The sequence below is a fragment of the Calonectris borealis genome, chromosome Z (assembly GCF_964195595.1).
Source record: "Calonectris borealis chromosome Z, bCalBor7.hap1.2, whole genome shotgun sequence".
Classification (NCBI taxonomy): Eukaryota; Metazoa; Chordata; class Aves; order Procellariiformes; family Procellariidae; genus Calonectris; species Calonectris borealis.
In genome coordinates, this window is record NC_134352.1 from 674,415 (window position 1) to 741,775 (window position 67,361).

A 67,361-nucleotide genomic window follows, 5' to 3' on the forward strand; every position below is an offset into this window, starting at 1 on the left:
CCAGTTGCAATTTCTCTATCGGTTTCCTATTACGCACCTGAATCGTGCACCTACCTGCTCCTCTGCAAAACCATCCAGCAGGACAAGTTCTGAAGAAAAGAGGCAAGGAGAAGAACAGCCATGAGAGAGTGATATTCTCTATGAAAAATATTTTCCATGTTACAATTTTAAAGCAGGGGCTTTAAAACGGACCTTTACATCAAGCTTTGAATGGAAAAGTAATTTAAACATTTGCTGCAGACGCAAAGGAGGAAGGGTTCAGTGCTGTCTGTTCCACAAAATAAAATCAAAATGTAATACAGTTTTGATAAAATACCAAAACTAGTCCAGTCCTTCTTTGGGACCTTGTTTTCTAAATAATACATAGCAGAACTGATCTGCACTTCTGAAGGGCACTTGATACTGCAACAGATAGGAAATAGATTACACTGGGAAGGATAGGGATTACTCCATGAATGACAAAGATAAGGGAGTCAAAGAGATGAAAGGTGATCTGCTGAAGAGGGGAGAGCTTCTACTAGGTTTTTCAAGCATTGGTCTGGGACTACTCTTGTTAAATATCTTTATTTGTGGCCTGGACACAAATTATAGTTGGTGTTACAGAAATTTGCTGGTAGCACTAAGTTAGATATGAACGAAGAGGAACAGATGGGAGGAACTGAGAATGTGTGCAGTGAAAAGAACATGAATATCCATAGCACAAAGAACTAGGGACAGTAGTTCTGGTAGAAAGAGGACAGAGTGTTGCTATTGCATGAAGTCCTTACAGGGACTTACAAGAATAGAGACCATTTGATGACCTGCTTTCAAAGGAAGATGAACCAAAATCAGCCAGGAGGATGAAACGGAGAGCCAAAAGGAGGCCCTAAGAGCTTAGCTAATTCAGTCTTACAAAACACGTTGGTAAGTCATGGTTACTCATATACTTGGATAAATGGTAGCATCCTGGAGAGATAGGACAAGAGGAAACAGCATCAAGTTGCGCCCAGGGAGGTTTAGATTGGATATTTGGAAAAATTTCTTCACTGAAAGGGTTGTCAAGCCTTGGGACAGGCTGCCCAGGGAAGTGGTGGAGTCACCATCCCCGGAGGTATTTAAAAGAAGTGTTGACGTGGTGCTTAGGGACATGGTTTGGTGGTGGACTTGGCAGTGTTAGGTTAACGGTTGGACTTGATGATCTTAAAGGTCTTTTCCAACCTAAAGGATTCTGTGATTCTATGATTCTTAGTAGTAATGCCAAGAACGCATTCATGCACAATGAACATAAATTAAGTTTAGACTCTAAAAGAGGTCCAAGGGAATGAAGTTAGAACAGTCTCCTAGGTGTAGCACACCAGTTGATTTCAAGACTGACTGATAGGCATGACTTTATACAACCTGGCTGCCTGCAAGAGGAGTAGTCTGAATGCAGAGAAGCAAGACAAACCTGCTGGCCTTGTGTTCCTCTGTGCAGAAGCTTCCACAAGCTTGGCACAGCACACAACCAGTGCTCCTCATTATCCACACAGCTCCTTTATTTGTTAATCCTTGGTTTTGCCTCCCTCTGAGTTCCACCCGAGATCAGCTGAAATAGACTCCCAGCAATCTCAGTAAAAAAAAATTCCTGATAGTGTAGCAGCAGTTTGGTTTCAAAAAAAGCACAAATGAATCTTGCTTCTTGCCCATTCTCTGATTCCTATCACCAGATGTCATTCATTCACAACAAGGAATATTAGCAAAAAAAGTCAGGACGGTAGCCTATGAAGAGGAACCTTACTTCGCACATCAGAGGTTGTAAGACAATTTGAATCAATTATCTCCCAGTTGTTTTTAGCTTAAAAAGAAGGAAGGAACAAGACATCTTAATTACTGTTTGTCCTTTCATAACATCAGTCTTGTCACCGTAGGGAGGAGATAGTTATTCACACAGAATGTGCTTCTGAACAGTGGCAGTTCAGATATTTCAGGATACTTCTGTAGTCATTCCTGAAATTAAAACTCAAGGAATACAAAAGCAAGCAAATGTTTCAATTCTTCAGCCCTTGGGCTTTGCAGTTGTGATTGGTGGTCTAAAACACATATCATGCTATTCATTAGCTAGACTGTTATCAATATGCCTTGTTCAATCAGCCCTTTCATCTTCTACCCTTATTTCAATTCAGATCAAGTTCCAGGCAGAAGCCAAATTCGTGGGGAAAAGTTTGTATTCAAACAAGCAAGTGAGCAAAAAACAGAGCTTGCACAGTACTGCAGTGCTCCAGATACGTATCAGCTACAGACCTTGGCTGCACTGTTGGCATTTTTAGCTGATTTCCAACTGATATTTAGCAGACTCAAATTTCAAAATCCAAAAACCAAACAGGAGTTTAATATTGCAGGTAGAGGAGTCAAGTTCAGAAAGTATTTAAGTGCTGATGTGAAGCTTTAAGCACTAATTTGTTAGAACAAGAGGTTAGGTATGCTTTTACCAACACAAACCCTTAATTCATGTGCCGGTCACATGCAACTTGTAAGATCTCCTGCACTGTGTGGGCATCACCATTTACATTTCTATATTAGCAATGAAGGAATGTCAAAAGCGTGGCTGCCTCCTGCAGCACACGCACACTTGCGGGTCCCCCGAGCACCAGCACGGCCCCTCTGTCCCCCCGCACCTCTGCCCGGACCCCGGCGCTCTGACCCCCCCTCGGGTCCCCTGCTCGCCGGCTGATCCAGCTCGGTGCTCGCTGCAAACAGGCAGCACATATGTCCCATGGGCACCCCACACTCGCAGTCCCCCCAAAACCAGCACGGACCTTCCGCCCAGACCCGGGGGCTCCTACTCATCCACTGGTCCAAGCCTGACGTTTGCTGGTGAATACACACCCACACCCCACGCACACCCGGTTTGGGGAGGACGCAGACACTCGCCCCCCCAGCAGCCGGCACCAGGCACTGGGCTGTGACCCCTGCACGTCGCCCCATCAGTTGGCACGGTCCCACCGACCCCCTCCGACATCCCGGACCCTCGGGCTTCCAGCCTCACCCGCTGCAAAGTCCCGGGTTGTGGCAGTTTCCCGAGAGCCCATCCACTACTGCGACAAACCATGTTGGTTTGTTGTCTTTCTGTCTGTCAGGTTTGCCTCCCTCTATTTATTTCTGACTTCCCCCTTTTCCTTAGTATCCCATCAATCAGATAATCTTTCCAAAATGAACATTACCACATTCCACACACCCTTATCAATTAATGTGACCGACCAGGTCTGGCTCTCATTACTGCCTCTCTTACCATCTGTCAGTCAGGTTTGTGTCATTGCATGTTCTTGTTTATATTGTCCCTCTTTTCCTATTATCCCCTTCTGTATTTAAAAGGTTCTTGACCAGAAACCCTTCAAGGAGCAGCAGCTCTCTCCTTCCAAATACTCCTGCAAACTTTTCTGCCTTTTCTTGAAATTCACTAAAAATGTCCCTCTTCCATTACCTGTCTGAAGAGCAGCAAAGGGTAAACTTGGCATTGGAAAAAAATGATGGACTTCTACCTTGGTCAGTAACTGCTTTAACAAAGAAATCCCTTTAGTTACTGCACTAAGGGTTGTGAATAGTAAGTGGACAGTTTTAATTAGCAGCCATCTCTCATGTCTGTCGCTGGAAGTTTCCAACACTCAACTATCCACCTACCCAACCCTTCGATGGGTGAGCCTCAGGGTTTAGTTAAGGGGCAATAACGTGGGGTTTACATACAGCATATGCCACAGTTACCTCCACATACATTAAGAAAAATCTGCAGCACATTATCAACTTGTTTACATACTACTGGACATCTTTGCATAGATAAAGGCTTCAACATATGTCTTCCCACCGCTGCTGCTTGGATTTATCCCAGTGTGGTTGCTACTGAAGCAAGGCTAAAGGCATAAATACTGCTACACGAGAGACAACACGAGTGCTTGGGAGACATGTACCTTTTTCTGAGGTGATACCCTAACAGCCCAACCAACTCTTATCTGTACTTACTAGTTCTGCATATTTCAAATTTTATTTCTACTGCTTAAGTTCTGCACCCAGTGGTGCAGAGGTGTCACTCTGAACTTCTTCTAGAGAGCCAGGGTTACAAATACCTTCTCCATTCACAACAGTTCAAAGGTGCCATTGTTCTTAACACAATGATCTGATGATCACTTAACACAAGAGCATCAGTAAGGACATACACTTGTTAAGCATCACCGAGGCTTAGTAATAAGATAGAGTAATGTTTTATATGGGATCACAATTTAAATCCTAGCACTCTTGACTTCACATTTATTGAAGACACTCTTATTTGGTACAACACTGAGCATATAGTGCAACTCTGGGAACCACAGCTGTGACTTCGTTAATGATCTCAATAAATCCTACTTAAGCAGAGACAAGAAGAGAATTATGCAAATGACTATTTCTGTACCACATGTACTTGATAACTGAAGACATACCAAATAAACTTCAGTGTACAAACACCAATACTTTTTTAACCCACATATGTGAAAAATACATGAGGGGGAACAGCTTACAGAATTTTATTTCAGAAGAGTTGCAGTTGCAGAACATTTATTGCAAACTTGATATTAAAGGAAACATACAGAAGGCACACGTACAAAGAGGGGAGGTTAAAAACCCAAGAAAGATGACAGATTTTTCAAATAAAGCTGTGAATGTGACAAAGAATTACTTTTCTGAACAGACCTTTCTAAAACATTATGATTAAAGCCTCAGTACAAAACTGCTGCCTTCTCAGCACATGCATCAGCCAGTCACACTTGGCAGCTAGATAAGATGTCTTCCATCAGTCTCTTGTAGACCCAGGCATCACCTTTAAGCCGTTGTCGCCGGATACCCACTACTTCAGGTTTACTGAGTTGACACACTTCTAACTCAAATGCCATAGTTACTTTGCCAAAATCTGACCGTGTTTGACATTTCAGGGTATAACTGTTCAAAACAAAGGAAAAACAGAACAGTTTGAAATCATTGAAGTGTTTAATGTTTATTTTGCAATGCAATTTTGAATTAATAAAAGCACTTTACAGAAATTATCCCATTGCTATTCAGAATATCGGGAAACAATCCAGAATTCAGTGAACTTTGAATTCAGAATTCAGTCAGCTTTGAATACTTTAGTCCCAGAACGCTATCCTTATGCCCAACATGCAGCACCAACGTCCTAACCCGCCATAGGAACCACTGCTAGCCACAGACCCCCATTCTCAGAGTGCAGAGCTGGAAGGATGGAGTGTTCCCACATTTTTCCTAGACAAGACCGCTCTCCTCTCTGCAGAGACACCACTGCTGAGAGTCTGGTTACAGCTCAGCTGGTGTGAAAAGTGGCAAAACTGAATGTGAAGTTTAAATCATTACAATGGGAGAAGGTACTTCTGTGCAATTCAGTATCCTTCCAGATTTCAGTCTTCGAAATGCATCAGAAGTTGAAGTATACTCTGACATTCTCCAATGCCTATCATTTAAATATTCAAGAACTTCAGAAAATGCATTTTCATAAGTGAGCACGACATTTCTTTCATGCATTAGGAAATTAGGAAACAGACTAAGCTTTGATCAGAACTCGGAACCAATTCTACTCTCAGTACCTTAGTCTAGTTAGTGAATCCTACAAATTAAAACACAAATCTACAAATTAAAATAATGCATACAAATGCGTGTGGATTCTGTGCAGCTTTTAAAATATACTGATCTCTTGGCTAAATGCTAATGTCTTTTAACTGCAAAGAATGAGGCTTAAAAGGTATCCACGTTATCTCCCAAAATTGTCTGATTTGGTCATGTGTCTGTACCCTAACAAACCTCTTGTATTTATGATTCCACAAGAGATAGACAAAATTCACATCAGCCTCTAAGAGCTACCTCACTATTATCATTTCAAAACTGTCAAAGAGCTCTATTAGAGCTCACTTAACATCGTTTTGCGTTGTGTGGAGAAGTTTTATTGCACGCATTCATTTAGTGCTCTGTACACTTTCTATAACATTATTGTATTTTACAATGTGGGGCTAAGAAAGTAAGTTTAAACACTTCATTTTATCAAGGACTGGAGTACCGACTATTTAGACAAATACAAGTTGAAGTCATCATATTTTACACTTACCCCTTCTGAATGTACTCCACATGCTTCTTTGAAAGAACAGTGATTATTTCATTCAACAGTTGGTCTGGATTCAGTAGCTGAGTGGTGGTAACGTTATAGTGTGCCTAAAAGTAGTCAGCTCATTAAAAAAAAAGAGTCAAGGGAAAAAAAAATCCTTCTCCTAAAATTGAAGACATTACGAAAAGTTTTCGTAACACAAGCTTTGGAACAGATAACCATAGCGACAAATGCTTCAACTTCCCAATATTATCTTAATTAAGACATTGTAGTAGCAACAGGAACACTAAAAAACAACTGCTTGACAATTAATATCAAAGCATGTCCAAACTACAATCCATCATAAAATCCAAAGTAGCAGTGATGGGCCAGGGCAGCACGGAGGCTATTAGAAGTCTTGTATGTAGCCAGAGGCGATTCCTGGAGGGGACTACGGAAGACAGCACCCGACTGTGCTAAGAGCAGCCTACTGCACGCTCCACAGCTGGGAGATTGCCAGTAGCATGCTGCCTAGCTGAGACTGAGCATTTCCGATATCAAGGAAGAGGCATGGCGCCATGCAGCTTTTCTAGGACTACAGCATTGTCATGTTTAAAGAAAAAAGGTAACTTACTACTCGTAAGTTTACAGTTATAGAGGTTTTATATCACTTTATATCCAAGAAGTGACTTCCTGAACAACTTTCAGACACCCATATGAAACGAGAGAAAGTGTATGCCAACTGTAATATGCCACAAAAGCTCTATTTAGTTTCTGAAGTCACAGAAGCAGCTGAGAGAAGACAAGATCATAAAATAGCTTGAGAAATGAACATAGGTTGAGGATGCAGTCAGAGTAAAAGACTGATTCTTACAGTTCTTATTCAGCCTAAAGCATATGGAACTCCCTGCCATAACTGCTGTAACACTGTGAAATAAAGTTCTATCTTCTCCTATCGTAGTCCAGTGTCCCTAGACATGCATCAGTAATTTTGCATATACTATGGACAAGGGAAACTGATGCAGAAGGATAAAAGCTTTTAGAGACAGAAGATCTAGCTTTTGTTTCCAATTGCTCAGGTTTCTGAATTATTTGCACAGTCTGGACTCCTGTCCGATGAGTTGGCCAGGTTTGTAGTCCAATGTATGTCCTGAACTTGTACGGCTGCCACCTTGCCTCTGATAAGTGCCTCTTGGAAAAGCTTCCAACTGGAATACAGTAGCTGAATTTCATTTACACAGGCTGCAAAACACAAAGTGGTCCTTTTACTGATAGACAGCTCTTACTGTACAGTAGATGTCCTAACAGCGGCAGCTCCAGGAGCCAGTCAGCTGAAGGTATACACCACTTATTTCTATGGAACTGTTTATGCCCCAGTAACAGCCTTGCCTCTTTCATGTTAATCATGTTTTGCAAACTTGTCATCTACAGATTCAAGTATAAATTCCTCCTTGTATAACTTTTGAAGTATATTACTTGCTTTTGAGTGATGTATACAATTCAGTTCACTACACTAGTATTATGCCAATGCCATTTGATGTGTATTCTACAAAGCTAATATTAACCTTATGAGTCAACTTTGGTAGGTATGAATTATTAATGTAATTTTAAAGTGCTCTGTGCAATGCATTATCTAAGGAACTGCTTTTTCTACAGCTACTTAAAGAAGAATAAGTAGCCAACTGGCTCGGACACAGTGACATCAAAACTAAAAATCAAAATTATTCTGACAGTGCCAGAAATTCTTTCAGAAGGTGTAGTTATTTAGGCTTTAAGTTTAATCACAGGTTCTCTTGATATCTAAAGACTATCTTGGAACAGACATATCACTCCTGGACTACAGAAACCTAAGCCAGAAATGTTATCAAATTTTTTTTTTTTTTTTTTTTTTTTTAAGTCGGAGAGCTATCAGTAGCTCTATTGCACAACATGATTAAAAATTTTCAGCTAGGGTTCCTTTAAAACCATCCTGCTTCCCTCACGTTTGGTTTAGATGGGACATAAAAAGCAATGGCCAAACTCCTCCCTTGATCTGTTGGTGACTTGCCTGAGCCCAGACTAACACAACATCTCTTGGCGATGACTGGGACATTTTCATGTTAACAGAGATGCAGTAAGAGCATCTGCACTTTCCTGTAAAATGCAGGTAAGTCAAATCACAGAAGTTTTCACAAGACCATTTCTAAAGGTTTTGGATGTTTTCAATAATTAATACTTCTTTTCATGTAAGATTTTTCCAGCAATCATACCTTAAGTTTCCTTGGATGATCTCTAGTGGATCGTTTCTTTTTGCTTGGCGTAAGCATTGTGATCACTTTATCTAGGCCTCTTTCAAGACTTCCAAATATTTTGGCTTTTCTTTTCTTTTGGCTGCTATCCACGTGAGCTAGGTTGAGATCTAATTCCACTGAATGACACCTGTTACATGAACAAATTAATCAGTTATTTTTCCTCAGTGTTTAGAAATCAATTATTTCAGACACATCACTAAAATATTACCAGACCTGACTGAATTAAGAAAACCAAAGCAAATACAGTATATTATGAGAGTTTCTGTTTGAAAGTCAGTAGAGATTTAAACCCAGAGATGTATATAGAGACTGCAGCCCTTTTGGGAATGGAATAAGAAGGAACTTACGTTATGGAAAATAGGGCTATATTCTGAAGATAATTAAGTTACATAGTTTTAAAACCTTTCTCCTCTCTCAGTGTTTTCTAGCAAATGCAGAAAGAGGTTTTAGGAAGATTTTTACCAAAAGAATGGAAATAACAGCTTGCTGCTGTAACAAGGCTTCCTAGGCAGTACACGGATTAAGGTAGTCCTGCTCTAAATCAGAAGTGTACACAAATAACTGGACATTTACCTTCTTTCAGGAAGAACCTCAGTTGCTGTCAATTCATCTGTGTTTGTTGGGTTTGTGAGTTTCTTAATTGGGGTGGCTGTAGTGAACTGGGTCTCTGAAAGAAAACATCCAAGCCAAAGCAGGTATGTTTTTGCATAAAGGATTTTCTTTTCTTCAGCAAGGATTTCTCATGATTAATAATTTATTTCTAAAACCAGCCCACTTTTCTATATCAGGTCTGTATCTTCAGAATGGTAAAATATGTTTCTAATATAATAATGATACTACCCCTACTCTACAAAGAAACTGTGACTGATTTCCCCAGGGCTCTACAAGTCAAGCCTTAGAGCGACCAATGCAGTTCAGTATTAGAAATTTGGAAAGGAAGAGGATTAAAATTGCTTTCTTGCTCTGCCACTGGTCCCAGAATAAATACTGAATTCACTGTGTCAAATAGCTCCGTTCTTTACCAAGCCATTTCCCTTATATGAAGGGTGTGAGTTTATATAGGCATGTTTAATAGTACGCATTATGCAACAGCCTAAAAAGTTCTACTACCCACACATTGACAGAGTTCTGCAGAGCGTGGTTTTGAATGTGCAGAATCAAACAAGTGAAACAGTCAGCAAATTAGTTATTACAATTAAACCCAACTTCAATGTTCAAAGTTTCAGCTCTCTACAGAATTGCACCTGGCCCCAGACAACGATGATCTCAAAATTTCCAATGGATACTTCCACTTTTCTGTCTCTAAGAAAGTATTAATACTACCTTTCCTGAATCAAAGATCTTTCAATGAATCAAAGAGTTAGCTTTTAATTGTTTAATCCTCATAAATACCTCACTAAAATGAGCTAAACCAGTGTTTCTGCATTTCCCATTTCAGAAAGAGTACCTACTTTTGCTTTTTAAACTTACCATGAAGTAAAACTTCACAAGTTACCTCATACAATCTTAAGACAAAAATCAAACTCACATAAACAACTAGTCTTTGTAGTGCACTTCCTTAAATCCTTTATAAAGGATGTCATTGAACAGCGGTATGTCCAAGATCCCTTATAACTTAAATCAGCCTGCAAAGACTTACTGTTTCTGAACAATGTTCCTTAGCATCTGGAACAGAAGTCTCCTATTGTAAGGAATCCTTGGCATTTGAAGAACAGAGTTAGCATTTACAATATCAACACCAAGACTTTTATGTTGAAGGTTGAAGGGAAAAATAATGTACATACAGGATCCATCATTTTTCATAAGAATGGCTAGACAGGCTGAGGACAGAAATTTCTCATAACTCAGAAAGGTTGACATAATTTAGACAGATTTCTGTGGTCTATCACATAACTGTAAGACCTATACATTGTTAACAGAAAAGTATTTTCACTGCCACACTGGCCTTTTACTGTGAAAATGCTGAAACGCTAACATGGATTTCTCTTAGAAGAAGCAATAAAAGCAGTCTTGACTAAAAGTATACCCTCATTTTCACTCAAGGTAATAACAAAGAAAAAACAGAGCGTTGAGGAGATTGTGTTCTCAACCTTCATGGAAAAGTAGAACCAGATGCAAGTTTTAGGAACACAGCACTTGGCTCCATGTCAGTGTGCTAAAAGCCATGCACGTGCAATACTGTAAGCAGCAATGACTTCTGTAATTAACATACAAGTAGCATGCCCTGATATATGGTTAAACCTCTTGCAGCACTGTACCAGATGTACTAGAAAAACCAGGCTGGTGAATATGGCAAAAAAAGTTAAGTCTTCCAGAAACAGATGTGTTGGATACACAAGTACTGTGTTCACATTTTAATTTACAATAATTCCTAAGCAATGTATATGTTCTAAGTTTTCATTAGTTACATTCACCATACCTTTGAAGGCAGGTGCCTGACAGGGTATAGTTTGTACTTGTGTCTCAATCTGACTCTTTGCAAAAGGAGTCTTTGGACCAGGAAGCGCAAAGGGCATTTCATTTCTTAAAGCTGACTCTGTATCTATATTCTCTTTGTTTTCATGCTTCTTTGATGCCACTTTTCTTGTCACTGGAGTTGACAGTGTGAATTCCGTATCATCCAGTTGAGCATCATGCCTTGAATGCTACGAGAGATGTAACAAAAAAAAAAAGACATCCTTTGCTGTATTCTGATCACATTCAGGAATGTTACAGACAAGGAAATTCTAAAAATGAAGCAGCTTAAAAATACCATACAATGCTTGCCTATTGAGCAAAATAGTTAAAAACTTTTCAATACCTCTGATTCCCTCTATAACTTCCTAATAAACATCTTAAGTCATTTGCCATTTCTTTACCTGCTCTTCTAAATTCTTCAGTTTGCACATTTAAGACTATTGCTCACCAGCTCATCTAAACACAGCTAAGAGTTTTCATTTGGTTTAATTGTATAATTTTAATTGCTTCATTGGATTTTCTTGTCCAATACAGACAGACTGAACATCTTCAAAGACTTGTCTAGCTATAGCCTAGCTCCGAAAACTTGTTTGCTGTACCTTATTGTTTTCCCATCAGTTTTAAAATCCTCATTGCCTCATTTACTCATTCCCTATACGCTCTTTTTATGCAAACCAAATGTCAAAGCTCAAGTTCTCATCAAATGAATCATGACCTACAGCTAGAGTAAGCCACAATTTATGTTCAGCTATATATTTAAAACATTTCGTTAACCAGTTTGTAACTCCCCTTGGCCAGGGTCCACCAAATATTTAAATATGCAGTAAGTTTTATGTACAATGAGAATAAGATTTTTTCGATTAAGAATAGGATCTTTTTTTTTAAAGTAATTAGTATTTATTCTTCAAACACCTGCTTTCTTCTGCGAGTATTTAGAATAAATTCTTCTAATGGAGACTCTTCAAACAGTGAAGCTGCATCAGAAAATTCCATGGATCCAAATGCATGCGGCATTTCACTGCAGTCTGACACATCTTCACATGTCATAGTTTTTTCAGACTGAAAAGAAAAATTCAGTTGAGATTCCACAGAACTATTAAAAGGAAGATTTAATCAGAAAAGGGTCATTAAAATCTAAATCTTATTTCTTTCTAAGTTTCTAATTATGGTTAATAGCTAATGGAAGTTCCCATGCCGGTGACTTAAGTTTTATAATATGACTTTAATATTGTCATTGTGGATTTGTCATTTGTATCAAAAGCAGATGTGAAATTATTCTCAAAGTACCATTACCAAGTCATCTTTCATGACCTGTGTCAAGAAGACAAGCAACTCACAAAAAATACCTGCCTTTCATTTCAAGCCTTGGACTAGAAGCTCTTTTTACCAAAAGCCAAATAATAGGCTGGAAAGAACCCAAGAAAAGAATGCAGAAAAGTCTGAAAGGGGGCTGGATAAAGGTAAACGCATTACAACCAAAACATATGATTATGGAATCTGTACTTGAACTAGCATTCATAAGCCTTCATCGAATTGCTAGTCCCAAAAAAAGTTGTCATTTTTTAAATCACAGGATTCATAACTTCAGCCAAGATTGTTAACCTTCATGGCTCATACTACATACAGTCAGATGTATATCACAGTATTCTTAGTTTCTAACACCTTTTGTTATTTTCAGGAAACTCTTCCCAAGGACTTGTTTCATACCACTTCAGTGAAATTGCATACAATTATTTTAAATTATCAGTCCTTAGCTGGAATGGATACCATTTTACCAAGCTATGTTCTGCTGGCAGGTAATTTTCTCTTGGCCTGTGATCAAGGATATTGCAATGATCAGAACTTTCATTACTACTGGAATAGAAACAGAGCTGCCTGGTATGCTACCAGACCCCCTATGATGACTTACTAAAAAGCCCTTACCAGAGGTCTGCTACCTACAGTCAAAAAGCTAATAGCCCAATATTGTAGTTGAAATCACACTCCATTACAGTATGAATGCCTGAATAGGAATCCTTGGCTACCGTGTTCCAGATGAAATTCACGCCATAGTGAATTTTTTTGAATATCCTTCTACACAAAACTGCTTGAAATAAGGCAGTATTATGTACAAGCTTGTGCCACCAAATTCAGAAATTGGCTAAGTTAAAGGTTCTGTTTGCTTGTTATCTTCACATTAGACCAGCTGTAGCTAAAGAACTTTGCTAGTTGGGTATTTCAGCAAATTCAGTTGATATTCACTCACAGTATCTACATGCAGGTAAGTTAAATGTGTCCTGAGCGCTGTAGAAGGACTAATGGATTGTTGTGTTGTGTTGTCACAATTACCTGTGAAGGCATAATGCATATGTGAAATAGTAGCATTAGCCAGATCAATTTACCTAGGCCACCACTAGAGATGAAGTAACTTCACAGCATCAGCGCTACTGAACTTAGAGAACCTGCACCTTAAAATCACCTGAGTGTAGAAGACTAACCCATCATGATCATGGAAATCACATTATGCATATTCAGCAACACTTATGATTCATGATCTGTTATGCAGCACTGGTAATCTTAGGATTCTCATCTGCATTTCAAAGCAGTTGTATGCGTGAACTGAAATGATTTACATGCAATTGAATCAGATGCATAAGAAAGTATTTGTTCTGAGTGCTTGTCTCTATGCAGAGAACAGCACGTTCAGATAGCTAATTAACAATTTTACACAGATGTCTACAGTTCAAGGGGCAATGGCTAACAGGAAGTCTGCAATTTTACTGAAGGCTTTTGAGTTTGTCAAACATAGACGAGTATCACCAACATCACATATAGCTGCATGTTATACATATTGCAAGCAATTTAGCAATTTTAGACAAGTTCTGAAGTGCCCTATTTGCGCTTTGCTACCAACCACAGGAACAGAAATTACCATGATACACAAAACCGCTTGAGAATCCCATTCATCAGAAACCATCAGCAACATGCTTCCTTTACTCAAAATAAACAGAATCCTTTCTGGGACTGTGTTCTAAAAGGAAACAGATGAGGAAGGATTGGATCTCTCCCGTTTGACCATCAGCTCATGTAGTGTCCATGTCATCTCAAAGTAGGCTGCCCAGGATGTTTCAGGATGTTTCAGAAGACTTTCCTTACTAAGCAGTGCCAAATGCAACTTGCAAGGTACAAAAATATTTAGACACTAATGTGAAAGAGTGCAGTAAGAAGGTAGGCATCACAGAAGAAAATCTGGAACGATCATGTAGGCCAGACAATGGGCAATTTTAGTCTATTTCTGTGAGTAGAAAAGGGGAGGTTCTGTCCAGTACTCATAATGCACCATATCCTCCCAGATAGTTATTCCAGTAATGTCAATTCGTAGAAGGAGCCCAGCTTGCTACAACATGCTAATGAGGAGACTGAACTGTTTAATGACCAAGACTTTGGCTGACTGCATACATGCTCTCTTACTGATGTTTAGGGCACCAGTCTGTTTTCCCAGGCAAAGCTTTTTTAATCCATAGCAGCATTTTAATCAGTATGTTGTCCTGTTGAATTCGAAAACTTACCTCGAGGCCTGCTGATTCTGCTGTACTGGTATGCCCTGTTAGACATGGAACCCTTAAGCAAACACGCTTGCCACGAGCCTTCTTGGATTGAAGCAAGAGATATGTTGCTGACATTTGGTCATATTTCCACTGAGGAGGGGGGAAAACCAAAAGCGTATTTTAATTTTCTCTTTGGAAACATTGTAAGTACAAAGGAAGCTCAACCTTCTGAAAATTTCTGCGTGTCTGCAAGTCTTTCTACCTCATGTGCATCCCTAATGTTTGATCACCTAAATGTAATTTCAGACTTCAGTTGATTCACGCTATGTGTTTGAGATCAAGAAACAGACTATGGTTGTTGTTCTTTGCAAGTTAGTTCGTGGTATGCTCATTACAGTGAAAACTAATGCTGGGGCCAGAATCTATCTACTGAAGTGAATGGCAAAGCTATTAATTCAGATTAGCCAATATTTCAACCAGAGTCTCAATTTTTTTGAAGCCTCCCCCCTGTTCTTCTCCCAGAAGCAGCACCAACATTTTGCATGGTTTTCAGCAACTCTGCTTGTGAGCAACATGGGTACAATCCTTGACAGGTTTGCAGCATAGTACAATTAGTTTGAATTAGTTATAAGGGATTAGAAGTCCGCCAGTAAAAGAATATGCAAATGCCACAAACCTATTTGGAAGGACTTTTCCCCATGTAGACAGATTATTTCCTATAACTGAAGAACAAGTAGCATTAACTCCAAAAATCCATGTTAAGTATCACACACACTTTAAAAGTCTGTTTCTACTACAGTTATGTAGAAACCCTAACAGTTTTTCCAAAGCAAAGAACTATATCATTGCTACCATGTACAAAGAAGCAAAAAATTCAATTTCAAGGGAGAATTTTCAGATTCAGGTTAAAGCTGGGGTAGGCATCATGTTTCGTCTCTTCTACAGCTTGCAATGTCATTGCTAACATTTGTACAATTCTTCTAGAAGTAGTCAGTTCAACTTTTGTCATTTGTATTCAAAAGTGACTAAACATTTTCACTTTTTTAAAAAACTGTGAATAGTAACTCTCAAAAATATATTTTATAGTCTGGGTGATGCTCTGATATTTTTCTCTTACCTTTTTTTCCCCCTCTTATGGAACCATTTCAAAGCAAAGAGTTAATCCAGCAAATGGCATCTGTTGTTCAACTATAAATTTCTGTAAGTCTATTTTGGCTTGAAGAGATTCAGAAGGATTTTACAATGGCAGGAAATAACAGTAAGGTTTAGGAAACATCATGAGCATAATTAAAGGAGAAAAGGTAAAAAACAAATTTGAACTTCAGAACTGTAGTTATAAGCTACAGCTAGATTCAGGAGTTCTGCAGGGGCTCCTTAACTTTGAAAAGTATTAAAAATTTCATACTTAAATAAGCATTAGTTTGTTAATACAGTAAGTTTATTTGCTGTATTACTGTGTTTAATTACTGTAAATTACTGATATATTTCTTACCTCTGATATTAATTCCGATATACTCTCCCTGCTCTGTTTATGAAACACAGAAAGCTCTGTTATGCAGTCTTCATCAAGATGTCCCAGCTGCAAGAACATGACTGATATTGAAGCATGACGCTTTCAAGCTGTCTCATAATCCATATCTCACTGTGACACTGCCGTGAACCCCAGTAGGCTGAGTCAATAATCAACCATGATTTTAGACTTTGTATTTTAAAGTTAGCATCATAGCTAAATATTGTAGGGAACAGCCTGAAAAAGTCATACAAGTTCAACAACTTCACAGTCTGGCCCCTCCTTGGTGAGAGATTGTGAATTCAAATAAGAAAGCCTGACAGCGGATGAGATTTTTACTAGAACGGAAGCTACACTTTCATCTCTCCTTAAATATTCAAAGCTATCAGATACACACATCTTTTCTAGAGCCAGTTAGAACTGATGCTGCAAGCACAGTAAAGATATTCTTTACCTAGAGAAACAGTGGCATCCAGTGGCCAAAGGGAGGCATTAGCTGCAAACATGCAGGAACTTCTCAGTACTTACTACTGACAGCTATATCATTTTATTTTCTTGCTCTCCGTACTACCTTAGTCTCTCATACAAGTAAAACAAGTGATAGAGAGACAGGATGGACATACTTTCAATGAGGTCAAGTTTTTATTCAAACTAGCAATTTTCAGTGAGGACTAGATACAAGATAAACCATAATCATGTCTAACCCGCTCTCAAAAACATTTGCGTTTTGCGCTTTAAACGAAGTAATAACAAGCAGCTTGGAGAATCAACTGGTCATTCATATGTGGAAATACTTCACATTTTGATGAGAAGTCAGTTATTTTGCAAATTAAGCATCAGCTGCAGAATACAATGAAAACACATTTGAAATTCCTCCTCAAGAGAAATCAAGAGAAAATAATTTCATTTTGACAGCAGGAATAATCAGAAAGGAACCATGGTCGTCTCAAAGTTCATCTCTGGAGAAATGTCTTCACACCCCCATACTGTGAGGATGGTAGTAAGCCAGCAAAGATTACATTAAATACTTTAGTATTCATCTGACCAGTGTACTTACTGGGTGTTTACTTTGCCACTGAAGAGCATCAGAATAACCTTGCATGAGCCAAGGGTGACTTAGCAGATGTTTAACTGTAATCCGCTTCTTTGGGTCCACCTGGTGGGCAATGAACATCAAGCTGATACTTAAATCATGGAGAAGAACTGAAGAAGCAATTTGTCTTCTACTTAGAATTTTAGGGTGGTTCAAACAGAACCAAAGCTACCCTTTTTAGGGTAGCTCAAATGGAAACCAATACTGTTTCATAGCTTCGCCAAAAGGAAGGTCAAACACGTGAGCTGTGAAGAGCAATTATAGAACCTACAGTTACAATAAATGTTCCAGGAATATTTAGCATTGGCTAGATTGCTTAGATGTAGCCCATATGCACATTCAGTATGTTTAGCTTCATTCATAAAACAGCTTTTATTTATACAGCACAATTAAGAACAACCAAATGCAGGCTGCTTGAAGACTTTGTTTAACCATTTAAACTTTGCTTAATTATTTCTATACCAAATCACTCTTCTCAAAGAGTTTTCAGCAGAAGGCAATATTAATCTTTTCTTCAAAAATTTGCAAGAATTAAACTTCTTGTTTAAATACGGAATATTTTTGAAGTATTTTATTGATGTAATGTTTTGACCTATGCAATAGTACTTTATAGACCTATAAAGAAGCAATACCTTTACCTGCAGCATTTGGTTAAGTAGTAACGTACTGCTAGGAGAGAGCCACTTTGGAATACTGTATTTTCCTCTCTGCAGAAAAAAAGAGGATTTAGAATGAACCTTGAACAGCTAGCTTAAAAGGAACTGCTAAATTACTTGGATGATAGTGACATATGTATTTGGTCAAAAAGGAAGAACAGCAGGTACATGCAAACTTAGCTTTAAGAATGAATTGAATAAATCTAATGGTAGTACTAAAACCCAGCTGTATTACTAAGCAAAATGCTATGTTTGAATGACCAGCTACAGTTTACACCCACTCAGCTTGTGTGACATTTCCATCTCAGTCCACTTTTGCAGCTAACCTGCTCCTTATCTATTGCATTGTTTCATCATATCAACTTGATACTGAAGTTTTAGAAGTGCAAACATGTTGGAGCATGAATGACTGATATTAGCACTTTGAAATGTGAATATTCATTGAAATCACTACTTTTCACACGCTAAAAATAAAGCATCCTTAACATTAGCTATTCTTCTTTTGAATACATTACATCTAATGATAGAGTTTCGATCTCTACTCAAACTGCAGACAGGAAAAAGGTTGCAGATCTAACAGGTAAGTTTCTTTCAATCAAATGATTTACTAGGGGTTTTTTAGTTCTTGATTAGAAGAAAATTGAAAATGGCTTTTGGATTTGAGGTACAATGACAGTAGCTAAAAAACAAACCAAATTCACCATCAAGGATCATTTACTTCTCAATGAAAATAGAGAAAAATAAATAAAAATCAGTAAACAGCCATTGTGAAACAACATAACTATCAATTTGTCAAGACAGCTTTATTTCTACAAACAAATGCCTCAATAACAAAACAGTTGGTATTATATGCAACATACATTTCTAAGCAGAGTATGTATTGCTTTGATATCACAGGTTAAAGAATTTAAGTTACATCTTTAAAGACACTACTAATGAGCTATTTATAAATAGTTTGTAGGCTGTTTCACAATGCAGCTTTACTCTGAAACTAAGCCAAGTCAAGCAACACGTGTAATCTATATGTTGTTTTTAATCTATTGCTACAGAACATCGGACAAGGAAAAACAAAATTAGCATCTACTTGACTGAGGGCAATGCTGGAAGGTAAACAGCTTGCAATAGCTACCAGATGCATAAGATCACATGAGAAATGAGGGTTTTTTAAGAAGTTACATCACATGCTTGATTTTTCATTCAAAAAGTAAAGGCATTTATTCAAGTATTCCCAGATGAAGAGATGTGGAACATTCCAGGGAAAGAAACACTGCATGTAAGTCATGATCCTAATTAGATTCAAGCAGCAGATTATTACATTGACTTGGAACAATAGATCTGTGCTCAGATTACAATAAATTTCAGGATCCATAATGTGTGAAATTAAATTCTATAACAGTGCGTAAGTGTCCTCATTTCAAGCAATTTTCAGTTCACAACCACATAAAATTAAAACAAATTCCAAGTGGAAATAGCAAGCCTGCATCTTAACACCTGTGACATTATCAGTTTTCGACTGCACCCAGACTAAGTTTTAAAACTTGGTCGTCTCAGTTCACTTAAACAAGTTTCACAGGCCAACATTCTGTCAGTCCAAACAGATCGGCTCCTAGTTCCTGTGCATGTGAGACAAGTATAACTATGCAGAAATCATCTTTGATGATCTTAAGATCTCCGTTCCACATCTAAGCTCTCTGTTCACGTTTCAACTATTAACAAGTCTAAGAGAATGAATACCTTAAGAACTTAGATCATTTACCAGGTTCTGCATCTTGACGTAATGACCAGCATAAAGGGTTTTCTGTTGTCCTACAAAAGTATGCTTATAAATGGACAAGTTCAATGTAGATTAACCTTATGGGTAGACAACACAGTTCACACCACAAGCAGAAAGGGAAAGGTAGCTCAAGTCTGATTGAAAACCTAGTTGATTCCCCTTTATAGCGATTTTAATAAGAAATTGCAAGTGCTTGCTAATACGATCTGGACAACGCTCTTAGTCACATGGTTTAGTTTTACGTACGCCTGCGAGGAGCAGGGAGTTGGACTCAATGATCCTCGTGGGTCCCTTCCAACTCAAGATATTCTATGATTATGCAAGTAGGAAAGTTGTATCATTTTAATGGTGATCTGAATATCAGCATCTCTGCACGATCTCCTTGGATCAGTTAGCCAATGCTTCTTTTTTTTTTTTAAGTTCTTTACAATAACTCAAACTGAGCTTCCTACAGACCTTCTGTCAAGGTACTCGAGTCCGCTCCAATTCCAGACTAAAAAGCCATGCCATTTGATGAACGAATCCTGCACTTTACAGCTGTCAGTTGCCTCCTACCAGAGTAGTCCCTGAACACTCTTGATGAGTATTTTGGCTTTTTTTTTAGACATACCAGACTCTAGGTGAGAGAAAGAGAACGAGGCAGAGGAAGCCAAAGCCGTTACCCAACACAGCTACTCTTCACCCCACTCGCTTACTGGAAGCTTTATCAACATAAATTTTATGGCAGCTTAGAAGTGGTTGGTAGAGGTGTGTGTACAATGTGGAACAGCAGCTGTTTAGCTGCATCAGGAGTTTACAGGGAAGCAGAAACAATTACTGAATTCTATTATTTACTATTTGTCCTGGTTTCAGCTGGGATAGAGTTAGTTGTCTTTCTAGTAACTGGTGTGGTGCTGTGTTTTGGGTTTGGTATGAGAGGAATGTTGATGGCACGCTGATGCTTTAGTTGTTGTTAAGTAGTGCTTACACTGATCAAGGACTTTTCAGCTTCCCACGTTCTGCTGGGTGCACATGAGAAGCTGGGAGGGAGCATAGCCAGGACAGCTAACCCAACTGGCCAATAGGGTATTCCATACTATATGATGTCATGCTCAGTATATAAACTAGGAGGCATGGTCCAGGAAGAGGTGGCTCTCGTGGCTTGGGACAGGCTGGGCATTGGTCAGTGGATGGTAAGTAGTTGCTTTGTGCATCACCTGCTTTGTATGTTCTATTACTGTTGTTGTTATCATCATTATTATTACTGTTATACTTTATTTCAAATATTAACTTGTTTTTATCTCAACCCGCGAGTTTTCCTATTTGTGCCCTCCTGATTCTCTCCCCCATCCTACCGCAGGTGGGGGGAGCAAGCGGCTGTGTGGTGTTTAGTTGCTGGGTATTTATTTAACTTTTTCTGTTGATTACGGTGTCTTACATTTCCCCCTCATTTTGGAGGAGGAAAGCATAATAGCAGATGCAGAATCCTGCTTCTCCTAAACATGAGAATAGCTGACATTTAAGAACATTATTTTTGGTAAATCAAATTACATATTGCACTTCTATTCCATACAATTCAGCGAGAAGCCAGATAAAGGCTCAGATACAAAAATCCAGCCCCAAGAAGATGCTTCTCCTGAAACTCAGTTTCCTATCATATTATAGGACCAAGCTAGATGTCGTGGTTTAACCCCAGCCAGCAAAAATAAACGCCACGCAGCCACTCAATCACACACACACACACCCCTCCCCCCGCCGGTGGGATGGGGGAGAGAATCGGGAGGGCACAAGTAGGAAAGCTCCCAGGTTGAGATAAAAACAGTTTAATAATTGAAATAAAACTAAGTAGAACAGTAATAATAACAATGAGAACAACAACAATAACAGAATACACAAAGCAGGCAATGCACAACGCAACCGCTCACCGACCGCCAACCGCGTGTCACGAACAGGGGGGCGAGCCCCCCCACACCCCTGGTTTTTATACTGAGCATGATGTCACATGGTATAGAATACCCCATTGGCCAGCTGGGTCCACCACCCCGGCTGTGCTCCCCCCTCCCGGTGCAAGCACCACCCAGCAACAGCCAAAGCATCAATGGGCCATCAACTCTCGAACCCAAAACACAGCACACCCCCCAAGCTACTGGGAAGAAAGTTAACCCTGTCCTAGCTGGAACCAGGACATTAGAGTACTGCAAAAGCCGATCAAAGATGGAAACAAATCCACAAAATATTGATAGGAAAAGTAGCAAAGTAAAAGCAGATATGCTTTTTCGCCCTAGGCACAGCTCAACAGGTTCCGCAATCAGAAAAGCAAAGGCCTCTCATAACGCTTAGCAATGTCTATTCCTAATGTATTCTAGCACCATCAATACCTACCATTATCTTCCTGTAGACAGCCATGACGTTGTCATCATCAAAGGGGAGAGAGCCACACAGTAGAGCATACAGCAGTACTCCCATGCTCCAAATATCTGCCTAAAAAAATAAGAGTAGAAGTCCATGAACCTTATCTATCTAAAATGGCTTAGATACAGGTAATATTGTCTCCCTTTGGCAAAGTCCACGTACAACTCATGAAAAGCAGGCTCCTTGATTCTGGACAGAACTTTTACATTCCAAGTGAAAGCACACAACCCAAATTCAATTTTCAATTCACTCAAGCTAGAGCACTAGTAAAATCAATATCCTCTCCTTAGGTCACCAAATTGCTGCGTTACCTTCAATCTACAAGGATTTCACTGGCAAAAATGACATCAAACTCACAAGAGATTTAGCAACATATTACTGATTACAACAGCTGTCAGCACAGTTACAATCAACTTTAAAGCCATACTGCTTCTTCTCTATTTGTATAGGCACAACAAGGTACACATGCTTCATGCTGCCTTATACTGTAATTCCCACAGAGACCATAAAGAAAAAGGAGGCTTGAAAAAGTACTGGACTTCATGGGAAACAAAACAAACAAACAAAAAAAAGAAAGCAGGAGTTAGAGGCCAAGGACAGTGGTGCAAAGGTATGTAAAAGGAAAAAAGACTGATTCCATCCAACAGCACAGCAATTTAGGAAGTTTGAGATGATTGCAATTACAGCATTTTGGATGGATTGACAAAGGCAAGTAGCAGGGCCTAATGTTCTAGACATGGAATCAAAGCTGGATAAACTCCACATTTTTTCTTCTCTCAAATTTTGCTACACTGCGCAGTACAAAGAGATCAAGTTTTCATACATGAATTTCAAGCTAAAGGAAGGCCTGGTAAAGCATACAAGATACTGAGGCTGTACAAAAATTTGCAACAAGAGTTGGATAATTAACAGAACAAATTGGTGCTTGAAAGAATATGCAGTAGAAGGAAGAAGTTTAACTTACTGTTGTGTAGGACACTAAACAAGGAACAACAAATGGAGATAGTGAAGGATTAGTCAGAGACGAACTAGCCAGCTTACATGATCTGTGGCACAGAGCACTATGTGCTATTCCAGGCTGTGACAGTTGAGGCTAGTCACGCAGCTTCTGAGAACTACATAGGCAACATTATCCAGCAGTATTCAAGAGACAAGCCAAGTGCACATATCTGAACCTCACCACCTTTAAATACACGAGGGTGAAAAAAAAACCCTAACCCAAAACTGTGCTACGTACCTCTGAGCCAATATATGCTTTGCCCTGAATCAGCTCTGGTGCTGCATAAGCTGGGCTTCCACAGCATGTGTTCAGATGGTAATCAAGGCCACCCTAGAATAACACAGAAAACTGATCACACGGAAGCACTGGCTTTAACACAGCTTAAGTCTTCTAGCAACGACATATTAGAGCCCTCAGAGGCTTCATTCTCCTCTGCTGTGCATCTACATTCACCTTATATTTTGCTTTGGTGTAATATATGGCTTCACTAGGCAAAAATTGCCTAAGACCATGAGTATACTATAAACATTCAGATCCCAAGCTGCTCCATTCATTTATTATCCTAGCAGTCTTTTCCACAGCTCCTTCTCCAATAAGAATACTTCCCTTTGCGACTGCAAAGAGGAGATGGAACTTGGGAAGAAGGGATCCAAGAGCTACTGGGCATGAGGCTAGCTGGTTATTTATACCAATATTTAATGCAACAACTTCATGTAGAAACACTAAAAATACTTCCTTATTAAAACTATGCTATTACTTTGCCGGGGCTTTGTTCTAAGCAGATCAGAATAAGATGACATTATACCACCAAGATGATGGTCCAATAGTCTTGATTGCCTGCAAGATGCTCTAACTTGAGTGAAGTAAAACAAGCTAAGGACAAGTAACTGTCTTTGGATCAGCAAGACCTCCTTCCCATTAAGTTGTTTCTTAACAGCACCCACCTCGCATGTTAAGCTGACAAATAGAAAGGGCTCCTAGAAACCAACTTTAAACTCAGGAAACAATTCAGTACAAGCATATGGAACGAGAGGATTTGTAAATGTAACTGGAATAAACTATTTGATTCAATCCATAATCTCCACATACATACAAATCTTTTGAAAAAAGACATACATCGCTGAAACTTATTAGGGAAATGTGCATACCAATATAAGCTTTCTATTACAGGCCTTTATATGTGACAGCAGGTGCTACACATAAAAGATGATCTTTGCCTTAGATTATGATAAAAGATGAGGAGATGTAAGAGGAGAAAATGATCTAACAGTCTAGTCATAACACGCAGTTAACTACTCTCTCACACAGTTAAGGCCCTACCAAGTAATTAGTGATTGGATGACAACTACGCAAACACTTGTATTTAGGGACTTTGGGCAAGTCTCTGCATTGCACCCAAGTCAAACATGCATTTTTTTTATGTGCGTGCAGTAGCTGATTTAGCTCTACTCTGTGAAAGCAGCTGATAGTCTTACCTTTGGCTTTGCACAAAGTCCGAAGTCTATCAGCTTCAAATTATGTTCCTTGTCAATCAGCAGATTTTCCTGGTAAAAGAGAAAGTGGTAATGAATGCTTCTATAACCCAGGTATCCAAGGAACCACATTTTCTTTCACCTTATTTCTTCTTGTCATCAGCAGCTAGAATTCACCTAACGCTCTCCTCTGGAGATTTTGATTGGTTGCTAATGAATCTATCCCAGATTCTAGAATACTAGTTGCTATCTGCTGAGAAGGGTCCGGGGTTGTGGGGGGAGGTGACAGACAGCAAGCTGAACATGAGGCAGCAGTCTGCTCTGGCAGAAAAGGCTGTATTAAAAGGAGCACAGTTAGTAGATTGGGAGAAGTTACTCTAGTCCTCTGTTCAGCACAGCTAGAATAGCGCATCTAGTTTCTGCCCCCGCAGCACAGGAAAGACATCAAACTGAAGTTTCATGAGCTGTCTAGGAAAACTGTGCACTAAGAATTTGCTTTTCTCAGAGATGTCAGCGTCTCTAAAAATGCAAATTTCTAACCCCTTTGAGGAGAAATGACTCAAGTCGTCCATTCCTTAAACCTATGCTTAAATTCTGCAGTGACAGCAAAGCCACAGGATGGGTCCAATAGCATGCATCTCCCCTTACACCCTCTGTCTAGCCACCACTTGTTTAAACTACCAGTGTCGCTTTTTCCTTTGGGCATGAAGACAGAACAGTTTGCACAACAGAGTGGCATCATTCTCTCTCCAGGTACAAGCTGGAATAAAGGGAATAAAGCAACATTCAAAGTCAGATCCATGCCTCTGCTCCACTCCCAGATGGAGCATTTTCTTCTGCTTCTCTTTCAGAAGCAGCTCCTTCCTCAGAAACAGCCACATCCAGCTCAGCTGAGGAATGTAGTAGCAAGTAGAAATAACGCTCTTTCAGAAGATGTTTGTCCTGGTTTCGGCTGGGATAGAGTTAACTTTCTTCCTAGTGCTGTGTTTTGGATCTAGTATGAGAAGAATGTTGATAACACTGATGTTTTCAGTTGTTGCTAAGTATCCTGCCAAGGACAGCTCTCCTACCACCACGCAGAGGATGGGAGGGAGCATCATTGGGACAGCCAGCCCAGCTGGCCAACGAGGTATTCCATACCATGTGACGTCATGCTCAGAATATGAATGGTAGGCATGATCCAGGAAATAGCGATCCTTACTTGGTTATCGCTCAGTGCGGGGGGTGAGCAATTGCATTGTGCATCACTCATTTTGTATATTCTATCATTAGCATTATTATTTTCCCTTTTCTGTTCTATTAAACCGTCTTTATCTCAACCCACAAGTTTTTCCTCTTACACTACCGCTTCTTCCCCTCCCCCCTCCATCCAACTGGGGGGGGAGGGGACTGAGCAAGCAGCTGCATGGTATTTGGCTGCCTGCCAGGTTAAACCACAACAATGTTAGATAAAGAGCTCTAAGCACAAGAGAATGGTGAAAGCATAGCTTATTCCGGCTCCTAATGGAGAAATAAAAGAGGGTGTTTATTAATATTTACACAAATCTGACTATTCAGGCTTACTGGTTTGAGATCCCTGTGGGCATATCCCTGACTGTGAACATAAGCAATTGCTGAAACAATCTGCCGAAAAAATACACGAGCTTCCTCTTCTGAAAGGCGGTCCTTAGAAATTATGTAATCAAACAGCTCTCCTCCAGGACAGTACTGCATGAGGACAGGAAAAACAGAATACATTTAGAATGCAGTAATGAAATCTAAACAACGAGAGCACTGGACAGCAACTGGACACTCTTCCATTCCCTCTGCTTTATCACAGTAATGCCTAAGTGCCCCCACATGTGCCCTAGGTCAGCACTGTGGCAGACCAAACAAGCTGAGAAGCCTGACTCTTGCCTGACACGTTGCAACGGATACATCACACTAACGTCACAGGCAATACAGACTGCCCTGGAGGTGACAACCACCCGGGAGTTCCGGGGTCCCGCGTATCCTGCTGATGTATTGTAAAATAACTGAAGCGCAACGTAGGAATTAAAGTTATTTCACTTATTGTACACAGTGAAGAGCAGCTTTTACAAGAAGATAGAACATATTACCAGCTTAATTTTTAAACTAAAGCGTCTTGAACACGCTCACCATTGAAATAACTTTTCAAAAATTGTTTCATTTGAACTCTTTTATCATCTACCGCTACAGCTAAAACCAGGAACTTCGCCATGGCAGAAACACTGTTCCTTACCTCTAAGACCATGAATATTTTCTTGGATGTCTCTATTACGTGATACAACTGGCAAATATGCTGGTGACTTAAGTTCTTCATGGCATCAATTTCTATTTTAACACGAGGCAAGTCATCCTAAGAGACCACAACAGCAAGCTATGAAATTGCTGACTACTGTACATCACAGTAAGCATCAGACTAGTGCAACACAAAATTTCACAGCATGTGTATGACAGCATACAATTCAACTGCTCAAATTCAATCCAGCAATAGCTCTGCCATTACTTCCCTACAATTCTGGTACATTGATCAGCAAAACCCAGAGGGGCAGATGTAAAATAGCTAGCATTCTCTTCAGCATTCTGTGTGAATTACTGTAATAATCTTTAACCTCCTCAATTTTACAGCCAGAGAATATTGCCCTCTCCACAAGAGGGCACAAGGGCACTGTTAAAATTCTTTCAAGTCTACAACATCTGTCAATAGCCAACAGGACAAGCAGGCAGCATTTCAACATGTCGCACCCCTGTGTTCTTGAGTACTCCACAAGAACAGCAGAAGATGCTACCAACTTTTAAGTATCTTTCCACTTACCCCTAGAGCAAATTTGTCCATGATTTTTATTGCAACTTTTTCACCAGTGAGAAGGTGTCGCGCAAGTTTTACCTTTGCAAACCCACCTAGAATTCGAAAAAAGAGACGTTTAAAGCTCAGTATAATGACACACTTTCTTGCCTATAATCTCATAGTTACACTGGAATATGCAGCATGCACAGTGTCTTCATTAGAGGACGGAGTGATCACTGCTACCAACTTCCAATTACATTTTCAGAGTTCTGTCCCCCAAAATACACACTTGAAACATGACCTATAGATTCCGCAGTAACAGTTACTCTATACTTAGATAAATACTAAAGCAGTTACACACATATCTGTTTGCATTCACAGATTAAGCCTACCTGTTCCAATTGTTTCATGTAATTCATAGTACTTCAGAATTTCCTCGTAGTCACCTACAGCCATTCTGAGAGGAACAGGGATCTTGCAATTATTCTCTGCACCTGCAAGGAGAAAGGGTGGCTAGTGTTCATTGTTCATGCTTTTACACTCTGAGCAGACTCATAAAAATGGAAAGCACATTTCCTGCAGCTACAGTGGCGGAGGGAGACCTTCTTTCATTAGCAAGTGCTACACACCTAGCAGTAAATTCACCAGAGGTGTAAGCCCGAACGCCCGCAGGCTAAAGGCCACAAAACGTTAGCGTCCTTCAGGGTCTCCTGGCTAACGCTGAGCAGCGAGAGCGGGCGACTGCTTCGCAGAAGCCGCCATAACGCCCCCGCCACAGTTCCCTCCACAGGGCGACAGCCGATACCCGAGAGGACGCCGCAGCGGCCTCCTCCTTTCGCGGGCTGCGCCCAGGCAGCGGCCCCGGGAAGAGGCGGCTCGGAGCGCTGCTCCCACGTCGGCCGCAGCCCAGCTCTGCTCGGACCTGGCCGGCGCCCGCCCGGCGAGATGCGCCAAGCCCGCCCCGGCCTCCCCGGGGCCCTGCCGCCAGGGACGAGCGAGAGGCCACCCGGCCTCTGAGGCTAATCGGCTCCGGGGGGCAGCACTCACCACCTCGGCAGCCGCCACCTGGCGCAGCCGTTACCGTTCAAATCTCCCTGCCGCAGCGCCCGCATCCGGCCAGCACGCCCCAGAGGCCAATCACCGCGCAGCGTTTGACCGGAACAAGCGGGGATGCGCCGTGCTTGACGGGAGGGAGGTGGCGAGGGAGTAGAGGTGTGGGCACCGCAGTGGCGAGAAGGTCTCCTCTGCCATCTCGCTGCCGACATATGTTGTCAACCGCGCCCGGTCGCAGCGGGAAGCCCGCCGCCCCCGATCAGCCGACGGGGACCGACGCAGGACCCGCGCCACCGGGCCTGCGCCACGCACAAAATGGCCGCCCGCCACGCACAAGATGGCCGCCCGGCCTGCCGCCCCGGGGAGACTACGCCTCCCAGCACGCGCCGCGGGCCCGGCGCTCCCTGACGCGCGGCCCTTCCCAGCGCCAGGCCCGGCAGCGCCGCTCCGCCCTCCCCAGCGCTGCCCCCGCCGCGGAGCCGCCCTGCTCCGGGGACCGCACGCCCCCGGCCCCGGCCCCGGCCCCGGCCCCGGCCCCGGCCCGGCTCCACCTGGGAGCAGCCCGGGGCGGGTGAGGAAAGCCAACAGAAGGGCTGGGATTGACGGTCTGCCTTTGCTGCGGCCGGCCATTCCCCTGCCAGGCCTCCTGCCTTTCTGCGTGCCAGACGTCTCGGCCTAAAGCCACAAGCCACAAAATAAATTAAAAAAAAGATTGGTGGAACATCTTGTTCCTATAAACTGTCTCTCCTTTGGAATCCTCCCAGACAGATGAAATCTTTCCTGAATAAAGAGAAAGAGCTACATTTCCGAGAGTAAGGTTCAACTCTCTCCTGAATAGAAAAAAAGGAAGAAGGGCGTTTCGGGGAGACAGAATGGGGCCTTTCCTTTTGGGCAAGACAAACAGCGTTTTGCTTTCCTAGAGGTGTCTCCTCTACATGGGGTGTCATCTATTCGTCATCAGCCGATTAACAGTTCCTTGTGTCCTAGTGAATACAGTCACCTGTTACAAAAACCATGGATTCATTTCACTCCTCTATTTTCAGTCATTCCCTACGTGACTATCACAGAATAAAGACACTGAACGGGAGAGGCGACTGCAGCTCATTACCGGTATTGACTGACCGAAGGCAGCGTACCCGGGTGCTGAGGGTTAACCCTGGTCAGCTGCGAAGCTCCGCACAGCCGCTCGCTTGGGTTGGGGGAAGAGGAAAGGGAGAGTAAAAGTGAGCAACCTGGTGAGGCGAGATGAAAATTGTTTCATAAGCAAAGGAGAAGTGGAAGAAGAGAGAAAGAAAACAAACCAAAGCAAGTAATGCGAAGGCAAGAGGCAAGCACCTACCACCCATGGATAGACCTATGCCCAACCAGTTGCCAAGTGAAAGCTGGCTAACCTCCCGAAAACCCCTCCCCTCCCTTTTTATTGCTGAGCACGGCAGTGACAGATGCACTCGAGCCCTTAACCAGACTGGCGGTGGTTTGGTGCAGGCTCCGGAAGAGCCGTAGCCGGGCTGTGAACTCCTCCAGCTTCAATCTGTTCTCTGAAAACCCACAAAGGAGCAGGGTGACAGAGTCAGCATTGCTGCGTATGAGCTTGGGTTGCCGATCATGCGCTTAACACATGAATGGCGGGTGGCTTTTCCAAGACTCATTTATCAAGGAACAAAGAACGTTGTGGGTACAAGGAGTCTCACGCATACCTTTTCCATCGCATGTAATTTTGACTACGAGCCAACCACTTTATCCCTTAAATATGACAGCCTAAGTGAGCCTTCTTTGAGCTCTCCCTGCTAGGCAGCCTGACTGCATGGCGGTGGTCTCCCCTTGAGCTGGGACACCTCTCAATGTTGCTCCTCGAGGCAGAGAGACCTTTTACCAACGGCAGATCTTTGGTAAGCGACCGATACCACGCATAGCTTCGTGGTATGGTAACTTTGATTTTGTCTTGGTAGCTTTGATTGCACGCTGAACTGATGTTAATGAAACATTACACAAATTTTGCATATATAATCCCTTAGACATAAACCGTTAACCAAGTCTGAGCCGAGGTTTGGACCTAGCTGCACCTAGACTCCATCAGGAGTTTAGAAAGCAAGAGGGTCCACTCTGAACCTCGTGACTCAACGGCGGGGTCTTCCCTACTCTTTGAATATCTTCCATAAGACATAAACCATTGTCTAAGTGTGAGGCTAAGATTGGATTTAGCTGCATCTAGACTCCATCAGGAGTTTAGGAAGCAAGTGGGTCCACTCTGAACCCTGTGACTCAATGGGAGGGTCCTCCTTACCCTTTTGTGTCCCCGGTCTCTCTGTGAATCCTTCCAACTGGAGCGTAACTCAATTTTCCTTCGTATGTTTTTTCCATGCAGTAATTAACAGAGTGAACCTTGCCATCGAACTTTATTTAACGTCGCACTTTTACAACATCATATTAAAACCACTTTTGCTCCGCAGAGGTGCGTGGGGGCCTGGCAGGGTTCCCCTGGGGGCAGCAGGGCTCCACAGGGCCTCGTGTGGGGCCTGGCAGACTCGGTACCCTACGGGTGTCTGGGGGGCAGCGGGGCAGTGGGGGATGGCGAAGAAGAGCTCCAAGAGCATGTGAAGTTCCACGGTCTTTTTATCAATGGCTGGGAGACGCAGGCAGGCCGGCTGTGCTAAGGCCTCTGCTTCCGGCCTGCAGGATGCCCGTTTCCTTCCTGGGTCGCCATCCAAAGTGTTCCTCTTGCTGCCCTGCCACAGCATTTGGCTGCTTCTTTGGGCTTCGTGGCCAGCGTGTCTTCAGGAGCCGTGGGCCATGGCCCACCCGTCCCCTTCCCCATGAAATGGGAGCGCTGCAGAAAGCGGGCACCTGTCCAGGCTGGGATCTCCCTGGAGAGGGCAGGGCAGGCAAAAGCTTTCTTTCAGCTCTCCCCTTAGTTTCACAGCCCAGCAGAGCAGCTGGCACCTTGGGGCCACGATGCGGGGTGTGGGGTGTCCTGCACGGCCCCGGGCTGCTGGCAGAGGGGCAGGTCCAGCTGCTCAGGTGGTGCCAGTGTGCAGAGCACCCCGGGATCAGCTCTGCACATGGCTCCAGCAGCACAGCCAGCCGTCTCCCGGGGCAGGGGTCCTTCTCCTCCATGCCCTCCGGAGCCGGTGGCACAGCGCTTGCAGGCGGAATCCAGAGGGAGGTTCTTTCACTGCGGTGTCCAGGATCAGCAGGGTTTGACGCACCAGGGAAGAGACCGAGATACTGCTGTCATTTGCTGTATCTTGAAGGGCTGGGACAGAAAGGAACAGAGCCGAAGTCAGAGCCTGGATCTGTGGGGACCTCAGGAGCCACTCCGGCCAGGGCCACCCCCGCCCCGCCAGCTCTTCCCACGGCCAGGAGGGAGGCAGGGGTGCTGGCATCAGCCGGAAGGTGCTGCCCACCAATGCCCCACATGCCCCTGAAATCTCTGCTCTGCCCACACCGCCCTCACCCGCGCAGGGAGCAGAGCCCTCCCCGGCCGGGGCAGGGAGGGTCTTTCCTCTTCCCTGCCAGCCCCCGCAGACACCCCACTGCCCTCACTCACCATTGTAGATGACCTGGAGCTGCTGGTGCCCATCCCTCAGCTGCCGCCCGGCGAGCCCTAGGCACACACAGCCTGTCACAGATCCCTCTGGCCTGCCCACCCCAGCAGCCCAGCTGCCCCTCAGTGGCCCCGTGGGCCTGGCCCCATGCCCTCCTCCCCTTGGGCAAGGCTGAGCCCAGGGCGGTCCCCTGAGCGTGAAGCCCAAGAAGGCTGTGAGGGACCCAACAAGGCTCCCACCAGCCCCTCCTGCACGGGCAGACGGGGGAGAGGGCGGCAAGGAGCCCCATGGGCGCCCGGCCCCGCATCGGGCAGTCAGGGCTCTGCAGCCGCTCGGTGGATTCGGCAGCAGCTGGGGCTGGGGCTAAGCTGCCGCGGGGCAGGGAGGGACCCCCAGCGGGGTTGTGGCTCACCAATGAACCTGACGGCTGCCCGACGCAAGGGCTTCTGTGGGTTCTGCAGGTACGGCAGGCTCTGGTGCAGGTACTCCTCCACTCTGCTGCTGTCCTCCGTCAGCTGGAGAGAGCACAAGGGGACAGGGTTGGCGCAGACCCTCCCCCTACACCCAGGACTGGCCTCCCCTGCCTTCCCCTGCCCAGAGGCCCAGCCAGCGGCTGGCTGGTGCCAGGGTTTGGAGGGAGCAGAGGGCGGGGTGCTCCCCAGGGTGCTGCGGTGCCACCCTGCTGCCAAGGCCCAGCTGGGACGGGGCTCCGTCGGCACCCCTGCGCTCGGGGGGAGGAAAGGGAGCCTGTGCGCGGTGCAGGCGGGCAGCGCTGGGCTGCCGCAGTGGGCGGGGGCACAGCTGCTAGCCCCATGCGCTGGGCATTGCGGGAGGGGGGCTTCTCCAGGCTGGGTGTGGGGCTCTGGGGCCATCCTTACCAGGCACTCGCCGACCCTCCATGTCTGCGCTGTCTCCAGCAGCCTCCTGAGCTGCCTCCGCTTCAGGAACCTGGCAGCTCCAAGGAGGGCTTCTTGAGAGGCCTGCAGAGCAGCAGAGACTGGGAGATGGCACCGCCGCCCAGGGGACAGGACCTGGGGTCCCTAGGCAGAGCAGGGGGGCGGCAATGGTTGGGGGTCCGAACCCTGGCCTCAGACACCTGCAGGCGCTGCTGGGAAGCCCATGGGGGGTCCAGCACTTAGGTTTTTGTGGCTGCGCACTGCTGCTGAGCTCTGCTGGATCAGGCAGGGCAGGTGTCAGAAATGTCCCTGCCCACCTCAGCTGCTGCCAGCTCTGCGGCTGCAGGCAGGGAGGGGCGCCGAGCCCTCCCCAGGGACTCCAGAGGTTGGGCCCCAATTGAGCCACATTCAAAGGGCTTAGAAATCCCCACCTGAGCCACGCTGTTGTCCTTGTCGTGCAGGTGGAAAAACAGGGGCACCAGGCTCGTCTGCACGTCCTTCCTCATCAGCTTTTCGTGGGTGCTGACTGCAACCTCCATCGCATCTCTCCAGAGGAGGACGGAGTGCTCTCGCACATAGCTGGCTTCCTAGGGGGAGAGAAGGAAGAGGGGAGGACCTCAGTCCTGGCTCCTCCAAGCCCACAGTGAGGAGACGAATGCTTGTGGCTCTCCCTCTGCAGTGAGGAGACAACTCACGGGCCAGTGGGCAGGTGCAGAGAGGGATGGACCACCCCCGGGCCATGCACACGTGCCCCCCAGGCATGCTAATCAAGCCTCTGCTCTCCCGCCCGCCTTACATCTTCAAAGAGTGGCAGGAGCATCTCAACCAGCTGCAGAGCAATGGGGACAGCTGTCTCCCTGTCTGCCAGGCAGAGCATGTTGCCGAGGAAAGTCAGGGCCGCCATCCTGACGTCGCTGTCATCATCCTGCAGTCGCTCCATGATGTCTGGCAGCAGGCTTTGCAGAGTCGCTGCCTACATGAAACACACAATTTCATTTTGTGATGCAACCAAGGACCGCACCGGCAAAACCACTCTGCGTGTAGAGGGTGCAGCGCCTGTTGGGCAAAGATCTCTCCACGTGTGGTGCAGCCCAGGGCCTGGCCTGAAGTGCTCAGGGGCCGCTGAACAGGGCAGTGGGAGCAGCGGGTACCATTCCCGCCGCTCCCGATTCCTGGCAAAGCCTGAGCAAGCCGCTGCGCGCACCACCGCCTGCAGCCCGGCCCCAGGTGGACGCCCTCACTGTGCCCAGCTGCCCCTGCTCACCTTCTCGGGTCTCCCACACAGCTTGACGAAGCTTCTGACTGCCATCCTGCGCAGCACCAAGCTCTTGCTGTACAGGTGGAACTGGAGGACGCGCAGGACACTGGCAGTGACATGCTCCAAGTCGGTGCAATCCAGGAGCTGAAACAGACCCAGGAGCAGAGTGAGAGCCCAGCACAGCCAGCAGAGCTCCTGGACGGCTTGGGGCAAGGCACCAGGGCCGGTCACAGCCCAGGCAGGAGGCAGCACGGCCCGCAAAGGGCCCTCGCCGCCTCCCCTCTGCCCTCTGCCTCGTGCACGCAGCCTAGCTTCCCCCTGCCTGTCCTCAGAGAGGCAGCGCTTGCCACCAGGCCCACCTCGACAAAGACAGCCATGGCACCGACGTCCTGGTAGTCCTGTCTCTGGAGGAGGCATGTGACCGCCTGTTTAGACACGGCGGTGGAGTAGGCTGGTGCTTCATGGCACAGCGCCCTGCCCGGAGGAAGAAGGCATTGACAGCACCGAGCTGGGCAGGCAAACCTCTCTGGGACTGCGCTGCCAGCTCCAGCCATTACCCCACAGGCCAGGCCTGCATTTGCGCCTTGTGTTGGCTGCTTGCGCCCCACCACCCACAAGGAAGGGGATCATGTGGGGGGCCCTTCCTCTCCAGGGGAGAAACGCCGGGGGAGACACGGATGACTGATGAGGCTCTCACCTAGCCAGCATGCTGAAACCAGTGTGGCAGGTCTTGGGTCTCATGAGCATGTGCCAGGCACCCTGCCTCTTGAGGTCTTCAACCAGGGAGTCACCACCGAGCCAATGGAACAGAGCTTGCGTGGTGCTCACCGCGTTCCTGCATGCCGAGCAAAGCACGGTCACACGTGGAGCCCCAGCTCCGGCTCTGGGCCCAGGGCAGAGACCAGGGAGCAGGGACAGAGCACCTGAGGGAGCAGACTGCATGATGCTCGGCCTCCCTGCTCTGACTGCCAGAGCTGGACCAGTTCTGCTGTAGGTCCTTCAAGCTGAAGGAGATCTGGAGGATCACCGCCATGAAGAGCTCGTGGAAAAGCAAAGTCACGCAGCATCGGCTTGCCACCAGGAAGATCTCGTGCATGGCACCGGTTAGCTGCAGAAAACACCCAGGGAGTGCTCTCACTGCAGAGATGTCCCTGCGGCGCTGCCCAGGGCTGGGGGTGGGGGGGCTCAGGCGCTGCATTAAGCTAAGGGAGATGCCAGGGCAGAGCCCGGCCCGGCTGCCTGGCCGGGAGCCCGCCTGTGGCGGCTCTCAGGTCTCGGCTCCCGTTTGTAGCATGGGCACACGAACCTTTGTGGTCCAGAGGGAACAGCCCAGCTGGCCCCATGGGCCCTGCTGGCTGCCCTGGGCTCCCCCTGCCTGGCCCCGCAGCCTGCTCTGGCCAGGGAGCCGCCCTGCCCCGCGCTTCCCAGCTGCCGAGCAGGCAGGAGGAGGCGAGGAGGGAGGAAGAGCACAGAGGGCAGCAGGGGCAGGGGCAGGCTGCCTGCCTGTGCACCGCAGGGCCGAGCAGCACACACTGCCCTACCTGGCTGTGGCACCGAGGCCCCTGGTCCAGGCGCCCCTGGGGAGGTCTGGGTTTGGGGGCAGGTGGAGAGGGGAGGAGGGGCAGGAGCGGGACACGCAGCCCCAGGCGGGGCAGAGCAGGCCTAATCCAGACACTCACAGACACAAAATTGCAGCAGACGAGTTCTGCCTCGCAGTGGTGCTGCCTGGTGCCTTTCTGCTGGATCAGCAGCAGCCTCTTCAGCACATCATCCGCGAGGCAGGGCTCGGAGGCCAGCATCTTCCACATGGCCCTGGCAGTGCTGCAGAGCCAGAGCACACTGTCAGTGGGGCCACCTCGGCCACCACCCCTTCTGCCTGGGCAGGCCCCAGAATTCCTGAGCTGGCCCCGAGGCTGACGGGCCACGTACCTGTCACAGAGCGGGGAAGCCTGCAGCAGGCCAGTGGTCACCTCCTGAGGGTACAAGTGGGCCAACTGGAGAAGCGTCCTCCTCAGGATGTCCTGGAGCGGCTTCTGGCTGACATGCGCCAGCTCCGTATGGATGGTCTGCACAACCTCGTCCACCTGGCGAAGGCAGGGGGATGCGGTGGAGTGGAGTGGAGCACAGCCATGGCCCCAGATGGCACCAAGAACTGCTTCCCTCCCGTCGCTCTTTGCTGGCCTCAGAGGCCGCCCGTTGGGTGCTCCCAAGCCCTGGACTTGGGGCAGGGGGAACGGCTCCTGAAGGCAAGCGCCCAGGGCCGTCCAGCTGCACGCTGCCTACCTTGGTCAGCCCTGAGCACGAGTCTCTCAAGACCATCTCCAGAATGCTGGCAACCGGCTGGGTGTCAGAGACCCTTGGGTGCACCATGCCCCTCAAGACCGTGAGGATGAGGTCGCTCCTCTCAGGCGGGAGGAGGAAGCTCCCAAATACCTGAGGGAGAGAGGGAGGGAAGAGGTGTTGCACTGAGTGCCCTGGTGGCGGGGCACAACTGAGCAGTGGTGGCTCTGGAGTGAGAAACCTGGGGCAGCGCTGGCCCCCAGCCCAGGGAGACAAATGCAGGGGCTGGTCTGGGGTGATTGCAGCCCTGGGGGCTGTGGAGAGGGAGCTGCCCTGTGGGCTGAAGGAGGGGAGCGGGGGGACAGGGTCATGGTGTGCGGGCTCTGCCAGCAACCAGAGCTCGCTGGTGGCTAGGACGGCCGGAGCTGCTGCGCTGACGCTGGGTTAAAGCCTTTGGCTACTCCCTCCAGAGCGGTGGTAGGACCCCGCAGCCTGATTGGCAGGAGGCCGTGCCATCCCGCCCGATGGCTGATGCACGGGTTCATCCGAGTCTCCTGCCAGCCCCATGGCCAAGACCCCCAGCAAAGCAGGAGCTCGTTACCGTCACGTCATCAGCAGGCTCCTTGGGCCACAATGTGTTAGCGCTTTCCCGCTCCACTTGTAGCCGTGGATCCTCATATGCTGCTTTCCAGCCTGGGCAGGAGGGGAAACGGACAGTGAGCAGCAGGAACAGAGAGCTGGAGACAGCAGGCGAGGGCATCAAGGAGAGCTCTGTGCCTGGCTCTCCGTTCTGTGGGGAGCCGGAGACACGCCAGGGTGGCAGTGGGCCCATTTCCAGGGGCAGGAGGGGGAACTGCGTCTTAGGCTGCAGAAGGGCAGGAGAGTTCGGTCTGGCTTTCTGCTCGGGAGGAGGAGAGAAGCCCCGGGATGCTGCTGCCACAGGTGCTCCAGCCCAAGGGTTCTCGGGACGGGCCCCAAGCCGCCGCTCCAAGGCGGGCTGCCTGTGCCCTGGGGTTGGCGCGGCACGGCTGCTTCCCTGCTCCAGCCTCGGAGGAGTTTGCTGCTCCTTCCTCTAGAGGAGGGGGGCCAAGGGGGCCGCGGCGCCTCGCCTGGGCCCTTGTGGCTGGAAGGCCCCTGCCCGCCCCAGCATCTCTTACCCTGTCGCAGCAGAATGAACCTGTGGAAGGTACGCAGTGCCTTCGCAGCCCCGCAGCTGATCTCCTGGTCTTGCTCGGCACAGGCCAGGGTGAGGCACCCCATCAGCTGCCCCAGGAACTGCAGAGGCTTGTCTTTGAAGGACAAGGCCTGTGGGAGAGAGGAAGGAGCAGTAGCAGGACCAAGCTGCGGCAGATGGGATGAAAGCCCTAAGCCCTGAGAGTGGGCCCTGGGCTGAGTGTTGTGTGAGCCAGAGCTGTGGAGGGCTCTGCCCCGCGCTGCAGCCCGTGGAGACCCAGCCTGCGGCAGCCGCATCAGGACGAAGAACATGCTGCTTCCCTGGGAAGGGAGCCCTGGAAAGGTTTTGCCTTCCCTCCCCCTGAGCCTGCGGGACTGGCGTGCCTGAAGGAGGATTGAGACCCTGGGACTGCTGGTCCTCCACACCCACATTGAGCTGACGGAGCCCTCCTTCCCCACCTGCGGGACTGGCACTGCCCTGCCCAGCTCTCCACAGCATGGGAAGGGAGGGCCTGCGGGGCTGCAGCAGGACCCCCGGGCCCAGTGGGCCGGGGAAGCAGCTGGGAGTGGGCAGTGGCAGTGGGGAGAGGGGAAGGGCCTGAGAGCCCTGCAGGGCCTCCACACTGAAGCGGCTGGGCAGCAAGCCAGGGGAGGGAGGGAGGGCTGCCAGAGCTGGGCCTGCAAAACGCTCCCATGCGCTGGGATGGAGCTGGCTCCCGAGAGAAAAGGCACAAGAGAGAGCAGCTCCCAGAGAGAGGGGCAAAGACACTGGCACAGGGCCGAGCCTTGCTGAATCCCCTGCCCTGCGCCCAGGCTTCCCTCGCACAGAGCCCGGAGCTACCAGCTACTCTGGGGCACCAGGAAGGGGCGAGGGGTGCCGAGAGGTCGCCTGCACCGCAGGCCCCTTACCTCCAGCATCAAAGAGGGCCTCAAGAACTGGCTCAGGCTGACAATCCTCCCCACAGCCATCCGGCGCCTAGCCACGTTCTGGGATGCTGTGAAGGGCAGCAGGACCTGAGAAGGGAGAAGTTGCTGGTCTGCCCTGGGAAACGACGGCGACTCCCGGAGCTTGGCAGGGTTTACGCAGCGTGCCACCAAGGCTTCCCCTGGACAGAAGGAAGGCCTGGAACAGGCTCCAGCTGCCTCGCGACCTTGGGGACCGCTGCTGACAGTTGGTGACCTGCTGCAGTCAGGGAGGTGGCCGGATCTCGTGCCCCCAGCCACCTCTGCCCCTTTCCATGCGCTCCTCCAAAAATGGCCGCACGTCTCCTTTCCAGGAGGACAGGAACCTTCAGGGGCCTGCACCGGGGAGGCTGGGCTATGGCCCGTGGGGAGGCCAGAAGAAGAGAGCTTCAGGGCTGGACTCCCCTTGCACCATGGCCACGTCCCAGCAGATCTCCACCCTGCTGCGATCCGGGGAGGAGAGCGTGAACGGGGTAGGCGGCAAGGGCAGTGGCTCAGCAGTGCCAGCTGCCAGAACAGGGGGCCTGGGAGGGATACTCAGACTCCTTCCACTGCTTTGGTTCTGGGCTGGGGCCTGCACACTCCAGAAGGTTGCGTCTCTTTAGAGTAAGGCAAGGAAGAGACCTTGCCCTTGGCAAATGCCTGACCTGCAAGATTGTCTCCACTGTCAGCGAAGCATCTTGCATCAGTACCTCCAGCACACTGTCCAGAGTGTTCACGATCTGTAAGGGAATACAGCAGGTGGCACGCTTGCCCTGGCCCTTCTTCCTTGCAGGAAGCTGGCTTGAATGCCTTCCACCTGAGGTGGGCCTCAGCTGCCCTCCGGTGCCCGAGAGAGGCCTCAGGGTCTCCCTGGTCTTCCTTCTTCTCCTATCGTCTTCCAGCAGCCAAAGCCAACTAGGAAAACGTGCCAGGGACTGACTGGCAGGCTCTCCGTAGCTCAGCCCGCTCTTACTTGAGCATTGAGTGAAGCGTGTTGGCAGTCCATCTTCTGTGCTGGAGCAAGACAGAAGATGCTGTGGAGGCAGGGGCAGAGGTACTGGTCCAGAAGGCTTTCCCTGTCTTCGCTGCAAGAAGAGAAGGTGATGGTTGGATGCCGGGGCTTCCACGTCTGGGAAGGTGGCTGCAGACATCAGGGCTGGCAGTCCCCACGGTGGTACCCATACGAGGTGGTGGGGTGGCATCTCCTCCCTCCCCCGTGCTGCTGAGCAGCCAGGGACAGAGGGCAGTCCTGGCTGGTGGAGCCCGAACCCCTTTCCATCTCCTGCCTCTCAGAGGAAAAGCCAAGAGGCATCGGGGAGCTCCGGAGCACCCTCTGCCCTCCCATCTGGCCAGGCGCGAGGGAGAGCAGAGGCCGAAGACAGGGCCGCCAGGGTCCTGCCAGGATAGGAGATGCCTGGTGCCATCAGGCCCACGCCGTGGGGGGGGCCCTGGCCCTGCCAGGGTCTGGGGCAGGTACCTCATTGCAGCGATAGCAAGCACAGCTTGCTGCCACATCACAGCGCCCGTGCTGCCAGGGAACTCCTTTTGCTGTAGTGCCTGGAGAGGAGAGCATGGCTGGGATGGGGCACGGGAGCTGCCAGTGCCTGGCACCAGTCTGCAGGGCAGGCAGAGCCCCACTGCCTGCAGGCCAGCGCTGGCACCCAGAGCGGCCCCTTGCTCTGCAGTGGCCCCATGGCAGGCAGGGCTGTTCCCATGCAGGCGCGTCTCACCCTCCCCCTCGCCCTGTGACCAGACGCCCAAGTGCTGTCCTTACTGCTGGGCCGGTGCTCGGCCAGCTTTGCCCCCCTCCCTCAGCCCCACTGGGGTTCCCCTCACCTCCATTTTCTCCACCAGCTTCCATGCTGAGCTGAAATCAGGCAGGTACCTGCCCTGCAGCCAGGCTGTGCAGAGCACGCGGATGGAGGCCAGAAACCTCAGCTTCGAGGCCTCTTCCTGACAGTTGGGGAGAAGAGAGACAGAGAGGGAGGGTGAGGGGGCAGAGGCACGGCCAGCAGGAGCAGGGGCTCAAGGGGCTGCAGTGATGGCGCGGGGGGCCGGGAGGGGAGCAGCTTTGCACAGCCAGCAGCCCTCCAAGAGCCCGCGCACAGGCAGCCGACACGGCAGCACCCAGCTGGGAGCTGCAGGCAGAGCCTTGCTGCCAGAGTCTGCAGTTACCCTTTTGGTGCTGTTGAGAAAGGCCAAGAAGCAGTTACAGGCTTTCTTCTCCTCGCCCTCCAGCTGGCAGATGAAGCCAGCGGAAGCTGCACCTGATTAAGGACAAGAGTGGGGAGAGCTGCAGGCAGAGGCAGGAGGTACAGGGAAGAGAGGGACCCTCTCTCCAGCCCTGCGCCGGCTGCCCTGCACACAGCAAGCCCTGGGCCAGGGTGCTGATGCCCCGTCTCCCCCGGGATGCCGCTGGCAGCAGGGCAGGAAAGGTCCCAGCCCTGCAGCACCGCTGCCTCCTGCCAGCCCAGCTGCCTCTCCCTGCCCTGCTCTGTGCCCCGAGGCAGGAGGTGGTCCCCTGGGGTCCTGTCGATACTCACTGATGGAGGAGATGCTGGTGCTTTCGTCCTCCTCTGCGTGTCTGACGGGGCTGTCAGAGCCCAAATCCTTGCTGTGCAGCTCATGTTGCTCGGGGCTTTCTGACCACTGATGGTCCTCAGTGGCCACCCCAGCACTTTCATCCTCTGCCGCCCTGGCCACCTCAGCCTTTTCATCCTTTAACGCCCTGGGTGCAAGGCTCCTGTGGGGGAAATCACTGTGGGACGGAGGAAAGGGGTGGGGGTGGGGAGGGGGCAACCCACGGCAAGTGGCTCCACCCCAGTGCTGCCTGGCTGGAACAGGGAGGGTGGCGGAGCAGAGGAGCTGGACAGCGACAAGGGGGATCTCTTGCAGGATGCCGTTTTCCAGTGGGCAGTCCCCACCCGCCCACCCCAGCCCTGGCGCCAGCTCTCCTGCCCCTAGCCCCTTCCGGAAGGGCCCCCCTGCTGGGCCCAGGTTCCCTGGGGTCCCCATGACGCTGGTCCAGCCCCAGCCCCGCGTTCTCACCTGGTGCGGGTGGTGGAGCGTCGGGGAAGCGCCTTGGCCCTGGGGTTGTTGTGTGCCAGGGGTCGGAGGGAAACTTTGCACACACGGGCTTGGGCTCGGGCTCGGGCTTGGGCTCGGGCTCGGGCTTGGGCTTGGGCTTGGGCTTGGGGTTGGGCTTGGGGTTGGGCTTGGGCTTGGGCTCGGGCTTGGGGTTGGGCTTGGGCTCGGGCTTGGGCTCGGGCTCGGGCTCGAGCCGCACAGTGCATGTCGCTTTTCAAGAGAGTGCTGGACACTCTGGGGCTGCCGCACCAGTGCTGGGCATTACTAGCTGCCACAAGGCTAGGTCACAAAGGGCCCTACTGTTAGCTGCCACCCTGGCCGGGAGGGGCAGGGCGTCCTGCCCCCCACTGTGACCCGGGCTCTCCAGGGGAGTCGACTCGCCGCTGGCTCTGACCGCAGCCTCCGGTCCCGCTGTGCGCTTCCCCTGCCACAGGCAGGACTCCCCAGCTCTGGCGCTCCCCCTTTGGCTGGAGGCCTGAAACCTGGCTGTGTGGTCGATGGGCTTCCTCTTGCACCCTGCCCACCACCCGCAGAAATACGTCCTGTTCCCTGCCATGGGCAGGGGCGTCTTCAACTAGATCAGATTTGTCAGAGCCCTGTCCAACCTGACCTTGAACGTTTCCAGGGATGGGGCATCCACAACTTCTTTGGGCAACCTGTGCCAATGTCTCACCACCCTCATGGTAAAGAATTTCTTCCTCGTATCTAATCTAAATCCACTCTCCTTTAGTTCAAAACCATTGCCCCCTGACCTGTCACTTCTTAGAGGCTGATAGTGATCCCTAATCTGCATCCGCAGGGTGTCTCTTTTCATACATTTTTGATTCAAAAAGAGTGGATTTGGACCAGCAACTCGAAAGTGGAAATAAAACTGTAGTTCTTCCTTCTCAATTGAAAAGTGAAACAAGGTGTATTCTAGGAAGTCACGTTTTCCTGTTTCTGTTATTTATTACAGTTTTGCTGTTTGTTTTCTAACAATATGTACATAACAAAGCTTGTTTGTGAGATAGTCATCACAGAATAAATAGATCAGGTGCTCGTGAATACCACTGACGCCTGATTGGGGTGAACAAGAAGGTTGTAGCGGGCACCCCTCCAACTCCTTCCCTGTCTTCAGGCCCCTCGTTATGGCTGCAGGTCACTGTTCCCCTGCAAGGGGCCGGTGGCACTACTGCTTGGGGCCGAGCCACTGTGGTCTCTCTCTGGCACTCCTTGTTCCTCGCTGTTCTCTTCCGCAGCTCCTTTTTCCCTGCCCGTTCCCTCTGCTCCGACGCGGGCCCAGCGTGGGCGGTGTCCCTCTGAGTGTTCCATGGAGCCTCTGAAGGCAGCGGTGGGTCTCATAGCTGCAAGCGTGCTCAGCCAGAAGAACTCTTCAAACAAGTAGCTATGTTCCAAGAGGAGCTCAACAGGCAGCAGTCTCTGGGAACGTGAGCGGGAGATCGATATGTGGTATTGCACGCTGTCCCAGGCTGAGCCACAGCCCTGCCTTGGGGCTGCGCAAGGGGAAGGTTAGCCGGAACTCAACCTTGAGCTGACTGACTGTTGTGGTTGAACCCCAGCCAGCAACCAGCCACCATGCAGCCGCTCACTCACCCCCCGCCTCCGGTAGGATGGGGGAAAGAATCGGGAGGGCACAAGTAGGGAAACTCGCGGGTTGAGATAAAACCAGTTTCACAATGGAAATAAAACAAAGTAGAGCAGTAATAATAACAATGATAACAACAACAGTAGTAGAATATACAAAGCAGGCGATGCACAAAGCAACTGCTCACCACCCGCTGACTGACGCCCCGCCCATCCTGCAGTGCGAGAAGCACCCCCTTCCCGGCCCACGTCTCCTAATTATGTACTGAGCATGACGTCACATGGCATGGAATACCCCGTTGGCCAGCTGGGTCAGCCACCCCGGCTATGCTCCCCCCCCAGCTTCCCATGCACCTGGCAGGGCACGGGAAGCCGAAAAGCAAGCACCACCCAGCAACAACCAAAGCATCAATGGGCCATCAACGCTCCTCTCGTACCAAACCCAAAACACGGCACACCCCCGCCAAGCTACTGGGAAGAAAGTTAACTCTGTCCCAGCTGGAACCAGGACACTGACCCAAGTAACTCACGAGATGAAGGAGACTGGACGCTTGTCTCTGCTGCGGGCAGAAGGAAGAACCTTCCCCCTCCCCCCAAAGTGCCCCTACATAACAGATACGATGCTCTCGGGGTGGAGAATGAAGAGCACATGAGTAACAGACAGGATCTAGGAGAAGCCGGCCATGCAAAGTTGATCCAACCACCCACCCGCATTAGAACCAGTGCCACCAGAAAAGCACATAAAGTATTGGTAACTGGAGATTCCTTACTGAAAGGCACCGAAGCACCCGTTTTCCATGCAGACAATTTCTCTAGAGCGGTTTGCTGCCTACCAGGAGCTCGCTATCGCGATGCTACCGAGAGGCTGCCGAGCCTGGTGAACCCTACGGATTGTCATCCGCTCCTACTGTTCCACGTAGGGTCCAATGACGCTGCGATGAGGCAACTTAAAACAAAAAAAGACTGTGCGTCCCTTGGAGCAACGTTAAAATGATCTGGAGCACAGGTGGTGTTTTCATCTATCCTCCCAGCCCAAGGAAGGAAGACATGAACTGAAAAGGTGAATGCTGGAAGGAAAGGCTATGTGGCTGATGCCATACTCAAGGTTTTGGCTTCTATGATAATAGATCTACCTTTGAGAAGCTGCATCTGTTGGGAGCTGATGGGATTCACCTGACCAAGTGGGGCAAGAGGGTCTTCACCAACAAGCTGGCCAGGCTGATAAAGAGGGCTTTAAACTAGATTTAGCAGGGGAAGGGGATGGAGTTTTGAGCAACAGAGAAGAGCCAGGGGCTGCTGATGTGTTAGGAGCCCGCAGGGAAACACCAGTGAAATGCCTCCGAGGAATTAGGGTGCATTCCTCTACACAGGTGACGTGGTCGAGAGCCCAGCAGAAGTGCCTCTGTACTGATGCACGCAGCATGGGTAACAAACAGGAGGAGCTGGAAGCCATGGCGCAGATAACAAGCTACGATCTAATTGCTGTCACTGAAACGTGGTGGGATGAATCACACGACTGGAGCACTGCATTCGATGGCTATAAACTGTTCAGAAGGGACAGGGCAGGACGGAGGGGCGGGAGGGGTGCCCTCTATGTAAAAAGTTGATTGACGGGACAGAGCTGTCTTTGCAGAACAGCGATGAAGAGGTTGAGAGCTTATGGGTAAAAACTGGGGGCCAAGCCAACAAAGGAAACCTTGTGGCTGGTGGTTACCACGCACAAGATGGCCGCCTGCCACGCACAAAATGGCCGCCCGCCACGCACAAGATGGCCGCCCGGCCTGCCGCCCCGGGGAGACTACGCCTCCCAGCACGCGCCGCGGGCCCGGCGCTCCCTGACGCGCGGCCCTTCCCAGCGCCAGGCCCGGCAGCGCCGCTCCGCCCTCCCCAGCGCTGCCCCCGCCGCGGAGCCGCCCTGCTCCGGGGACCGCACGCCCCCGGCCCCGGCCCCGGCCCCGGCCCCGGCCCCGGCCCGGCTCCACCTGGGAGCAGCCCGGGGCGGGTGAGGAAAGCCAACAGAAGGGCTGGGATTGACGGTCTGCCTTTGCTGCGGCCGGCCATTCCCCTGCCAGGCCTCCTGCCTTTCTGCGTGCCAGACGTCTCGGCCTAAAGCCACAAGCCACAAAATAAATTAAAAAAAAGATTGGTGGAACATCTTGTTCCTATAAACTGTCTCTCCTTTGGAATCCTCCCAGACAGATGAAATCTTTCCTGAATAAAGAGAAAGAGCTACATTTCCGAGAGTAAGGTTCAACTCTCTCCTGAATAGAAAAAAAGGAAGAAGGGCGTTTCGGGGAGACAGAATGGGGCCTTTCCTTTTGGGCAAGACAAACAGCGTTTTGCTTTCCTAGAGGTGTCTCCTCTACATGGGGTGTCATCTATTCGTCATCAGCCGATTAACAGTTCCTTGTGTCCTAGTGAATACAGTCACCTGTTACAAAAACCATGGATTCATTTCACTCCTCTATTTTCAGTCATTCCCTACGTGACTATCACAGAATAAAGACACTGAACGGGAGAGGCGACTGCAGCTCATTACCGGTATTGACTGACCGAAGGCAGCGTACCCGGGTGCTGAGGGTTAACCCTGGTCAGCTGCGAAGCTCCGCACAGCCGCTCGCTTGGGTTGGGGGAAGAGGAAAGGGAGAGTAAAAGTGAGCAACCTGGTGAGGCGAGATGAAAATTGTTTCATAAGCAAAGGAGAAGTGGAAGAAGAGAGAAAGAAAACAAACCAAAGCAAGTAATGCGAAGGCAAGAGGCAAGCACCTACCACCCATGGATAGACCTATGCCCAACCAGTTGCCAAGTGAAAGCTGGCTAACCTCCCGAAAACCCCTCCCCTCCCTTTTTATTGCTGAGCACGGCAGTGACAGATGCACTCGAGCCCTTAACCAGACTGGCGGTGGTTTGGTGCAGGCTCCGGAAGAGCCGTAGCCGGGCTGTGAACTCCTCCAGCTTCAATCTGTTCTCTGAAAACCCACAAAGGAGCAGGGTGACAGAGTCAGCATTGCTGCGTATGAGCTTGGGTTGCCGATCATGCGCTTAACACATGAATGGCGGGTGGCTTTTCCAAGACTCATTTATCAAGGAACAAAGAACGTTGTGGGTACAAGGAGTCTCACGCATACCTTTTCCATCGCATGTAATTTTGACTACGAGCCAACCACTTTATCCCTTAAATATGACAGCCTAAGTGAGCCTTCTTTGAGCTCTCCCTGCTAGGCAGCCTGACTGCATGGCGGTGGTCTCCCCTTGAGCTGGGACACCTCTCAATGTTGCTCCTCGAGGCAGAGAGACCTTTTACCAACGGCAGATCTTTGGTAAGCGACCGATACCACGCATAGCTTCGTGGTATGGTAACTTTGATTTTGTCTTGGTAGCTTTGATTGCACGCTGAACTGATGTTAATGAAACATTACACAAATTTTGCATATATAATCCCTTAGACATAAACCGTTAACCAAGTCTGAGCCGAGGTTTGGACCTAGCTGCACCTAGACTCCATCAGGAGTTTAGAAAGCAAGAGGGTCCACTCTGAACCTCGTGACTCAACGGCGGGGTCTTCCCTACTCTTTGAATATCTTCCATAAGACATAAACCATTGTCTAAGTGTGAGGCTAAGATTGGATTTAGCTGCATCTAGACTCCATCAGGAGTTTAGGAAGCAAGTGGGTCCACTCTGAACCCTGTGACTCAATGGGAGGGTCCTCCTTACCCTTTTGTGTCCCCGGTCTCTCTGTGAATCCTTCCAACTGGAGCGTAACTCAATTTTCCTTCGTATGTTTTTTCCATGCAGTAATTAACAGAGTGAACCTTGCCATCGAACTTTATTTAACGTCGCACTTTTACAACATCATATTAAAACCACTTTTGCTCCGCAGAGGTGCGTGGGGGCCTGGCAGGGTTCCCCTGGGGGCAGCAGGGCTCCACAGGGCCTCGTGTGGGGCCTGGCAGACTCGGTACCCTACGGGTGTCTGGGGGGCAGCGGGGCAGTGGGGGATGGCGAAGAAGAGCTCCAAGAGCATGTGAAGTTCCACGGTCTTTTTATCAATGGCTGGGAGACGCAGGCAGGCCGGCTGTGCTAAGGCCTCTGCTTCCGGCCTGCAGGATGCCCGTTTCCTTCCTGGGTCGCCATCCAAAGTGTTCCTCTTGCTGCCCTGCCACAGCATTTGGCTGCTTCTTTGGGCTTCGTGGCCAGCGTGTCTTCAGGAGCCGTGGGCCATGGCCCACCCGTCCCCTTCCCCATGAAATGGGAGCGCTGCAGAAAGCGGGCACCTGTCCAGGCTGGGATCTCCCTGGAGAGGGCAGGGCAGGCAAAAGCTTTCTTTCAGCTCTCCCCTTAGTTTCACAGCCCAGCAGAGCAGCTGGCACCTTGGGGCCACGATGCGGGGTGTGGGGTGTCCTGCACGGCCCCGGGCTGCTGGCAGAGGGGCAGGTCCAGCTGCTCAGGTGGTGCCAGTGTGCAGAGCACCCCGGGATCAGCTCTGCACATGGCTCCAGCAGCACAGCCAGCCGTCTCCCGGGGCAGGGGTCCTTCTCCTCCATGCCCTCCGGAGCCGGTGGCACAGCGCTTGCAGGCGGAATCCAGAGGGAGGTTCTTTCACTGCGGTGTCCAGGATCAGCAGGGTTTGACGCACCAGGGAAGAGACCGAGATACTGCTGTCATTTGCTGTATCTTGAAGGGCTGGGACAGAAAGGAACAGAGCCGAAGTCAGAGCCTGGATCTGTGGGGACCTCAGGAGCCACTCCGGCCAGGGCCACCCCCGCCCCGCCAGCTCTTCCCACGGCCAGGAGGGAGGCAGGGGTGCTGGCATCAGCCGGAAGGTGCTGCCCACCAATGCCCCACATGCCCCTGAAATCTCTGCTCTGCCCACACCGCCCTCACCCGCGCAGGGAGCAGAGCCCTCCCCGGCCGGGGCAGGGAGGGTCTTTCCTCTTCCCTGCCAGCCCCCGCAGACACCCCACTGCCCTCACTCACCATTGTAGATGACCTGGAGCTGCTGGTGCCCATCCCTCAGCTGCCGCCCGGCGAGCCCTAGGCACACACAGCCTGTCACAGATCCCTCTGGCCTGCCCACCCCAGCAGCCCAGCTGCCCCTCAGTGGCCCCGTGGGCCTGGCCCCATGCCCTCCTCCCCTTGGGCAAGGCTGAGCCCAGGGCGGTCCCCTGAGCGTGAAGCCCAAGAAGGCTGTGAGGGACCCAACAAGGCTCCCACCAGCCCCTCCTGCACGGGCAGACGGGGGAGAGGGCGGCAAGGAGCCCCATGGGCGCCCGGCCCCGCATCGGGCAGTCAGGGCTCTGCAGCCGCTCGGTGGATTCGGCAGCAGCTGGGGCTGGGGCTAAGCTGCCGCGGGGCAGGGAGGGACCCCCAGCGGGGTTGTGGCTCACCAATGAACCTGACGGCTGCCCGACGCAAGGGCTTCTGTGGGTTCTGCAGGTACGGCAGGCTCTGGTGCAGGTACTCCTCCACTCTGCTGCTGTCCTCCGTCAGCTGGAGAGAGCACAAGGGGACAGGGTTGGCGCAGACCCTCCCCCTACACCCAGGACTGGCCTCCCCTGCCTTCCCCTGCCCAGAGGCCCAGCCAGCGGCTGGCTGGTGCCAGGGTTTGGAGGGAGCAGAGGGCGGGGTGCTCCCCAGGGTGCTGCGGTGCCACCCTGCTGCCAAGGCCCAGCTGGGACGGGGCTCCGTCGGCACCCCTGCGCTCGGGGGGAGGAAAGGGAGCCTGTGCGCGGTGCAGGCGGGCAGCGCTGGGCTGCCGCAGTGGGCGGGGGCACAGCTGCTAGCCCCATGCGCTGGGCATTGCGGGAGGGGGGCTTCTCCAGGCTGGGTGTGGGGCTCTGGGGCCATCCTTACCAGGCACTCGCCGACCCTCCATGTCTGCGCTGTCTCCAGCAGCCTCCTGAGCTGCCTCCGCTTCAGGAACCTGGCAGCTCCAAGGAGGGCTTCTTGAGAGGCCTGCAGAGCAGCAGAGACTGGGAGATGGCACCGCCGCCCAGGGGACAGGACCTGGGGTCCCTAGGCAGAGCAGGGGGGCGGCAATGGTTGGGGGTCCGAACCCTGGCCTCAGACACCTGCAGGCGCTGCTGGGAAGCCCATGGGGGGTCCAGCACTTAGGTTTTTGTGGCTGCGCACTGCTGCTGAGCTCTGCTGGATCAGGCAGGGCAGGTGTCAGAAATGTCCCTGCCCACCTCAGCTGCTGCCAGCTCTGCGGCTGCAGGCAGGGAGGGGCGCCGAGCCCTCCCCAGGGACTCCAGAGGTTGGGCCCCAATTGAGCCACATTCAAAGGGCTTAGAAATCCCCACCTGAGCCACGCTGTTGTCCTTGTCGTGCAGGTGGAAAAACAGGGGCACCAGGCTCGTCTGCACGTCCTTCCTCATCAGCTTTTCGTGGGTGCTGACTGCAACCTCCATCGCATCTCTCCAGAGGAGGACGGAGTGCTCTCGCACATAGCTGGCTTCCTAGGGGGAGAGAAGGAAGAGGGGAGGACCTCAGTCCTGGCTCCTCCAAGCCCACAGTGAGGAGACGAATGCTTGTGGCTCTCCCTCTGCAGTGAGGAGACAACTCACGGGCCAGTGGGCAGGTGCAGAGAGGGATGGACCACCCCCGGGCCATGCACACGTGCCCCCCAGGCATGCTAATCAAGCCTCTGCTCTCCCGCCCGCCTTACATCTTCAAAGAGTGGCAGGAGCATCTCAACCAGCTGCAGAGCAATGGGGACAGCTGTCTCCCTGTCTGCCAGGCAGAGCATGTTGCCGAGGAAAGTCAGGGCCGCCATCCTGACGTCGCTGTCATCATCCTGCAGTCGCTCCATGATGTCTGGCAGCAGGCTTTGCAGAGTCGCTGCCTACATGAAACACACAATTTCATTTTGTGATGCAACCAAGGACCGCACCGGCAAAACCACTCTGCGTGTAGAGGGTGCAGCGCCTGTTGGGCAAAGATCTCTCCACGTGTGGTGCAGCCCAGGGCCTGGCCTGAAGTGCTCAGGGGCCGCTGAACAGGGCAGTGGGAGCAGCGGGTACCATTCCCGCCGCTCCCGATTCCTGGCAAAGCCTGAGCAAGCCGCTGCGCGCACCACCGCCTGCAGCCCGGCCCCAGGTGGACGCCCTCACTGTGCCCAGCTGCCCCTGCTCACCTTCTCGGGTCTCCCACACAGCTTGACGAAGCTTCTGACTGCCATCCTGCGCAGCACCAAGCTCTTGCTGTACAGGTGGAACTGGAGGACGCGCAGGACACTGGCAGTGACATGCTCCAAGTCGGTGCAATCCAGGAGCTGAAACAGACCCAGGAGCAGAGTGAGAGCCCAGCACAGCCAGCAGAGCTCCTGGACGGCTTGGGGCAAGGCACCAGGGCCGGTCACAGCCCAGGCAGGAGGCAGCACGGCCCGCAAAGGGCCCTCGCCGCCTCCCCTCTGCCCTCTGCCTCGTGCACGCAGCCTAGCTTCCCCCTGCCTGTCCTCAGAGAGGCAGCGCTTGCCACCAGGCCCACCTCGACAAAGACAGCCATGGCACCGACGTCCTGGTAGTCCTGTCTCTGGAGGAGGCATGTGACCGCCTGTTTAGACACGGCGGTGGAGTAGGCTGGTGCTTCATGGCACAGCGCCCTGCCCGGAGGAAGAAGGCATTGACAGCACCGAGCTGGGCAGGCAAACCTCTCTGGGACTGCGCTGCCAGCTCCAGCCATTACCCCACAGGCCAGGCCTGCATTTGCGCCTTGTGTTGGCTGCTTGCGCCCCACCACCCACAAGGAAGGGGATCATGTGGGGGGCCCTTCCTCTCCAGGGGAGAAACGCCGGGGGAGACACGGATGACTGATGAGGCTCTCACCTAGCCAGCATGCTGAAACCAGTGTGGCAGGTCTTGGGTCTCATGAGCATGTGCCAGGCACCCTGCCTCTTGAGGTCTTCAACCAGGGAGTCACCACCGAGCCAATGGAACAGAGCTTGCGTGGTGCTCACCGCGTTCCTGCATGCCGAGCAAAGCACGGTCACACGTGGAGCCCCAGCTCCGGCTCTGGGCCCAGGGCAGAGACCAGGGAGCAGGGACAGAGCACCTGAGGGAGCAGACTGCATGATGCTCGGCCTCCCTGCTCTGACTGCCAGAGCTGGACCAGTTCTGCTGTAGGTCCTTCAAGCTGAAGGAGATCTGGAGGATCACCGCCATGAAGAGCTCGTGGAAAAGCAAAGTCACGCAGCATCGGCTTGCCACCAGGAAGATCTCGTGCATGGCACCGGTTAGCTGCAGAAAACACCCAGGGAGTGCTCTCACTGCAGAGATGTCCCTGCGGCGCTGCCCAGGGCTGGGGGTGGGGGGGCTCAGGCGCTGCATTAAGCTAAGGGAGATGCCAGGGCAGAGCCCGGCCCGGCTGCCTGGCCGGGAGCCCGCCTGTGGCGGCTCTCAGGTCTCGGCTCCCGTTTGTAGCATGGGCACACGAACCTTTGTGGTCCAGAGGGAACAGCCCAGCTGGCCCCATGGGCCCTGCTGGCTGCCCTGGGCTCCCCCTGCCTGGCCCCGCAGCCTGCTCTGGCCAGGGAGCCGCCCTGCCCCGCGCTTCCCAGCTGCCGAGCAGGCAGGAGGAGGCGAGGAGGGAGGAAGAGCACAGAGGGCAGCAGGGGCAGGGGCAGGCTGCCTGCCTGTGCACCGCAGGGCCGAGCAGCACACACTGCCCTACCTGGCTGTGGCACCGAGGCCCCTGGTCCAGGCGCCCCTGGGGAGGTCTGGGTTTGGGGGCAGGTGGAGAGGGGAGGAGGGGCAGGAGCGGGACACGCAGCCCCAGGCGGGGCAGAGCAGGCCTAATCCAGACACTCACAGACACAAAATTGCAGCAGACGAGTTCTGCCTCGCAGTGGTGCTGCCTGGTGCCTTTCTGCTGGATCAGCAGCAGCCTCTTCAGCACATCATCCGCGAGGCAGGGCTCGGAGGCCAGCATCTTCCACATGGCCCTGGCAGTGCTGCAGAGCCAGAGCACACTGTCAGTGGGGCCACCTCGGCCACCACCCCTTCTGCCTGGGCAGGCCCCAGAATTCCTGAGCTGGCCCCGAGGCTGACGGGCCACGTACCTGTCACAGAGCGGGGAAGCCTGCAGCAGGCCAGTGGTCACCTCCTGAGGGTACAAGTGGGCCAACTGGAGAAGCGTCCTCCTCAGGATGTCCTGGAGCGGCTTCTGGCTGACATGCGCCAGCTCCGTATGGATGGTCTGCACAACCTCGTCCACCTGGCGAAGGCAGGGGGATGCGGTGGAGTGGAGTGGAGCACAGCCATGGCCCCAGATGGCACCAAGAACTGCTTCCCTCCCGTCGCTCTTTGCTGGCCTCAGAGGCCGCCCGTTGGGTGCTCCCAAGCCCTGGACTTGGGGCAGGGGGAACGGCTCCTGAAGGCAAGCGCCCAGGGCCATCCAGCTGCACACTGCCTACCTTGGTCAGCCCTGAGCACGAGTCTCTCAAGACCATCTCCAGAATGCTGGCAACCGGCTGGGTGTCAGAGACCCTTGGGTGCACCATGCCCCTCAAGACCGTGAGGATGAGGTCGCTCCTCTCAGGCGGGAGGAGGAAGCTCCCAAATACCTGAGGGAGAGAGGGAGGGAAGAGGTGTTGCACTGAGTGCCCTGGTGGCGGGGCACAACTGAGCAGTGGTGGCTCTGGAGTGAGAAACCTGGGGCAGCGCTGGCCCCCTGCCCAGGGAGACAAATGCAGGGGCTGGTCTGGGGTGATTGCAGCCCTGGGGGCTGTGGAGAGGGAGCTGCCCTGTGGGCTGAAGGAGGGGAGCGGGGGGACAGGGTCATGGTGTGCGGGCTCTGCCAGCAACCAGAGCTCGCTGGTGGCTAGGACGGCCGGAGCTGCTGCGCTGACGCTGGGTTAAAGCCTTTGGCTACTCCCTCCAGAGCGGTGGTAGGACCCCGCAGCCTGATTGGCAGGAGGCCGTGCCATCCCGCCCGATGGCTGATGCACGGGTTCATCCGAGTCTCCTGCCAGCCCCATGGCCAAGACCCCCAGCAAAGCAGGAGCTCGTTACCGTCACGTCATCAGCAGGCTCCTTGGGCCACAATGTGTTAGCGCTTTCCCGCTCCACTTGTAGCCGTGGATCCTCATATGCTGCTTTCCAGCCTGGGCAGGAGGGGAAACGGACAGTGAGCAGCAGGAACAGAGAGCTGGAGACAGCAGGCGAGGGCATCAAGGAGAGCTCTGTGCCTGGCTCTCCGTTCTGTGGGGAGCCGGAGACACGCCAGGGTGGCAGTGGGCCCATTTCCAGGGGCAGGAGGGGGAACTGCGTCTTAGGCTGCAGAAGGGCAGGAGAGTTCGGTCTGGCTTTCTGCTCGGGAGGAGGAGAGAAGCCCCGGGATGCTGCTGCCACAGGTGCTCCAGCCCAAGGGTTCTCGGGACGGGCCCCAAGCCGCCGCTCCAAGGCGGGCTGCCTGTGCCCTGGGGTTGGCGCGGCACGGCTGCTTCCCTGCTCCAGCCTCGGAGGAGTTTGCTGCTCCTTCCTCTAGAGGAGGGGGGCCAAGGGGGCCGCGGCGCCTCGCCTGGGCCCTTGTGGCTGGAAGGCCCCTGCCCGCCCCAGCATCTCTTACCCTGTCGCAGCAGAATGAACCTGTGGAAGGTACGCAGTGCCTTCGCAGCCCCGCAGCTGATCTCCTGGTCTTGCTCGGCACAGGCCAGGGTGAGGCACCCCATCAGCTGCCCCAGGAACTGCAGAGGCTTGTCTTTGAAGGACAAGGCCTGTGGGAGAGAGGAAGGAGCAGTAGCAGGACCAAGCTGCGGCAGATGGGATGAAAGCCCTAAGCCCTGAGAGTGGGCCCTGGGCTGAGTGTTGTGTGAGCCAGAGCTGTGGAGGGCTCTGCCCCGCGCTGCAGCCCGTGGAGACCCAGCCTGCGGCAGCCGCATCAGGACGAAGAACATGCTGCTTCCCTGGGAAGGGAGCCCTGGAAAGGTTTTGCCTTCCCTCCCCCTGAGCCTGCGGGACTGGCGTGCCTGAAGGAGGATTGAGACCCTGGGACTGCTGGTCCTCCACACCCACATTGAGCTGACGGAGCCCTCCTTCCCCACCTGCGGGACTGGCACTGCCCTGCCCAGCTCTCCACAGCATGGGAAGGGAGGGCCTGCGGGGCTGCAGCAGGACCCCCGGGCCCAGTGGGCCGGGGAAGCAGCTGGGAGTGGGCAGTGGCAGTGGGGAGAGGGGAAGGGCCTGAGAGCCCTGCAGGGCCTCCACACTGAAGCGGCTGGGCAGCAAGCCAGGGGAGGGAGGGAGGGCTGCCAGAGCTGGGCCTGCAAAACGCTCCCATGCGCTGGGATGGAGCTGGCTCCCGAGAGAAAAGGCACAAGAGAGAGCAGCTCCCAGAGAGAGGGGCAAAGACACTGGCACAGGGCCGAGCCTTGCTGAATCCCCTGCCCTGCGCCCAGGCTTCCCTCGCACAGAGCCCGGAGCTACCAGCTACTCTGGGGCACCAGGAAGGGGCGAGGGGTGCCGAGAGGTCGCCTGCACCGCAGGCCCCTTACCTCCAGCATCAAAGAGGGCCTCAAGAACTGGCTCAGGCTGACAATCCTCCCCACAGCCATCCGGCGCCTAGCCACGTTCTGGGATGCTGTGAAGGGCAGCAGGACCTGAGAAGGGAGAAGTTGCTGGTCTGCCCTGGGAAACGACGGCGACTCCCGGAGCTTGGCAGGGTTTACGCAGCGTGCCACCAAGGCTTCCCCTGGACAGAAGGAAGGCCTGGAACAGGCTCCAGCTGCCTCGCGACCTTGGGGACCGCTGCTGACAGTTGGTGACCTGCTGCAGTCAGGGAGGTGGCCGGATCTCGTGCCCCCAGCCACCTCTGCCCCTTTCCATGCGCTCCTCCAAAAATGGCCGCACGTCTCCTTTCCAGGAGGACAGGAACCTTCAGGGGCCTGCACCGGGGAGGCTGGGCTATGGCCCGTGGGGAGGCCAGAAGAAGAGAGCTTCAGGGCTGGACTCCCCTTGCACCATGGCCACGTCCCAGCAGATCTCCACCCTGCTGCGATCCGGGGAGGAGAGCGTGAACGGGGTAGGCGGCAAGGGCAGTGGCTCAGCAGTGCCAGCTGCCAGAACAGGGGGCCTGGGAGGGATACTCAGACTCCTTCCACTGCTTTGGTTCTGGGCTGGGGCCTGCACACTCCAGAAGGTTGCGTCTCTTTAGAGTAAGGCAAGGAAGAGACCTTGCCCTTGGCAAATGCCTGACCTGCAAGATTGTCTCCACTGTCAGCGAAGCATCTTGCATCAGTACCTCCAGCACACTGTCCAGAGTGTTCACGATCTGTAAGGGAATACAGCAGGTGGCACGCTTGCCCTGGCCCTTCTTCCTTGCAGGAAGCTGGCTTGAATGCCTTCCACCTGAGGTGGGCCTCAGCTGCCCTCCGGTGCCCGAGAGAGGCCTCAGGGTCTCCCTGGTCTTCCTTCTTCTCCTATCGTCTTCCAGCAGCCAAAGCCAACTAGGAAAACGTGCCAGGGACTGACTGGCAGGCTCTCCGTAGCTCAGCCCGCTCTTACTTGAGCATTGAGTGAAGCGTGTTGGCAGTCCATCTTCTGTGCTGGAGCAAGACAGAAGATGCTGTGGAGGCAGGGGCAGAGGTACTGGTCCAGAAGGCTTTCCCTGTCTTCGCTGCAAGAAGAGAAGGTGATGGTTGGATGCCGGGGCTTCCACGTCTGGGAAGGTGGCTGCAGACATCAGGGCTGGCAGTCCCCACGGTGGTACCCATACGAGGTGGTGGGGTGGCATCTCCTCCCTCCCCCGTGCTGCTGAGCAGCCAGGGACAGAGGGCAGTCCTGGCTGGTGGAGCCCGAACCCCTTTCCATCTCCTGCCTCTCAGAGGAAAAGCCAAGAGGCATCGGGGAGCTCCGGAGCACCCTCTGCCCTCCCATCTGGCCAGGCGCGAGGGAGAGCAGAGGCCGAAGACAGGGCCGCCAGGGTCCTGCCAGGATAGGAGATGCCTGGTGCCATCAGGCCCACGCCGTGGGGGGGGCCCTGGCCCTGCCAGGGTCTGGGGCAGGTACCTCATTGCAGCGATAGCAAGCACAGCTTGCTGCCACATCACAGCGCCCGTGCTGCCAGGGAACTCCTTTTGCTGTAGTGCCTGGAGAGGAGAGCATGGCTGGGATGGGGCACGGGAGCTGCCAGTGCCTGGCACCAGTCTGCAGGGCAGGCAGAGCCCCACTGCCTGCAGGCCAGCGCTGGCACCCAGAGCGGCCCCTTGCTCTGCAGTGGCCCCATGGCAGGCAGGGCTGTTCCCATGCAGGCGCGTCTCACCCTCCCCCTCGCCCTGTGACCAGACGCCCAAGTGCTGTCCTTACTGCTGGGCCGGTGCTCGGCCAGCTTTGCCCCCCTCCCTCAGCCCCACTGGGGTTCCCCTCACCTCCATTTTCTCCACCAGCTTCCATGCTGAGCTGAAATCAGGCAGGTACCTGCCCTGCAGCCAGGCTGTGCAGAGCACGCGGATGGAGGCCAGAAACCTCAGCTTCGAGGCCTCTTCCTGACAGTTGGGGAGAAGAGAGACAGAGAGGGAGGGTGAGGGGGCAGAGGCACGGCCAGCAGGAGCAGGGGCTCAAGGGGCTGCAGTGATGGCGCGGGGGGCCGGGAGGGGAGCAGCTTTGCACAGCCAGCAGCCCTCCAAGAGCCCGCGCACAGGCAGCCGACACGGCAGCACCCAGCTGGGAGCTGCAGGCAGAGCCTTGCTGCCAGAGTCTGCAGTTACCCTTTTGGTGCTGTTGAGAAAGGCCAAGAAGCAGTTACAGGCTTTCTTCTCCTCGCCCTCCAGCTGGCAGATGAAGCCAGCGGAAGCTGCACCTGATTAAGGACAAGAGTGGGGAGAGCTGCAGGCAGAGGCAGGAGGTACAGGGAAGAGAGGGACCCTCTCTCCAGCCCTGCGCCGGCTGCCCTGCACACAGCAAGCCCTGGGCCAGGGTGCTGATGCCCCGTCTCCCCCGGGATGCCGCTGGCAGCAGGGCAGGAAAGGTCCCAGCCCTGCAGCACCGCTGCCTCCTGCCAGCCCAGCTGCCTCTCCCTGCCCTGCTCTGTGCCCCGAGGCAGGAGGTGGTCCCCTGGGGTCCTGTCGATACTCACTGATGGAGGAGATGCTGGTGCTTTCGTCCTCCTCTGCGTGTCTGACGGGGCTGTCAGAGCCCAAATCCTTGCTGTGCAGCTCATGTTGCTCGGGGCTTTCTGACCACTGATGGTCCTCAGCGGCCACCCCAGCACTTTCATCCTCTGCCGCCCTGGCCACCTCAGCCTTTTCATCCTTTAACGCCCTGGGTGCAAGGCTCCTGTGGGGGAAATCACTGTGGGACGGAGGAAAGGGGTGGGGGTGGGGAGGGGGCAACCCACGGCAAGTGGCTCCACCCCAGTGCTGCCTGGCTGGAACAGGGAGGGTGGCGGAGCAGAGGAGCTGGACAGCGACAAGGGGGATCTCTTGCAGGATGCCGTTTTCCAGTGGGCAGTCCCCACCCGCCCACCCCAGCCCTGGCGCCAGCTCTCCTGCCCCTAGCCCCTTCCGGAAGGGCCCCCCTGCTGGGCCCAGGTTCCCTGGGGTCCCCATGACGCTGGTCCAGCCCCAGCCCCGCGTTCTCACCTGGTGCGGGTGGTGGAGCGTCGGGGAAGCGCCTTGGCCCTGGGGTTGTTGTGTGCCAGGGGTCGGAGGGAAACTTTGCACACACGGGCTTGGGCTCGGGCTCGGGCTTGGGCTCGGGCTCGGGCTTGGGCTTGGGCTTGGGCTTGGGGTTGGGCTTGGGGTTGGGCTTGGGCTTGGGCTCGGGCTTGGGGTTGGGCTTGGGCTCGGGCTTGGGCTCGGGCTCGGGCTCGAGCCGCACAGTGCATGTCGCTTTTCAAGAGAGTGCTGGACACTCTGGGGCTGCCGCACCAGTGCTGGGCATTACTAGCTGCCACAAGGCTAGGTCACAAAGGGCCCTACTGTTAGCTGCCACCCTGGCCGGGAGGGGCAGGGCGTCCTGCCCCCCACTGTGACCCGGGCTCTCCAGGGGAGTCGACTCGCCGCTGGCTCTGACCGCAGCCTCCGGTCCCGCTGTGCGCTTCCCCTGCCACAGGCAGGACTCCCCAGCTCTGGCGCTCCCCCTTTGGCTGGAGGCCTGAAACCTGGCTGTGTGGTCGATGGGCTTCCTCTTGCACCCTGCCCACCACCCGCAGAAATACGTCCTGTTCCCTGCCATGGGCAGGGGCGTCTTCAACTAGATCAGATTTGTCAGAGCCCTGTCCAACCTGACCTTGAACGTTTCCAGGGATGGGGCATCCACAACTTCTTTGGGCAACCTGTGCCAATGTCTCACCACCCTCATGGTAAAGAATTTCTTCCTCGTATCTAATCTAAATCCACTCTCCTTTAGTTCAAAACCATTGCCCCCTGACCTGTCACTTCTTAGAGGCTGATAGTGATCCCTAATCTGCATCCGCAGGGTGTCTCTTTTCATACATTTTTGATTCAAAAAGAGTGGATTTGGACCAGCAACTCGAAAGTGGAAATAAAACTGTAGTTCTTCCTTCTCAATTGAAAAGTGAAACAAGGTGTATTCTAGGAAGTCACGTTTTCCTGTTTCTGTTATTTATTACAGTTTTGCTGTTTGTTTTCTAACAATATGTACATAACAAAGCTTGTTTGTGAGATAGTCATCACAGAATAAATAGATCAGGTGCTCGTGAATACCACTGACGCCTGATTGGGGTGAACAAGAAGGTTGTAGCGGGCACCCCTCCAACTCCTTCCCTGTCTTCAGGCCCCTCGTTATGGCTGCAGGTCACTGTTCCCCTGCAAGGGGCCGGTGGCACTACTGCTTGGGGCCGAGCCACTGTGGTCTCTCTCTGGCACTCCTTGTTCCTCGCTGTTCTCTTCCGCAGCTCCTTTTTCCCTGCCCGTTCCCTCTGCTCCGACGCGGGCCCAGCGTGGGCGGTGTCCCTCTGAGTGTTCCATGGAGCCTCTGAAGGCAGCGGTGGGTCTCATAGCTGCAAGCGTGCTCAGCCAGAAGAACTCTTCAAACAAGTAGCTATGTTCCAAGAGGAGCTCAACAGGCAGCAGTCTCTGGGAACGTGAGCGGGAGATCGATATGTGGTATTGCACGCTGTCCCAGGCTGAGCCACAGCCCTGCCTTGGGGCTGCGCAAGGGGAAGGTTAGCCGGAACTCAACCTTGAGCTGACTGACTGTTGTGGTTGAACCCCAGCCAGCAACCAGCCACCATGCAGCCGCTCACTCACCCCCCGCCTCCGGTAGGATGGGGGAAAGAATCGGGAGGGCACAAGTAGGGAAACTCGCGGGTTGAGATAAAACCAGTTTCACAATGGAAATAAAACAAAGTAGAGCAGTAATAATAACAATGATAACAACAACAGTAGTAGAATATACAAAGCAGGCGATGCACAAAGCAACTGCTCACCACCCGCTGACTGACGCCCCGCCCATCCTGCAGTGCGAGAAGCACCCCCTTCCCGGCCCACGTCTCCTAATTATGTACTGAGCATGACGTCACATGGCATGGAATACCCCGTTGGCCAGCTGGGTCAGCCACCCCGGCTATGCTCCCCCCCCAGCTTCCCATGCACCTGGCAGGGCACGGGAAGCCGAAAAGCAAGCACCACCCAGCAACAACCAAAGCATCAATGGGCCATCAACGCTCCTCTCGTACCAAACCCAAAACACGGCACACCCCCGCCAAGCTACTGGGAAGAAAGTTAACTCTGTCCCAGCTGGAACCAGGACACTGACCCAAGTAACTCACGAGATGAAGGAGACTGGACGCTTGTCTCTGCTGCGGGCAGAAGGAAGAACCTTCCCCCTCCCCCCAAAGTGCCCCTACATAACAGATACGATGCTCTCGGGGTGGAGAATGAAGAGCACATGAGTAACAGACAGGATCTAGGAGAAGCCGGCCATGCAAAGTTGATCCAACCACCCACCCGCATTAGAACCAGTGCCACCAGAAAAGCACATAAAGTATTGGTAACTGGAGATTCCTTACTGAAAGGCACCGAAGCACCCGTTTTCCATGCAGACAATTTCTCTAGAGCGGTTTGCTGCCTACCAGGAGCTCGCTATCGCGATGCTACCGAGAGGCTGCCGAGCCTGGTGAACCCTACGGATTGTCATCCGCTCCTACTGTTCCACGTAGGGTCCAATGACGCTGCGATGAGGCAACTTAAAACAAAAAAAGACTGTGCGTCCCTTGGAGCAACGTTAAAATGATCTGGAGCACAGGTGGTGTTTTCATCTATCCTCCCAGCCCAAGGAAGGAAGACATGAACTGAAAAGGTGAATGCTGGAAGGAAAGGCTATGTGGCTGATGCCATACTCAAGGTTTTGGCTTCTATGATAATAGATCTACCTTTGAGAAGCTGCATCTGTTGGGAGCTGATGGGATTCACCTGACCAAGTGGGGCAAGAGGGTCTTCACCAACAAGCTGGCCAGGCTGATAAAGAGGGCTTTAAACTAGATTTAGCAGGGGAAGGGGATGGAGTTTTGAGCAACAGAGAAGAGCCAGGGGCTGCTGATGTGTTAGGAGCCCGCAGGGAAACACCAGTGAAATGCCTCCGAGGAATTAGGGTGCATTCCTCTACACAGGTGACGTGGTCGAGAGCCCAGCAGAAGTGCCTCTGTACTGATGCACGCAGCATGGGTAACAAACAGGAGGAGCTGGAAGCCATGGCGCAGATAACAAGCTACGATCTAATTGCTGTCACTGAAACGTGGTGGGATGAATCACACGACTGGAGCACTGCATTCGATGGCTATAAACTGTTCAGAAGGGACAGGGCAGGACGGAGGGGCGGGAGGGGTGCCCTCTATGTAAAAAGTTGATTGACGGGACAGAGCTGTCTTTGCAGAACAGCGATGAAGAGGTTGAGAGCTTATGGGTAAAAACTGGGGGCCAAGCCAACAAAGGAAACCTTGTGGCTGGTGGTTACCACGCACAAGATGGCCGCCTGCCACGCACAAAATGGCCGCCCGCCACGCACAAGATGGCCGCCCGGCCTGCCGCCCCGGGGAGACTACGCCTCCCAGCACGCGCCGCGGGCCCGGCGCTCCCTGACGCGCGGCCCTTCCCAGCGCCAGGCCCGGCAGCGCCGCTCCGCCCTCCCCAGCGCTGCCCCCGCCGCGGAGCCGCCCTGCTCCGGGGACCGCACGCCCCCGGCCCCGGCCCCGGCCCCGGCCCCGGCCCCGGCCCGGCTCCACCTGGGAGCAGCCCGGGGCGGGTGAGGAAAGCCAACAGAAGGGCTGGGATTGACGGTCTGCCTTTGCTGCGGCCGGCCATTCCCCTGCCAGGCCTCCTGCCTTTCTGCGTGCCAGACGTCTCGGCCTAAAGCCACAAGCCACAAAATAAATTAAAAAAAAGATTGGTGGAACATCTTGTTCCTATAAACTGTCTCTCCTTTGGAATCCTCCCAGACAGATGAAATCTTTCCTGAATAAAGAGAAAGAGCTACATTTCCGAGAGTAAGGTTCAACTCTCTCCTGAATAGAAAAAAAGGAAGAAGGGCGTTTCGGGGAGACAGAATGGGGCCTTTCCTTTTGGGCAAGACAAACAGCGTTTTGCTTTCCTAGAGGTGTCTCCTCTACATGGGGTGTCATCTATTCGTCATCAGCCGATTAACAGTTCCTTGTGTCCTAGTGAATACAGTCACCTGTTACAAAAACCATGGATTCATTTCACTCCTCTATTTTCAGTCATTCCCTACGTGACTATCACAGAATAAAGACACTGAACGGGAGAGGCGACTGCAGCTCATTACCGGTATTGACTGACCGAAGGCAGCGTACCCGGGTGCTGAGGGTTAACCCTGGTCAGCTGCGAAGCTCCGCACAGCCGCTCGCTTGGGTTGGGGGAAGAGGAAAGGGAGAGTAAAAGTGAGCAACCTGGTGAGGCGAGATGAAAATTGTTTCATAAGCAAAGGAGAAGTGGAAGAAGAGAGAAAGAAAACAAACCAAAGCAAGTAATGCGAAGGCAAGAGGCAAGCACCTACCACCCATGGATAGACCTATGCCCAACCAGTTGCCAAGTGAAAGCTGGCTAACCTCCCGAAAACCCCTCCCCTCCCTTTTTATTGCTGAGCACGGCAGTGACAGATGCACTCGAGCCCTTAACCAGACTGGCGGTGGTTTGGTGCAGGCTCCGGAAGAGCCGTAGCCGGGCTGTGAACTCCTCCAGCTTCAATCTGTTCTCTGAAAACCCACAAAGGAGCAGGGTGACAGAGTCAGCATTGCTGCGTATGAGCTTGGGTTGCCGATCATGCGCTTAACACATGAATGGCGGGTGGCTTTTCCAAGACTCATTTATCAAGGAACAAAGAACGTTGTGGGTACAAGGAGTCTCACGCATACCTTTTCCATCGCATGTAATTTTGACTACGAGCCAACCACTTTATCCCTTAAATATGACAGCCTAAGTGAGCCTTCTTTGAGCTCTCCCTGCTAGGCAGCCTGACTGCATGGCGGTGGTCTCCCCTTGAGCTGGGACACCTCTCAATGTTGCTCCTCGAGGCAGAGAGACCTTTTACCAACGGCAGATCTTTGGTAAGCGACCGATACCACGCATAGCTTCGTGGTATGGTAACTTTGATTTTGTCTTGGTAGCTTTGATTGCACGCTGAACTGATGTTAATGAAACATTACACAAATTTTGCATATATAATCCCTTAGACATAAACCGTTAACCAAGTCTGAGCCGAGGTTTGGACCTAGCTGCACCTAGACTCCATCAGGAGTTTAGAAAGCAAGAGGGTCCACTCTGAACCTCGTGACTCAACGGCGGGGTCTTCCCTACTCTTTGAATATCTTCCATAAGACATAAACCATTGTCTAAGTGTGAGGCTAAGATTGGATTTAGCTGCATCTAGACTCCATCAGGAGTTTAGGAAGCAAGTGGGTCCACTCTGAACCCTGTGACTCAATGGGAGGGTCCTCCTTACCCTTTTGTGTCCCCGGTCTCTCTGTGAATCCTTCCAACTGGAGCGTAACTCAATTTTCCTTCGTATGTTTTTTCCATGCAGTAATTAACAGAGTGAACCTTGCCATCGAACTTTATTTAACGTCGCACTTTTACAACATCATATTAAAACCACTTTTGCTCCGCAGAGGTGCGTGGGGGCCTGGCAGGGTTCCCCTGGGGGCAGCAGGGCTCCACAGGGCCTCGTGTGGGGCCTGGCAGACTCGGTACCCTACGGGTGTCTGGGGGGCAGCGGGGCAGTGGGGGATGGCGAAGAAGAGCTCCAAGAGCATGTGAAGTTCCACGGTCTTTTTATCAATGGCTGGGAGACGCAGGCAGGCCGGCTGTGCTAAGGCCTCTGCTTCCGGCCTGCAGGATGCCCGTTTCCTTCCTGGGTCGCCATCCAAAGTGTTCCTCTTGCTGCCCTGCCACAGCATTTGGCTGCTTCTTTGGGCTTCGTGGCCAGCGTGTCTTCAGGAGCCGTGGGCCATGGCCCACCCGTCCCCTTCCCCATGAAATGGGAGCGCTGCAGAAAGCGGGCACCTGTCCAGGCTGGGATCTCCCTGGAGAGGGCAGGGCAGGCAAAAGCTTTCTTTCAGCTCTCCCCTTAGTTTCACAGCCCAGCAGAGCAGCTGGCACCTTGGGGCCACGATGCGGGGTGTGGGGTGTCCTGCACGGCCCCGGGCTGCTGGCAGAGGGGCAGGTCCAGCTGCTCAGGTGGTGCCAGTGTGCAGAGCACCCCGGGATCAGCTCTGCACATGGCTCCAGCAGCACAGCCAGCCGTCTCCCGGGGCAGGGGTCCTTCTCCTCCATGCCCTCCGGAGCCGGTGGCACAGCGCTTGCAGGCGGAATCCAGAGGGAGGTTCTTTCACTGCGGTGTCCAGGATCAGCAGGGTTTGACGCACCAGGGAAGAGACCGAGATACTGCTGTCATTTGCTGTATCTTGAAGGGCTGGGACAGAAAGGAACAGAGCCGAAGTCAGAGCCTGGATCTGTGGGGACCTCAGGAGCCACTCCGGCCAGGGCCACCCCCGCCCCGCCAGCTCTTCCCACGGCCAGGAGGGAGGCAGGGGTGCTGGCATCAGCCGGAAGGTGCTGCCCACCAATGCCCCACATGCCCCTGAAATCTCTGCTCTGCCCACACCGCCCTCACCCGCGCAGGGAGCAGAGCCCTCCCCGGCCGGGGCAGGGAGGGTCTTTCCTCTTCCCTGCCAGCCCCCGCAGACACCCCACTGCCCTCACTCACCATTGTAGATGACCTGGAGCTGCTGGTGCCCATCCCTCAGCTGCCGCCCGGCGAGCCCTAGGCACACACAGCCTGTCACAGATCCCTCTGGCCTGCCCACCCCAGCAGCCCAGCTGCCCCTCAGTGGCCCCGTGGGCCTGGCCCCATGCCCTCCTCCCCTTGGGCAAGGCTGAGCCCAGGGCGGTCCCCTGAGCGTGAAGCCCAAGAAGGCTGTGAGGGACCCAACAAGGCTCCCACCAGCCCCTCCTGCACGGGCAGACGGGGGAGAGGGCGGCAAGGAGCCCCATGGGCGCCCGGCCCCGCATCGGGCAGTCAGGGCTCTGCAGCCGCTCGGTGGATTCGGCAGCAGCTGGGGCTGGGGCTAAGCTGCCGCGGGGCAGGGAGGGACCCCCAGCGGGGTTGTGGCTCACCAATGAACCTGACGGCTGCCCGACGCAAGGGCTTCTGTGGGTTCTGCAGGTACGGCAGGCTCTGGTGCAGGTACTCCTCCACTCTGCTGCTGTCCTCCGTCAGCTGGAGAGAGCACAAGGGGACAGGGTTGGCGCAGACCCTCCCCCTACACCCAGGACTGGCCTCCCCTGCCTTCCCCTGCCCAGAGGCCCAGCCAGCGGCTGGCTGGTGCCAGGGTTTGGAGGGAGCAGAGGGCGGGGTGCTCCCCAGGGTGCTGCGGTGCCACCCTGCTGCCAAGGCCCAGCTGGGACGGGGCTCCGTCGGCACCCCTGCGCTCGGGGGGAGGAAAGGGAGCCTGTGCGCGGTGCAGGCGGGCAGCGCTGGGCTGCCGCAGTGGGCGGGGGCACAGCTGCTAGCCCCATGCGCTGGGCATTGCGGGAGGGGGGCTTCTCCAGGCTGGGTGTGGGGCTCTGGGGCCATCCTTACCAGGCACTCGCCGACCCTCCATGTCTGCGCTGTCTCCAGCAGCCTCCTGAGCTGCCTCCGCTTCAGGAACCTGGCAGCTCCAAGGAGGGCTTCTTGAGAGGCCTGCAGAGCAGCAGAGACTGGGAGATGGCACCGCCGCCCAGGGGACAGGACCTGGGGTCCCTAGGCAGAGCAGGGGGGCGGCAATGGTTGGGGGTCCGAACCCTGGCCTCAGACACCTGCAGGCGCTGCTGGGAAGCCCATGGGGGGTCCAGCACTTAGGTTTTTGTGGCTGCGCACTGCTGCTGAGCTCTGCTGGATCAGGCAGGGCAGGTGTCAGAAATGTCCCTGCCCACCTCAGCTGCTGCCAGCTCTGCGGCTGCAGGCAGGGAGGGGCGCCGAGCCCTCCCCAGGGACTCCAGAGGTTGGGCCCCAATTGAGCCACATTCAAAGGGCTTAGAAATCCCCACCTGAGCCACGCTGTTGTCCTTGTCGTGCAGGTGGAAAAACAGGGGCACCAGGCTCGTCTGCACGTCCTTCCTCATCAGCTTTTCGTGGGTGCTGACTGCAACCTCCATCGCATCTCTCCAGAGGAGGACGGAGTGCTCTCGCACATAGCTGGCTTCCTAGGGGGAGAGAAGGAAGAGGGGAGGACCTCAGTCCTGGCTCCTCCAAGCCCACAGTGAGGAGACGAATGCTTGTGGCTCTCCCTCTGCAGTGAGGAGACAACTCACGGGCCAGTGGGCAGGTGCAGAGAGGGATGGACCACCCCCGGGCCATGCACACGTGCCCCCCAGGCATGCTAATCAAGCCTCTGCTCTCCCGCCCGCCTTACATCTTCAAAGAGTGGCAGGAGCATCTCAACCAGCTGCAGAGCAATGGGGACAGCTGTCTCCCTGTCTGCCAGGCAGAGCATGTTGCCGAGGAAAGTCAGGGCCGCCATCCTGACGTCGCTGTCATCATCCTGCAGTCGCTCCATGATGTCTGGCAGCAGGCTTTGCAGAGTCGCTGCCTACATGAAACACACAATTTCATTTTGTGATGCAACCAAGGACCGCACCGGCAAAACCACTCTGCGTGTAGAGGGTGCAGCGCCTGTTGGGCAAAGATCTCTCCACGTGTGGTGCAGCCCAGGGCCTGGCCTGAAGTGCTCAGGGGCCGCTGAACAGGGCAGTGGGAGCAGCGGGTACCATTCCCGCCGCTCCCGATTCCTGGCAAAGCCTGAGCAAGCCGCTGCGCGCACCACCGCCTGCAGCCCGGCCCCAGGTGGACGCCCTCACTGTGCCCAGCTGCCCCTGCTCACCTTCTCGGGTCTCCCACACAGCTTGACGAAGCTTCTGACTGCCATCCTGCGCAGCACCAAGCTCTTGCTGTACAGGTGGAACTGGAGGACGCGCAGGACACTGGCAGTGACATGCTCCAAGTCGGTGCAATCCAGGAGCTGAAACAGACCCAGGAGCAGAGTGAGAGCCCAGCACAGCCAGCAGAGCTCCTGGACGGCTTGGGGCAAGGCACCAGGGCCGGTCACAGCCCAGGCAGGAGGCAGCACGGCCCGCAAAGGGCCCTCGCCGCCTCCCCTCTGCCCTCTGCCTCGTGCACGCAGCCTAGCTTCCCCCTGCCTGTCCTCAGAGAGGCAGCGCTTGCCACCAGGCCCACCTCGACAAAGACAGCCATGGCACCGACGTCCTGGTAGTCCTGTCTCTGGAGGAGGCATGTGACCGCCTGTTTAGACACGGCGGTGGAGTAGGCTGGTGCTTCATGGCACAGCGCCCTGCCCGGAGGAAGAAGGCATTGACAGCACCGAGCTGGGCAGGCAAACCTCTCTGGGACTGCGCTGCCAGCTCCAGCCATTACCCCACAGGCCAGGCCTGCATTTGCGCCTTGTGTTGGCTGCTTGCGCCCCACCACCCACAAGGAAGGGGATCATGTGGGGGGCCCTTCCTCTCCAGGGGAGAAACGCCGGGGGAGACACGGATGACTGATGAGGCTCTCACCTAGCCAGCATGCTGAAACCAGTGTGGCAGGTCTTGGGTCTCATGAGCATGTGCCAGGCACCCTGCCTCTTGAGGTCTTCAACCAGGGAGTCACCACCGAGCCAATGGAACAGAGCTTGCGTGGTGCTCACCGCGTTCCTGCATGCCGAGCAAAGCACGGTCACACGTGGAGCCCCAGCTCCGGCTCTGGGCCCAGGGCAGAGACCAGGGAGCAGGGACAGAGCACCTGAGGGAGCAGACTGCATGATGCTCGGCCTCCCTGCTCTGACTGCCAGAGCTGGACCAGTTCTGCTGTAGGTCCTTCAAGCTGAAGGAGATCTGGAGGATCACCGCCATGAAGAGCTCGTGGAAAAGCAAAGTCACGCAGCATCGGCTTGCCACCAGGAAGATCTCGTGCATGGCACCGGTTAGCTGCAGAAAACACCCAGGGAGTGCTCTCACTGCAGAGATGTCCCTGCGGCGCTGCCCAGGGCTGGGGGTGG

General features: G+C 52.4%; 4 protein-coding genes and 1 long non-coding RNA gene across 28 annotated transcripts in view; all 5 read right to left on the bottom strand.

Annotated features, from left to right (window-relative positions):
- Positions 1 to 4,495: 4,495 nt before the first annotated feature.
- Positions 4,496 to 28,425, bottom strand: MELK (maternal embryonic leucine zipper kinase). Of its 21 annotated transcripts, none has more exons than XM_075136426.1 (18): positions 28,080 to 28,425; positions 27,425 to 27,526; positions 27,060 to 27,145; positions 26,484 to 26,600; positions 25,805 to 25,948; positions 24,245 to 24,313; positions 23,007 to 23,099; positions 21,740 to 21,838; positions 17,587 to 17,655; positions 16,913 to 17,011; positions 15,838 to 15,924; positions 14,367 to 14,495; positions 11,731 to 11,877; positions 10,781 to 11,006; positions 8,935 to 9,028; positions 8,320 to 8,488; positions 6,095 to 6,198; positions 4,496 to 4,923 (listed from the first exon to the last, which is right to left on the bottom strand). In XM_075136426.1, exons 2-18 carry the CDS (start codon positions 27,486 to 27,488, stop codon positions 4,746 to 4,748), a joined length of 1,974 nt encoding a protein of 657 aa, XP_074992527.1. In that variant the 5' UTR covers positions 27,489 to 27,526; positions 28,080 to 28,425; the 3' UTR covers positions 4,496 to 4,745. The 21 variants fall into 21 exon arrangements, with proteins under 21 accessions (XP_074992527.1, XP_074992525.1, XP_074992528.1 ...); XM_075136424.1 differs by having other exon boundaries at positions 17,581 to 17,655; XM_075136427.1 differs by having other exon boundaries at positions 27,662 to 28,425.
- Positions 28,426 to 30,464: 2,039 nt separating this feature from the next.
- Positions 30,465 to 36,303, bottom strand: LOC142075277 (maestro heat-like repeat-containing protein family member 7). Of its 2 annotated transcripts, XM_075136439.1 has the most exons (13): positions 36,068 to 36,303; positions 35,714 to 35,868; positions 35,464 to 35,605; positions 34,708 to 34,892; positions 34,482 to 34,619; positions 34,144 to 34,258; positions 33,791 to 33,928; positions 33,323 to 33,499; positions 32,958 to 33,113; positions 32,509 to 32,610; positions 32,043 to 32,145; positions 31,633 to 31,689; positions 30,465 to 31,338 (listed from the first exon to the last, which is right to left on the bottom strand). In XM_075136439.1, the coding sequence occupies exons 1-13, from the start codon at positions 36,152 to 36,154 to the stop codon at positions 31,133 to 31,135; spliced, it is 1,761 nt and encodes a 586-aa protein (XP_074992540.1). In that variant the 5' UTR covers positions 36,155 to 36,303; the 3' UTR covers positions 30,465 to 31,132. The 2 variants fall into 2 exon arrangements, with proteins under 2 accessions (XP_074992540.1, XP_074992541.1); XM_075136440.1 differs by lacking the exon at positions 32,509 to 32,610.
- A 3,364-nt stretch (positions 36,304 to 39,667) lies between these two features.
- On the bottom strand, positions 39,668 to 40,438 carry LOC142075574 (uncharacterized). The gene is made up of 3 exons (XR_012670928.1): positions 40,358 to 40,438; positions 40,019 to 40,135; positions 39,668 to 39,739 (listed from the first exon to the last, which is right to left on the bottom strand). It is a non-coding gene; the product is annotated as an uncharacterized LOC142075574 (long non-coding RNA).
- Positions 40,439 to 46,663: 6,225 nt separating this feature from the next.
- LOC142075886 (maestro heat-like repeat-containing protein family member 7) lies at positions 46,664 to 52,521 on the bottom strand. Of its 2 annotated transcripts, XM_075137938.1 has the most exons (13): positions 52,267 to 52,520; positions 51,913 to 52,067; positions 51,663 to 51,804; positions 50,907 to 51,091; positions 50,681 to 50,818; positions 50,343 to 50,457; positions 49,990 to 50,127; positions 49,522 to 49,698; positions 49,157 to 49,312; positions 48,708 to 48,809; positions 48,242 to 48,344; positions 47,832 to 47,888; positions 46,664 to 47,537 (listed from the first exon to the last, which is right to left on the bottom strand). In XM_075137938.1, exons 1-13 carry the CDS (start codon positions 52,351 to 52,353, stop codon positions 47,332 to 47,334), a joined length of 1,761 nt encoding a protein of 586 aa, XP_074994039.1. In that variant the 5' UTR covers positions 52,354 to 52,520; the 3' UTR covers positions 46,664 to 47,331. The 2 variants fall into 2 exon arrangements, with proteins under 2 accessions (XP_074994039.1, XP_074994040.1); XM_075137939.1 differs by lacking the exon at positions 48,708 to 48,809 and having other exon boundaries at positions 52,267 to 52,521.
- Positions 52,522 to 62,862: 10,341 nt separating this feature from the next.
- The window catches only part of LOC142075893 (maestro heat-like repeat-containing protein family member 7), a 5,839-nt gene continuing 1,340 nt past the window's right edge, over positions 62,863 to 67,361 (bottom strand). The window contains exons 4-13 of one of the 2 annotated variants that reach the window (XM_075137963.1): positions 67,106 to 67,290; positions 66,880 to 67,017; positions 66,542 to 66,656; positions 66,189 to 66,326; positions 65,721 to 65,897; positions 65,356 to 65,511; positions 64,907 to 65,008; positions 64,441 to 64,543; positions 64,031 to 64,087; positions 62,863 to 63,736 (exon numbers count right to left, since the gene is read on the bottom strand). In XM_075137963.1, coding sequence (XP_074994064.1) covers positions 63,531 to 63,736; positions 64,031 to 64,087; positions 64,441 to 64,543; positions 64,907 to 65,008; positions 65,356 to 65,511; positions 65,721 to 65,897; positions 66,189 to 66,326; positions 66,542 to 66,656; positions 66,880 to 67,017; positions 67,106 to 67,290 — 1,377 coding nt within the window. In that variant the 3' untranslated portion in view covers positions 62,863 to 63,530. The remainder of the gene's footprint in view (positions 63,737 to 64,030; positions 64,088 to 64,440; positions 64,544 to 64,906; positions 65,009 to 65,355; positions 65,512 to 65,720; positions 65,898 to 66,188; positions 66,327 to 66,541; positions 66,657 to 66,879; positions 67,018 to 67,105; positions 67,291 to 67,361) is intronic. The other variant, XM_075137965.1, reaches the window with a different exon arrangement.

What these genes read in the sequence shown, in the direction of transcription:
- MELK (XM_075136424.1), bottom strand. Translation starts at nt 27,488, where the DNA reads ATGGCTGTAGGTGACTACGAGGAAATTCTGAAGTACTATGAATTACAT. An exon ending in CTGTCTACAGGAAGATAATG is followed by an intron (nt 17,656 to 21,739) that starts GTAGGTATTGAT and finishes TTTTTTCTGCAG; the next exon opens with AGAGGAAAATACAGTATTCC. An exon ending in CAGAATCAGCAGGCCTCGAG is followed by an intron (nt 11,878 to 14,366) that starts GTAAGTTTTCGA and finishes TTTTCTTTTCAG; the next exon opens with TCTGAAAAAACTATGACATG.
- LOC142075277 (XM_075136439.1), bottom strand. Translation starts at nt 36,154, where the DNA reads ATGGTGCACCCAAGGGTCTCTGACACCCAGCCGGTTGCCAGCATTCTG. An exon ending in TCTGCTGCAATTTTGTGTCT is followed by an intron (nt 34,893 to 35,463) that starts GTGAGTGTCTGG and finishes TGTTTTCTGCAG; the next exon opens with CTAACCGGTGCCATGCACGA. An exon ending in GGAGGGTCGGCGAGTGCCTG is followed by an intron (nt 32,146 to 32,508) that starts GTAAGGATGGCC and finishes TGCTCTCTCCAG; the next exon opens with CTGACGGAGGACAGCAGCAG.
- LOC142075886 (XM_075137938.1), bottom strand. Translation starts at nt 52,353, where the DNA reads ATGGTGCACCCAAGGGTCTCTGACACCCAGCCGGTTGCCAGCATTCTG. An exon ending in GGTTTCAGCATGCTGGCTAG is followed by an intron (nt 50,458 to 50,680) that starts GTGAGAGCCTCA and finishes TCCTCCGGGCAG; the next exon opens with GGCGCTGTGCCATGAAGCAC. An exon ending in TCCTGCCACTCTTTGAAGAT is followed by an intron (nt 49,313 to 49,521) that starts GTAAGGCGGGCG and finishes CTCTCCCCCTAG; the next exon opens with GAAGCCAGCTATGTGCGAGA.